The sequence below is a fragment of the Schistocerca gregaria genome, chromosome 2, assembly GCF_023897955.1.
Source record: "Schistocerca gregaria isolate iqSchGreg1 chromosome 2, iqSchGreg1.2, whole genome shotgun sequence".
NCBI classification, from domain to species: Eukaryota; Metazoa; Arthropoda; class Insecta; order Orthoptera; family Acrididae; genus Schistocerca; species Schistocerca gregaria.
Window position 1 is genome coordinate 301,603,862 of NC_064921.1, and position 72,089 is coordinate 301,675,950.

The 72,089-nt window shown below is 38.2% G+C and overlaps 2 protein-coding genes across 4 annotated transcripts; one reads left to right on the plus strand and one right to left on the minus strand.

Annotated features, from left to right (window-relative positions):
* Positions 1 to 226: 226 nt before the first annotated feature.
* On the plus strand, positions 227 to 32,397 carry LOC126336921 (tRNA (adenine(58)-N(1))-methyltransferase non-catalytic subunit TRM6-like). 3 transcript variants are annotated; one of them, XM_050001073.1, is made up of 4 exons: positions 229 to 612; positions 11,397 to 11,544; positions 11,668 to 11,741; positions 28,460 to 32,397. In XM_050001073.1, exons 3-4 carry the CDS (start codon positions 11,714 to 11,716, stop codon positions 30,061 to 30,063), a joined length of 1,632 nt encoding a protein of 543 aa, XP_049857030.1. In that variant the 5' UTR covers positions 229 to 612; positions 11,397 to 11,544; positions 11,668 to 11,713; the 3' UTR covers positions 30,064 to 32,397. The 3 variants fall into 3 exon arrangements, with proteins under 3 accessions (XP_049857031.1, XP_049857030.1, XP_049857029.1); XM_050001072.1 differs by having other exon boundaries at positions 256 to 612; positions 11,501 to 11,544; XM_050001074.1 differs by lacking the exon at positions 11,397 to 11,544 and having other exon boundaries at positions 227 to 612.
* A 15,935-nt stretch (positions 32,398 to 48,332) lies between these two features.
* LOC126336922 (NAD kinase 2, mitochondrial) lies at positions 48,333 to 56,379 on the minus strand. Its single transcript, XM_050001075.1, has one exon. It carries the CDS (start codon positions 51,302 to 51,304, stop codon positions 50,168 to 50,170), a length of 1,137 nt encoding a protein of 378 aa, XP_049857032.1. The 5' UTR covers positions 51,305 to 56,379; the 3' UTR covers positions 48,333 to 50,167.
* Between the last annotated feature and the right edge of the window lie 15,710 nt (positions 56,380 to 72,089).

The following is a 72,089-nucleotide window of genomic DNA, read 5'->3' on the forward strand; positions in this document are numbered from 1 at the left end:
CAGTTTGCAAGTGAATCCTGACGATACAGTTTAGTAACATGATGGTATATACCTCTCAGGATCCTTTTGCGCTACAAAAACTTCCGATGGTAAAAACCATTGTATAAATCAAAATAAAATCACTATCCGCTTTCACGATCGCGCCGAACTCACAGTTCAACCTACCAGCCGCTTGGGGCTCTGCTGGCGCTGAAGGCAACAAAATCGAGGCGAAGTGTCGCGACTGTTATGTATGTTAGACTGTGGTACACAGTATCACGAGTTATCTTTGGATTGTTGATATGTTATGTTGATGTATATATGGCAGCACGTGTGTCGTTTGTCTGTGTCCGTTATTGTAGCATGAATTAAGATCTTTCACACTTTATGTGAGATCAGAATTATGAATCTGAAATGGGCGCATATGTATTATGGTTTCATGCTAATATCAGCAAAAAAAACCTGGCAGCAAGAAAGTGATATTTAATTTTTTTTAAATGTACCTTGTTTACAAACAGCATTGATATAAATTTCAGAAATATTGTCAGCCCCCCTAGAGCCTGGTTGGACACGCTACAGATTTGAACGTGATGCATTAGATTAATGAGGGAGTCGTCGTTCATACATAGCGAGGTAACGATTACTTGGGAAACTGTACAACTATATTATGCCTTTTTTCCCTAGTAAGGGTTTAAAAAAACATTGAAATATTTCAAAACAATCATCCCCACTCCCTTTTATCCCCAGTTATCGTGCAAACACATTATTGAGGACAGAAACATATAATATTACAATGCTGAACGTAATGACCGTTGTAATGGGAAAGTAATATTTGAATCGCATTTTGGTAGTGGAAAGCTCCTTGATCTTGGTAATCGCGATTTAGTCAGAAATCATTAAATTTCAAAAGTTGAATCTTGCCGTGTTTGGTCTGACACGTACTTTTCATGAAGCAGCCAAATCTCAACATTTAATACATACATAATGTATAGCTATGTGGTCCTAGCTGGAGGGAAATCGTCAGATGATATATGGCGTCGTCCAAAATTGAAAATTTGGTATCAGCAGAATGAACATGACCATACCACATTAATTTTGTGCTATCTATGTATTGAAACAGGAAGTGAAAAGTGTTGCCCCTAATATTAGTTTCATTTGCTTTCCACTTCTTGTGAATTTTAGCCCTTATTGTTGGCCCAAAAACGGTCTGCTAAAAAGAGCGATGGAACACAACTCTTTGGAAATAGATAAGTAACTTTCAGAAACTTTAAATCAAAAAGCACTCCACGGCAGACTGAAAATTCACTCTGGATATGAATAACTGTTTTTACCACTAATTATTCATGCACCAGTTTGTGCAAAAATATTAATAGTCACGTAATGTTTCTCTAGAAAACAAAATAATGGCACATTTGTGTGAATTTTATGTATACGGCTGTCTTGAAAAGTGAAATTTTGTTAAAGAATCCCATGTCTTAAATATGATGGCAAGCTATGTTTACTACTATCTCATTCTTCATGATACTACAGTTTCTCTGTTTTAGTGCGAATTTCAGGTATGTTAAATTTGTTGTGTAGGACCTGAGTCATATGGGATTCGATGTAGTAACTTATTTGAAACCCAATGAGAGTGTTATGTACAGACCAAGAGAAGTCCATCATTGTATACCCTTCTACCTTGCATTAAATAGTGGCGTGTTTGTGTGTGCGTGTGGCACCTGGCTTTAAGAATGTATGGAAGTTTCTGTTTGTCTCCAGGAAAACTGGTTCAAGATATTGGGCTGACAGCCAGCCTCACCATGTCAGACAATCTACATGGGTGGGGGTTGTAGAGAAAATATTCTCTCAAATATTTTTATTCATGTCAGAAGCAACAACATACATGTAGAAAAAAGAAGAAGAGTAAAAATGTTTGACAGTTTCAGACCACAATATGAATACAACAAGAACACTAATGGCATCTTTTATTAAGAATTTTATGGTGCACAAGTACTCACAGAAGCAACTATGTGCAACTTGGCCCCTATTCTCAAGACAGTCTCCAAACTGAAACCCCATTTTTAAAGATTATTCTTTTTGCTTGTGACATCAGAATGGCAAGAGCAGACCATAGACAATCTGTAATGTTGCATGTCTCATTGATAGTTATTTCCTCTACTTTGGTGTGGTGGGGCCTGTGCTGTACATGACATGCTTTTTCACTCAATGGTTTTTTTTTTTTTTTTTTTTTTTTTTTTTTTTTTTTTTTTTTTTTTTTTTTTCATTCGGCTTGGAGTTCACAAAGGGCTTCTTCACAAACAAGGTGCACTTCAATGTAACCCTTATACATTTTGGAGTTGAGCATTGCTCTAGTGTTGTTCCTTCATTAGGAAACATATGTTCGGGTTTTCAGCGGGTTTAATTCGAGCTCCTTGCTTTGATATTGTTTCCGAACTGTTGACAGCCTCTCCTCTACAGTCTCAGACTGTTGACAGCCCTCCCTTACAGTCTCAGTTTTTTTGTTTTGTTTTGGGCAACACAGTTACTGGCACAGGTAAAACCCTTAATCCTTTCATATAAAAGGTGATCTTTTGTATAAATATTGAACAAATATTAAAAAATAAAATACACTGATTTGCAGGTTTGTATGCTGCATTAAAGCCCATGTAAGTAGCTACTGTATTCGTGTCTCTATCATACGCATCTGTGGATGAACATTTAAAATGTTATGTTACATTAGAACTGTACTTTTAAATGTATATTTAAGTGTGTGTCTGCACTTGTCAATGACCTCTAGTTGAAACTGATCAGTCCGCAGCTCGTGGTCGTGCAGTAGCGCTCTCGCTTCCCATGCCCGGGTTCCCAGGTTCGATTCCCGGCGGGGTCAGGGATTTTCTCTGCCTCGTGATGACTGGGTGTTGTATAATGTACTTAGTTAGGTTAGTTAGGTTTAAATAGTTCTATGTTCTAGGGGACTGATGACCATAGATGTTAAGTCCCATAGTGCTGAGAGCCATTTGAACCATTTTGAAACTGATCAGTAGTACAGAACAAGACGACTTTCACCAACTGACCAACATGAATAGAAATTTTTCTGTCTTTTGTTCCATGCTTCCCTTCTTAAATAAAATACCTTGCGAGAAATTTTTTGTGTGCTTTGGTAGAGAAAGTTGGTTTGGCTATTCCATGTTCCTTGAGCTTCTACATTAATTTTATCTATTGCTGCTTCAGAGTTTGTCACGTATTTGAAGCAGTTGTTCACTGAATGGGTCTTGATTGTGCCCTTTTTGTATGGCAGCTGTTGCAAATATTTTCCTTTATTGTCCTTGAGCAGTTTTTGTTGCAATCTACAAATAATTCCTTTTTAATAGAATTTGGAGAGAGTCAACCATTCTAAAATTGTGTTTCGTTTTGAGTCATACTTTCTGGTGTCTTATAGCAGTGAAGATATCACATATAATCAGTTTACATCATACCACAGAAAGTAGATGCTATACTAAAGTGGCAACTTGTAATTTAAGGTAGCACACATTAAGATACAATTGACAATAATTTACTGAAAACTACAGATAAATAACTTCAGTAAGATTATGAGGTGTAAAAAGTTTGCTAAGTTCATTAACTAAGAGCACTCATCTATTCTTGAATCCAGCATGTCCAATCTCGCTCTGCTGGCAGTGACGGCATGTAAGTCTTGGTGCTGTCTGTTAATACACGTGTGCATATACTGCGACACTTTGAGACTGGAGGCACTGACTGAGTGAAACTGTGTGTCCTCTTAAATGCGCAGCCGACCGCTGTGGCCAACCGGTTCTAGGCACTTCAGTCCGGAACCATGCAGCTGCTATGGTCGCAGGTTCAAATCCTGCCTCAGGCATGGATGTGTGTGATGTTCTTAGATTAGTAAGTTTAAGCAGTTCTAAGTCTAGGGAACTGATGACCTCAGATGTTAAGTCCCATAGTGCTAAGAGCCATTTGAACCATCTTAAATGCGCAGTTGACAGAGGAACATTTATTTGTGATTTATTTGCCTGATGTCATATGGAAGCAGCATGTAGTCCCATTGTGTGTGTACCATTGCGTCATACCATAGGTATGGCAGATGGATAGGACCGTTTGAAAAAAAGCATGGCAAAAGCATAATATAGTCTGTTATGTACACCATGTATCTCATCCGACCTAACTTTGTGGCACCACTGTGGAAACTACCTTTGCAGTGTGATGCCCTCTGCCTGTATGGTTGTGTACTGTATCTATGGGTGGACACAGACTTTTGTGCACAGGTGCACTATGCTGTCACTTGTAAATTTAAACTCTATGTTCAGGCTGTGTATAGTTAAATTAAGGGAAAATCTGTGATTGTTGATAAAAGATGGATTGTTAGGTTTCATTCTATAACAATGGAACCTGTCCATTATTTTTAGTCCTAAGTATAGTCTTGTAAGCACTGACATTTAGAACAGATCATCACAGACAGATATCATGTTTCTGCAGACAGTGTGAAATGTAGTTCTTAATTTGTAGGTTTGTTTACAAATTTATCCGTAATGGCACTGAATTGTAAAAGATGATCTCACTGTCCTTAATTTCAAAGAACTTGCAGGTTTGAGTTCACAAAGATAATAGAATGAGGGAAAAAAGACAATCTATATGCCTTCATATGAGCCCCAAGTTATCGGATCTTTGGAATCCTTATGCGAAATGTACATTGGTGGCAATAGAATCATAAATTTTCTCACTAGTATTTCTTGAAAAGAGCATCGTCTTCCTGTCAGGGACTCCCATTTGAGTTTTTGGAGCACCTCCGTAATACTAGCATGTTGATAAGACCTATTGGTAACAAATCAATTGCCCACCTCTGAATTGCTTCATTGTCTTCCTGTAATACGACCTGATGGTGATTCCAAACACTCAAGCAGTACTCGAGAATGGGTTGCAGTAGTGTTCTATACCCTGTCTCCTTTATTGATAAGATACACTTTGCTAAACTTCCCCAACAAACAGAAGTTTCCTGCTACAGTACTTACACGCTTATTCCATTTCAGATTGCTTTGCGATGTTATGCATGGACATTTAATTGGCTGGACTGTGTCAAGCAGCACAATACTAACACTAGATTCTAACATTATGAGATTTTTTCTGCACCCATCTGCATTATCTTACATTTTGGTACATTTAGAGCAAGCTGCCATATGTCACACCAACTAGAAATTTTGTCTAAGAGATCTTGTATCCTCTTACAGTCACCCAGCTTGGCACCTTCCCATACACCACACAATCATCAGCAAGCAGCCACAGATTGCTATTCACTGTATCCCTTAGATAATTTATGTACATGGAGAATAAAGAGTGGTTCAATCCCATGTACCAGGAGCACTTCTGATTGTATCCTTGCTTCTGATGAACACTTGCCATAGATTTTCTTGATGCAATAATTTACCAACAGCCGTATGTATAGTAGAAATTTATTTTATGAACTTCTTATATGCTACCAGTTTCGGCATGAAATTGATGCCATAGAGGACAACAAACTGGGTTCTATTACACAAGAAGCCTTTGAACCACTTGCATATCTGCGAACCTATTCCGTACACTTGAATGTTCGTTAACTATTCCATATGCTTAAATGTTCGTTAACAGTCTGCAGTTGGGTATCCTTCAAACTCTTTTCGAAAATCAAGAAATATGGAATCTCCGTGTTGCCTTTCATCCATGGTTCACAGGATATCATGATAAAAAGGCAAACTGAGTTTCGCACTAGTGATGCTTTCTAAATCCAAGCTGATTTGTGGACAGAAGTTTTTCCATCTCAAGGCAGTTTATTATATTTGGACTTAGAATATGTTCAAAAATGCTGTGGGTAACCAGTGTTAAAGATGTTGTTCTGTAATTTGATGGTCTGTTCTTTTACCCTTCATATAACTTTCCAGTCTGTTGGGACTTTGAGCAGGGTGAGAAATTGCTAAGAAATGCAAGCTAAGTGAGAGGCAATGCTGTAGAGTACTCTCTGTAAAACCGAATTCTAATTCCTTCCAAGACTTGGTGACTCATTTGTTTCCAACTCTTTCAGTTGATTCTTCATGCCAGGGTTGTCTATTACTACTTTCTCCGTATGGGAATTACTACATTCTCCGTATGGGAGCTAGTGTGATGTTCAAATAAGATATGTTTGTGTGATCCTCGTATGTGAATGATTTCTTAAATATTGTACTTTAAAACTTCAGCTTTCCTTGTGCTGTCTTCTGTTGCTACACAGTACTGGTAAGCAAGTGACTGGGTAGAAGCCTTCGACCTGCTTAGTGCTTTTATGTGGAACCAGAATTTTCTCGAGGTCTCAGTAAAATCGTGTGTGGTATGACACTGTAAATTTTTATATGCTTTGCGCATTGATCTTTCTACAGTTACACAAATTTTTACTGACTTTTGCCTGTCGACATTGATACGTTCTTTTTTGAAATGAGAGTGGAACAGTCTCTGCTTCCTCAGCATTTTTCAAATTTTGTTACTTTATAATGATGGGTCTTTTCCATACTTAATCCACTTACTTTGCAGATACTACTCCAGAGTGTGATTTACTATCAGTTTTTAACGTTGACCATAATTCCTCCTTGTCTGTTGTACTGGAACTAAATGATGTCCGTTCATTGTCTAAGTGGGATGTTGACAACTGCTTATCTGTTCTTTTTAGGAAAAATACTCCCCTAGCCTTCCAGATGGGTTTGCTAACTTTAGTAACCGTTGTTACTATGATCTCATGATCGCTAATTTCCATCTATATTGAGGCTCTTGTTAAGGTCAAGCCTGTTTTTACTACAAGGTCTAAAATATTTCCTTTGCATGTGCACTGTTGAACTAGCTGCTAAACACAGTTTACAGGAAATGTGTACAAAACTACTTCAGAAGACTGTCTGTCAGTACCACCTACAGTTAATCCATACACATCCCAATTTATACTTGGTAGGTTAAAGTTGTCTCCAATTAATATTGCCTGCTCTGGGTGTTTCAGTATTGCATGTTTTTTGATTTGTTGTCTCTATGCAAGTTATGTATCAATTATATTTATCTCTTGGGATACAGTCTGTCCCAGTATGTTAAAAATATTTGGTTGAATCAATCTTTAGTTGATACTTAGGCCTAGAAGAATTGCTCAGTGATAATCATCAAGTCTTGTAATTTTTACGGTCTTTTGGGAGGTTCGTCCATTGTTGCTTGACTTCTGAGATGATAATACCTTCCACAAATATATTTGGTCAAAACTTGGAATAACTCAGTATCTTGAGCAGAACAGTCAAGGAAGTTTTCAGGAATTGATCCTCTCTAGATCTTATGTGTAGCTCTCAATCAATAACTGCATGGCCTTTCTCCCTGTTTATGAAGTGTATAATAGATTAAGAATGCTCTCTAGAGACAGTGGGCTCCATACATACACTTATTAACAGCACAGTGCCACTGTCAGATTCGAGCTGTTGGTGATCATATTATTCCTTATTTTGACTGAATTTGACTTTTTGATCTTATTTTCCCTGAAGAAGAGCTTTTTGATTTCATAAATTTCCATTGACAAATTGTGAATAAAAACATTCATTAAATTGTAAGCAATACTGGTGTTATGATTTATCTTAAACATAGGTTGAAAAAAAGCAAACCCATATGGACATCATTTCCTTGTTTAGAAAAACCTTTTGTAAATGTTGACTGAAGTAGCTCTTTGAAATTCTGAAGTTATCACGCTATCTCCAACTTGCACAGAAACCAGACTGCATTCATACGAGTCAAACGACATGAAAGAGAAACAGCAGTTTAACAGGGAATGAGACAATGTTGCAGTTTATCCCCCCATATTATTCGATCTGGGCATAGAACAAGCCGTAAATTAAACTTGGGACTGGAATTAAAGTTCAAGGAGAATAAATAAGAAAGTCCAGTTTCTCAACTGGTCGGTTGATGTGTGATTAGGAGCCTTACGATTTGCTTATGACTTTGTAATTCTGTTGTAAGCAGCAAAGAACTTGGAAGAACAATTGAATGCAATTGATAGTGTCTTGAAAAGAGGTTATAAGAAGAAGGAAAAAACAACAAAACTAAAGCCAAAAATAATGATGTGTTGTTGAATTAAATTAGATGGTGCTAGGGGAATTGGGTTAGGAAATAAGATATTAAAATAATTTATATTTGGGCAGCAAGAAACTGTTAATATCAGAAGTAAATATAGTATAAAATGCAGACTGGTAATAGAAAGACAGGTGTTTTTGAAAAGTGGAAATTTGTTGACACTGAATATAAATTTTAAGTGTTAAACTATTTTTTGAAAACATTTGTTTTATGGCATGATTACAGATATGAGGTAAAGTGGGATGTTGATTGTGGCAGTAGAGATGTAAAAACTTTCACAGAATAGACTAATACTGAGAGTTGCTTGAATTGTGTGTTTGGACCAAAAACAACAACAAGAGGAAATTATAACTAACCATCTCCATGATTATTTGTTGTTTCTTATAGTAAATTTGGTTTCCATGGAGTTGTGACCCAACCCAACCAAACCAAGTCCATCAGTGTAGATCTATATTTAGCAGTGTCCCCACAGTCTGAGTAACTCAAAAAAAGGAAGATTATATCCTTATGTAGTTACCTTTTTAACAAATCTACAGCTCCAAAAGATGAAGTAATTCTTTTATCTACATCTACATGACTACTCTGCAATTCACATTTAAGTGCTTGGCAGAGGGTTCATCGAACCACAATCATACTATCTCTCTACTATTCCACTCCCGAACAGCGAGCGGGAAAAACGAACACCTAAACCTTTCTGTTCGAGCTCTGATTTCTCTTATTTTATTTTGATGATCATTCCTACCTATGTAGGTTGGGCTCAACAAAATATTTTCGCATTCAGAAGAGAAAGTTGGTGACTGAAATTTTGTAAAAAGGTCTCGCCGCGACGAAAAACGTCTATGCTGTAATGACTTCCATCCCAACTCGTGTATCATATCTGCCACACTCTCTCCCCTATAACGCGATAATACAAAACAAGCTGCCCTTCTTTGCACCCTCTCGATGTCCTCCGTCAATCCCACCTGGTAAGGATCCCACACCGCGCAGCAATATTCTAACAGAGGACGAACGAGTGTAGTGTAAGCTGTCTCTTTAGTGGACTTGTTGCATCTTCTAAGTGTCCTGCCAATGAAACGCAACCTTTATAAAAATTGAATTATTTACAATTTTTTGCATGGACATATCAATATGGTGACATAGCATATGTTATGCATATGAATCTTACTGTTACAGTTAGTTATTACAACAATCACTAATAGGTTACATGTCACAATTCAATATAATATTTACACACATTAGTGTTTGCAAGGTCATTAGTTTACCGCATACCACAAATTGTAGTTTTTATGGAACCATCATATTTATTTGTAAAAACACTTGAAAAATCATATCTCTGGCTTGTGTACACATATGATTCAATACGAGGGCTGTTCAAAAAATATCCAGTCTTATTTTTATTGTCAAAACAAGCAGTCGTATCGGGGCGCTTTCTCCATGTTTGGAAGCATAAGCAGAGTACATGCCTGAGTTTTTTTTTCCATGAGTGTGTAAACAACCAATTACTGGCTCATCATTAACAAGTGAAAGTGTATAAGCAGTAGTCACTGGACTTTGTGTTGTGGGCAAAATGGCAGAAAAACTGGAGCAGCATTATTGTGACAAATTTGGTTTTAAATTCGGCGATTCTCAAGTTGAGACAAACCACAGGAACCAGCAAGTGTTTGGGCATAAAGCAATTGATACCACATGGATAAAGGAATGGTGCAACTGCTTCAAAGATGGCCACTCATCAGTGAAGAGTGAAGCACATTCAGGTAGGCCCTGAACCTTTGCAAATGAAGTTGTTATTGATCACGTAAGGACTCTGGTGTGCAGGAGAGATGTATCACATTCGGAGAACTTGAAGACAACCGTTAAAATTGGTATTGGGTCCTTTCATTGTGTTTTAATGGAACATTTGCACTTCAGGAGGATCTCAGCAAAATTTGTGTCAAAGGTGCTAACAACCTAGCAGAAGAAATGTCATTTGCAGATCACACAGGACATGCTGGGTACTCTTAACACTAATACCAACTTTTTTAACACAGTGATGACTGGTGGTGAGTCCTAGGTTAATTGGAATGACCCAGAACCAAAATTCCGTTTGTTGCAATTGAAGCATCAGTCATCCCCGAGACCCGAAAAAGCAAGGCTGGTCTGTAGCAACATGAAAGTTCTGTTGACTGTCTTTTTTGACGCCAGTTGTGTGGTCTATCACAAGTACGCCCCAGAAGGTACTAATATATTAAAAACAAAGATTCCAAGACTTACCAAGCGGGAAAGCGCCGGTAGACAGGCACAATAAAATAACACACACACACACACACACAAAATTTCGAGCTTTCGCAAACGGCAGCTGCCTCGTCAGGAAAGAGGGAAGGAAAAGGAAAGATGAAAGGATGTGGGTTTTAAGGGAGAGGGATATGTCTGCTTGTGTCTGTGTATGTATGTATGGATGGATATGTGTGTGTGTGTGTGTGTGTGTGTGTGTGTGTGTGTGTGTGTGTGTGTGTTTCCGCCTAAGGTAAGTCTTTCCACTCCCGGGATTGGAATGACTCCTTACCCCCTCTCTTAAAACCCACATCCTTTCATCTTTCCTTTTCCTTCCCTCTTTCCTGACAAGGCAGCCGCCGGTTGCAAAAGCTCGAAATTTTGTGTGTGTGTGTTTGTGTGTTATTTTATTGTGCCTGTCTACCAGCGCTTTCCCGCTTGGTAAGTCTTGGAATCGTTGTTTTTAATATATTTTTCCCATGTGGAAGTTTCTTTTATTTACACCAGAAGGCACTAACATCAATAAGGAGTTATAGCAGGATGTTCTGTGTCATCTTTGTGAAGCAGTGAGATGTAATCAGTTGGACTTGTGGGCAGCAGGCAGTCATCACTTTCAGCATGATAAGCCATCCACTCTGTTTTCAATTATTCAGAGTTTTTCTGGATAAACACAACATGGTTGTGATTTGTCAGTCTCCCTGTCTTCCTGAACTAGACCAAGTGATTTCTCACTTTTCCCTAAACCGAAAACACGGAATGGGACCAGATTTCAGAACATGGAAGACATGCAAAATTGGATGGAGCAGCACCATGCCACACCAAAAGAGGCTTTCCAGTAATGCTTGTAGCAGTTGCAGCAGCATTTGGAGAGCTTGTAGTAGCTTAATGTGACTAGTTTGAAGCTGTCTAGTGTCAAACAATTGTATCTGAATAAAGATTGATTTTATAAATAAAAGTTAGATACTTTTTGAACAGTTCTCGTACATTTGTTCACTCTTACTATGTACTTCTTTAATATTCATTGAACTAATTTTTATTATTATTACCCCCCCCCCCCCCCCCCGTTTTTTTTTAAGATTTGATGTGAACATTCTCTGGTTACCAATTTCCAAGAACTCTGACAGCTTCTTCTGAACTGAAGTTAGCCATATGTTGAATTTATCCTGTTGATTGTCAACAGCTTGGCTGGAAGGTGGACTGGAATCTCTCTTGCCTGTCGTTGTAGTGAGTGTATCCTTGTTGCTTATAAATTAAGTTAAATTATTTTTTTCTTTTTGTGCAAATATTAGTGTCTGCAACATTATTATTTGTATTTGTGTGCATTTATATTGGTTTCATAATTTACAGTGATTTTAGTGAAGTGCTGCTAGAAAAGTAGACAGTTGTCCCTGCCATGATGGAAGTGGATGAGGCTTCTGATGGTAAGTAGGACAGTTATGTGTACACTTTTAATAACAGGGACTTATTTAGATGAATCTGCATGGAAAAAGCAGGGTTTAAATGGAAGAACAGTCACCAGAAATAAATATCAAGGAGACTTAACTTCAGCAGGCTGATTTCAGATTGTACAAAACTGAGACAGGAACTTCATGAAATATTTGTTATCATGCTCAAGGAAACCTGCAAAACAATTGGCTATCATTTTTAAAAGATCTGCCATATTTTGTTATGCAAGTTACTTACCATAAAGTGAATGAATTGCTGTGTGAATTGTACAGATAACCCGAGTTTAAGGCAACTTGAAAATTGTAAACTGTCACTGTTTTTGTTGTTGTTGTTGTCTTCAGTCCTGAGACTGATTTGATGCAGCTCTCCATGTCACATATTAACCTAATTATCATTTTTGCCTGCGCTATACTCTTCCCATAATGACAATCAAAAGGCCCCTGGGAGATTGGCTCATTGAATTTAGGGGACTGAAAGAAAGAAAACGGGTTGTGATAAGCAAAAGTACTTGTGTTCCGGCAGTGCTCGAATGCTCATTGTGCAACATGGCACTAACTAAAACACTTCCCTTCTTATTGAAGACAAATAATGAGGTACAAAAGAGCCACAGTACAAAGTGAAGTATTATTGCGATTAGCAACCTGGTCCATACTACTAGTGATAATGTTTCAAACATTGGGATGGGCCAACCATTTTGAATTATTTGTGTGTTCGATCATTGTTGTGATTTCTTTTCATGATGTGTAATGATTCAGTTGCTTTACAGTTATAATACATTTTTGTTAGTGAAAAATATGGCAACAAGCTGGCCATTTACGTAACTGACTTTTACTTTAATCTTAGCTTACCTTTATTGTTTTTTACATTTGGTGATTTATATTTAGCTTTACGCCCCATCCCCCCTCTCCCTTTCACCTCCCACCCACCTTCCCTGTCTGTAGTTCTGTATTATACTTTCAGGAATTCTTGTTTGTTGTTACATCCTGGCACAGTTCCTAGCTACCAATATCAGGTTGGTGTGGCTTACATGGTGCTTTCTGGACATTGATGACAATATTGTTCTTTTGTGCTGTCTTCTAACCTTTGTAATGGAATTGAGATGGAATAGAACCTCTTTCATTGTTTAGGGTGGGTGCTGAGAAGCAGAGTAGGATCTTTGATGGGGACGATGATCTGCCAAAGTAGCAAGTTGATATAAACTCTGTAAATAAGTTTATTAACCATTAGACATATTTATATGCAAGGTCTGATCAGCAGATCAACTAACATCAATTGGAACCTCTTTCACATTGATTCCATCCTATTACACATATGCTTTCCACTATTGAGGGGCAAGAGCCACTGACTTCTAATCAATATTAAACAGACTAACTTGGGTGCCGAACTCAGAGCCAAGTCCAGTTGTTGCCACTTGTTCTGTCATCTACTGAGTCAACAGCTGCTTGGCCTAACCACTAAATCAGTGGTCACTTGGCCTAATCATTATACCACTGGTTCCTTAGCATACTTCACAGGAGACAAATACTATTCAGCTGCTTGTTATTACTAGCAAATAAAATCCACAACACTGCTATTTGAGACAAAGTCAGACTACAGTACTACTCATTGAAACATAAGTTAGACACTTGTAAGCTTGCTACTTGTCTGTAAGTTTTAGTTGTGCCACCAAGACAATACTGTCTGTCTGTGGGTGAAGTACTGCTGTTTCTTAGTGGCTGCTGCTGTCTACCAGTGTTGCTGGCTTCTGCCTCAGCTTCACTGACTGGTTACTGCTTGAATATTTCATTGATATTCTCACACTCTTTTCAGCCTTCTGATGAGTTGTAACCACATGCTGACCTTCAAGTGATAACGCAGTGAACACCTTTATCCAAACACATTATCTTTTCCAAATATCTTTCCAACCACTCCGTCGCCTCTCAGAGTAGACAGGCCTGCACTTCTAGAGCTAAGTTGAGCAGGCTAGTGTGCCACTGAGAAGCTTTCATTGGAATCTTTTCTCCTTATAATATGGCTTACAGATACACTATTCCTTGGTCATGACAACATAGTGGAAGGAGTTGTCAAGCAGATATTATCTCTTAAAGTTTCACCTCACTGTGGTGAAAGGTCAACGATTTTTATGAGTGCCTACTTCACTCCTTTCTGTGCCGCACTACGGATGGATGCTGTACTTCAGTCCTCCTCCTAGCATTATATTTGTGAATGCTACTGTTCATTTTTAACTGTGATTGGTTGTTGACAACTGATGTCATGATGAAGTAAATATACTGTGAGGATGCTGTCAGAACGCCCAGCTGTTTAACTAGCTGCCTAAAAAGGGTTCCAGAGTGGACACCACATGGTATCCTTATTACACATATCTGCACAACGAACACAGTGAAGTGAATGAAAATAATAAAAATAAGTAAACTTTTTAACATCTTAAGCCCCAAAGTCTGCTGTTATCCGTAATGCAGAAGCTGCAGGGCATAGATTTTTAGATGATCCATAACACCTGACTTTCAGTTCAGATCCATATCAATACAGACACCTAATAATTTACAATATTCTGTTCCAATAATAGATTTTCTTTGAGGTGTTGTTTGTAATGATGTGGTCAGGCCTTGTGTCATACCAATTTGCAGACTGTATTATGTTAAATAAGTCTAATGAAAGTCCATTTGCAGAAAACCAGTTAATAATACTCAAGAAGATTGTATTTACATTTTTAAATATTGCTGTTTCTCCAAGTTACATTGTATGGAGCAGGTCAGTAATGTCTCTATACTCAACATACAGCTCCTAAGTTAATGTTCAGCTCTATCCTATTTCTGACTAAGTTCAGGAAAACCACAATGATTTACTGAAATCAGGCAGCTTAACTTGAAGTTCAGAACACAATGGAAAGATGTCAAGTCCTCATACTCAGCATCCAAGAATGATTCAACTCAATGAATGATATACAGGATAGCCCATACTGCTGCAAACTGAAATTTATAACTGATCTATAACTTGTGCTAAATTCTATCAGTCCAGCATCTTTCAACTGGAAATTTATGAAGTATTGTGGCCAAAATTTTACTGTCACAGAAAAGCACAGATTCCTCCATATAAGACTAGTTTCTGTTGTTGTCCACAAGTTAATAAAACATGTGTAAATCGATAAATGTAAAACTATACTACCTATACTATTGTTGCTATGTGTCAGGCTGCATTTCATGCTGTTATGCCTCCACTTTCAATTAGTTATGAGTTAATGGCCTAACTTTGTTACAGTGTACCACGTTGGATGGTTAAAGTCTTTCAGGGTGAGTTCATTTCAGAAATGTTAATTGTAGGGCTGGGCAACAGGTTGGTGGATCCTATCCAAACCTACACATCCCTCAAATTACCCTCAACAGCAACAAGAAGAGCTCAACATCATTACAAATACCAGCTTGAAACATGACTGGCCTATCTACTGGTTGAACCTATAAGATGTGCATTGGTAAAGTCTTAGACACAAAATGTGGCCAAAGCAGAGTCCAAGTTTGTGTCATTGAATTAAACCACCAATTGAACACTTGCCCCTGTATCCGGCCATCTGCTCAATCTTATAACACTGTAGGCTGTGGAAATGTCTGTAGGAAGTGTCGCTTCTGCTAAAAGTGTTACAGTGCTTTATCTGCTTGGGGTCTAATGGTAAATGTCACACAATGCAAACACAAAGCCAAGAGTTCAAATTCACTCCTTCTTTTATTTTTTAAACCACATTTTGCTGCGTTCTAAAGGTGTTAGCCTGGTGGAGCCTCAAAAATAATTTTCTTCACTCTCAAACACACCAATAAGAGCAAAACTTATTAGAAACATTTCTGTGAAAGAGCTTGTGGCTGCATCAGGATCGGAAGAGTTTATGCTTGAAATTTTCTTCACTGTAAGGTGCTCACTGCCCACCAACTGGTTTAAGCCAGCTGCAATCCAGCAAGGTGATTATAGCATGGTATGCACTGCGTGTCTTGGACATATTTTTACTCTTGCATTGGTAAGTATAAAATTGTTTGTTGTAGTAGTTTCATTTTCTGGGCAAAATAACTTTGATAAACCAAATGAATATTATGTAGTAATACAACACATGAAGGCTTCTGTGCATCAGAAAAGAATTTTTTTGTTTGAAGAAAGATCATTCTGTCCAAATGATTTTCCACATTCAAGAAGTCTCAACAAATGATGTATGTAATGAACTGTGGCCGTTTAACATTGGGGTGACATTTACATTCAAAAGGCAAGCTCCAGAAGTTGTTTGTAGGAGTACTGCATGCGCTAATTCGAGGCAACAAACATTAAAGGAGTGCCTATTAATATGTTTTTGCTTGAATGTCATCGTTTCACTCATTGAGGATTCCTGTGCAACATTGTTCATGGTGATGAATTGTGATGTCTTTATGTTAACTTCTTAAGAAGAAATTGATGATGGAGCACTAACAAGAGAGATCTCCTCGAGCAGTAGGCAGTGTGAACAGGTAAATGGGTGTTGTACACTGCAGACTTCTCACCAAGGGTGTGCTCACCACAGCTGTTGTTTCTTGCCAACAACTCTGACACCTTTCAGTCACAGTATATGAAAAAGAACCAACAAAACTATTTCAAGTGTTATTACTACACAATAATGTGTTCCGCTAACTTCACAAACAAAACTGACCATACCCAAGATGGAGATACGAGGATGGAAGAGAAAAACAGAGATATGGAAGAAGACTATGGAGGAGGCCAAGGCCCATCAAGGGGTGTAGTGCTGAAAAAGAAGAAGACGAAGAATCTCCATCAGAAGTCCTCTCATTACTTCAGCACACCATAATGTAAGAGCAAAAAATTTGTGGTTCCTCATAGTTGATTATTTGTGACACTGTGGCACTAAATAATTTAATAACTGGGCTTCTTTGTGCATCTCTTCCAACTGTCATCCCTCACACAATTACTCTGCTTATCTTACACCTTCAGGTGTTTGCCTTTCACACTACTTATCAATCACCAAGAAAATTCCTTTTCTGTCAAAAATATATTCAAATCTGACTTGACATCCCCAGCTCCAAAGAAGTAGGTTTCTATAGGCATGGAATCTGCAAACTACATGAGCATTGCATGTTGTTTAGATATGTTGGAGAATATATAGTTGATGATTAATTTCTGTCGTATGTTTACTGTTGTTTTCAATAAACTAATGGAAAAGTGGTGTTAAAGTATGCACAGTACTGATACAAATGAATTACAACTTGCCGCTGTAACCTTCTGATTAAGTATCTTTTAATAAAACTTGAAAGTGCCTGTAGCATGAGTGTGCCTTGATGGGCCTTGGCCTCCTCCATAGTCTTCTTCCATATCTCTGTTTTTCTCTTCCATCCTCGTATCTCCATCTTGGGTATGGTCAGCCAGTTCATTGTTGAGCCTAGTTTTCGTTGGCCATTCCTTCTGGTGAAATAATTCTTGTTTCATTCTGATCCTTTAGTTCTTCTATCTCTTGAAATTTTGATATCAGCCATTCCATTTTCTATGTATTACATATCCTACAAGCATTAGACCTTAATTTTTTATAATCCTTTACATTTCTTCTTGTCTCCCTCTGTAGCATTCTCAGTCTTGCTGTATTTTTAGTCTTGTGCTGGTTTGTATTAGTTATCAAACCATCCATTCCTTCCCTTTCTTCTTATCCCAGTTGTTTCTTCTGTTGGCTCTTCACCACTTTCTGCATTCTGTTCTATCTATCTTGATTTACCATTGTTTCTTCGCCAGCTATCAGGGTGTTTATGTGGTATGTTTTTACAGTTTCGATATAATTAAGTTTTTCTGTGTTCCAGTTTGCTATTTTACCATTCCAGTTTTAAATATTACAGCTTACCTCTCTCTCACAGTAGTTTTTCCAGCACAGTTGTCTGAACCACAGTTTGGATTCTTGCAGCTCCTTACACGTGGAATATATTGCTTTCACTAGCACATGGCCTGTTTTGTAAACTACTTGATTCCATGTTCCAGCTAAGTATTCTTTTGTGTGGAAAACAAGCACCCAGTGAGTAAATTATAGCTAGTACCAAACTGACATAAATGCAGCTCCATTCTCATTACTTTCCTCATGTAAAGTGTTTCTCCCTGATAGTTTCCCACATTCATTTTGCTCGACTGTGCATTGAAGTCTCCCAAAACTAACAATAGGTCAGGGTTTTCATGACCATTCAGGGTCTTAATAGAACTGTTCTTTTATTAGGTCTTCATAGAACTATCCTTTCATTCCTCCTCCTCCTCCTCCTCCTCCTTCTTCTTCTTCTTCTTCTTCTTCTTCTTCTGCTTCTGTTGGTGCATGTGTGATTATTACCATTATATTCCTGAATTTCCCTTTTATTCACAGTCTGCTGAACCATTCTAAGTCTGTAGTGATCAAAAGACATGTTGACTACTCGTAATTTTTACAGTATAATCATTGAAGATGCTCCAAAAATGTGAATCATGTTTGGTTAGTGAATTTTTCAGTTTTCAGTTCTTTTAAAAAAGAAAAACGAAAGTAATTGTGACAGGCATTGATTTATGATGTTTAGTTTACAGTTGGTGCAGCTGAGTATTATTTTTAACTACACTCTGGGCTCTAAACCTAGATACAGAAACAGGAATAAAGCTCATTGACATATACTTTAGGTATTCTGGCCCTCTGTGCATGCTTGTTTAAGACACGAGCTGGGTGTCACTCCTGAGCCTGCTCAAGGAACACACTGGCTGGAAAAACAAATTCTTACTGCTGGTAGAATAACTGATACACAGCAACAGTGAGAATGTGTTTGGAAATTCTGTGACAGTTGAATTAGCTCCTGGATGGCACAGAATTATCCTGCTAAAATTACTTGATATTTCCTTGTCATTTCCACTGAATAATCTGAGAGATTATCACTTAAGATGTGATATCGGATTATCAGTTTATGGTTTAAAGTACTTGGAGGTTGTTACACCTGGAAATTGCAACTTATCTTGTCTTTCACATTGCAATTTATGTGTACTTGACAGCTCTGGGCAATAAGAGACAGACAAGTGCGGCAAGTCTGTGCTAGCTACGAGGTAAAGGGTTGTGCTGTAAATTGAAGGCTGCATTAGTAGCTCTCAGTTCAGTCTCAGTGTAGGCCACTTTTTTTACCTATTCTGTGACAGATCTATAACAGCCAGATTGAAAATCAATAAGGCAGCTTCTCCATTCACAGTTGATAATGCTTTTTTATGTCTCTGCCAACATAATTTTTGTTTTTGTGAATACACAGTGTTATTTATGAAATTGTGGCACTAAATAATTTATTAACTGGGGTTCTTTATGCAGCCACTAAAACTGTCTAATTTCCATGTTACTTGAGTATGACAGAGGAGAACAGGTAACCACTGTCCATTCTGAAGTCCAAAGTGTGCAACATTGTTATAATTCGTGCTGGTTCAGGGTTTTGTAAGAAGGTGAAGGTGGTAAGTTGTAATTCATTTGTATTAGTTCAGTACATAATTTAACAGCATTCTCCCATTAGTTTGTTGAACACAACAGTAAAATAAGACAAAAATTGTTCATCAGCTATATATTCTCCAACATATGTATACTCACCAACAAATCTAAACAGTGTGAAATGCTCAGGCAGTTTACCGATTCCGTGCCTATGGAAACCTACTTGTTCGGAGTTGAGGCTGTCAAGCCAGGTTTGAGGTGTATTTTCCTCTGAAAAGGAATTTCTTGGTGGTTATCTGATACGGAGTGTGAGAGGTAAAAACACCAGAAGGCATAAGATAAGCAGAATAAATGTGTGAGGGATGACTTCCCCTGAATAGTTTTGCTTGTGATGTCAGCAGAATGCATGATTGTATAGTAGTAACACTTGAAATAGTTTTGGTGGTTGTTTTTTATATAGTGTAACTGAAAGTTGCCTTAGTGGTTAGCAACAAATGCCAGCTGCAATGGACACATGCCTGGGGAGGAGATTGCAGTGCATGATACCCATTTTGTGCCACCAGATGCAAAATATTACTCATTCACACAGCTTATTGTTTGAGAAGGTGTCTTTTGTTAGGACTCTGTCATTAATTTCTTCTTAAGAAGTTAGCATAAAGACATCACAACTCATCATCAACAACAGTGTTACATAGGGATCCTCAGTGAATGAACTGATGACTTTCAAGTAAAAACATTTTAGTAGTCATCCCTTTAATTTTTATTCCTTTAAATTAAAGCATACTGTCCTCCTGCATCCAACTTCCGAACTTTACCTATTGAATGCAGATGTCACGCGAATGTTCAGTGGTCACAGATCATTACATAAGTCAGTTATTGAGACTTCCTAAATGTGGAAAATCATTCATATAGAATGATCTTTCTTGAACAAGAAAATCTGTTTCAAGATTAAGTTGTTGTATAGCAGTTGCCTGTACTCGATACAAATGATTTGAGCAGCTTCCATTGCCTGAATCCTTCTGTTAAATTCAAAGCAAACAGTGTATCATAAATGTTAGACCTTTTTATTTGTGATGCTATTTTATAACACTTAAACAACTTTCATAAGACTAAGGTATGCGAAATGCAACACATAACTGTGAGACTTGATAAATACACTCGTAGCAACCTGTGTATGTTGTGTACTGCACAATGTTACTCGGTTTATCAAAGTTATTTTGCATGTAAAATTGAAACGTAACAATAATTTAATGCTTACCAATGTGAGAACAGATTGTGTGCTGTGCTGCAATCACATAGTTGAATGGTGGCCGGCAGCTGGTGGGTGGTGGCCACTGTAGTGTGGGGAAACTCTCAAGCATAAACTGTTGTGTTCTTGATGCAGCTATGAGCTCTTTACAGGAATACTTCTAGATGGAAGGTTTTGCCATTACTGACAGGTTAGAAAGTGAAGAAAACTGTCTTTGAGTTCCATCAGTTTGACACCTGCAGCATACAGCCGAAATGCAGTTTAAGAAATAAAGGAAGTAGTGGTCTTGGAGTCGTGATGTTTTGGTCTTGGAGTCTTGATGTTTTGTGTACAATTTGCGATGTTTACCACTGGTCCAAGAGCAGATCATGACTATCACCTCAATCAGAAGACACCACTTCCTCCACACACTTCCACATCCTATGGCGTTGAGAGGTCATGCAGATATCCAGACTTAAATTCTAAGGGACAGGCGGTTTTTTTGACACCTTAAATGAATAACTTGGTTTCTGTAGCTGGCTGGCAAGTGACATTGCAAGATAGATTCTTCCCATCTGCCCTCTAATTTTCACCTTATTTTCAATGTATCCACTGGCATACAACACTTACATGATAATTCAATATCTCATTTAGACTTAATGTCACTTGAATTTATTGTTCAGATTATTATTTTGGTTATACTGTATTTAGTGCTGTAATTACTTTTCATTAAAACACTCATAACCTGAAAATACAATTAATTGATATCAGTAATACAGATTCCAACATGAAAAACTGTGTGAACTAATCAGTATATTTGAGAAAGGTGACTTACACCATTCAAAAAATAAATATTACAACTTTCCAGGTATATATTTTAAGTTACCAGGAACTAATTATCTTCTGAAATAATTAAAGTTCCTTGCCAAACAAATTTGTATTGCAGGTATTGCCCTAACTGTTGTTAGATTCGGACTTTCAACTAATTACTTTTATTGCTGTAATTTTTCTGTAGACAATGACTTACAGCATTAATGAATTCACTAATTAATATTTTCATCTAATTTATTATTATTTGGAATATGGCACTTACACATGTAAATGAGGGGATCCACATCAAGGAAGAATAGCAGTGCTGATGTTTTAAAACTACATAATGATGTAAAAATGACTAGCTTAGATTTTACTGTTTAAAATTCTATTGATTCTTGTATAACATCAAAACCAGTAAAATCTGACAATAAGAAATCCAGGATGGAATAAAGACAGCATTATGAAAAGGATACATTACTGCTTATCATGTAGTGGAGCTTCTGAGTTCCAGATAGGCACAAGAAAAAGAGAGTCAAAAAAGTAAGCTTTCGGGCAAAAGGCCCTTCATCAGAATAGCACAGAAACACACACAACCACACGTGCGACCACAGTCTCTGGCTGCCAAGACCAGACTGTGAGCAGCAACGCATGGTGAGGGAAGCAGTATGGGTGGCGGAAGTAAGGAGGAAGAGGGGGAGGGATAGCAGGGCAGGGGTGTGGAACAGTATAGTGCTGCTTATGAGAGCATACAGGCACAATGTGCGTAGAGGGTAGGGTAGCTACATCTACCTCCAGCATCTATACTCTGCAAATCAGCGTTAGGTGCATGGTGGAGGGTACGTCTCATTGTACCAGTTATTCAGATTTCTTCCTATTCCATTCACACATGGATTGCAGAAAGAATGATTCTTTGAATGCCTCTGTGCTTGCAGTAAGTATTCTAATCTTATCCTCACGATCCCTGTGTGAGCGATACATAGGAGGTTGTAGTATATCCCTGGAGTAATCATTTAAAGCCAGTTCTTGTAACTTTGTTAATAGACTTTCTCAGGATAGCTTACGTCTGTCTCAAGAGTCTCCCAGTTCAGTTCCTTCAGTATTTCTGTGATGCCTTTGCACAGATTAAAGAAGCCTATGACCATTCATGCTGCCCTTCTCCATATACGTTCAATGTCCCCTGATAGTCCCATCTTGTATGGGACCCACACACCTGAGCAATATTATTCCAGGAAGGGCCACAGGAGTGATTTGTAAGCATTCTCTTTTGTGGACTGATTGCACTTCCCCAACTAGGTATAGTTAACAGTTGGGATATTACACGGAGGGTGGGGGACAGCAGAAAAGGATAGGAGTAAAAAGACTGTGGATATGTTGGTGAAACAGAGAGTTGGAGTGGGAACAGGGAAGGGGATACGTGGGTAAAGATAATGACTAACAAAGGTTGAGGCCAGGATGGTTATGGGAACATACGGGATACTGCAGGGAGAGTTAACAATTGTGCATTTCAGAAAAGTTGGTAGGAAGGATCCAGATGGCACAGGCTGTGAAGCAATCATTAAAATGAAGACTGTTGTGTTCGGTAATGTGCTCAGCAAGTGGGTGGCCAATCTGCAAAGTTTGTCAGTGACCATCCGTGCAGACAGATTGCTTGTGGTTGTCACGCTCTCATAGAACTCTGGGACACTCAGATGTTTAGGACCGGTGGTAGGGACAGAGCATCAAGTGGCATTATACTGAGTGCACTATCCGAAAATTACCTAGAGCAATTAAACAGAGAACTGACTCGTGGAGATATCATCTTGGACCTACTGATAACAAACAGACCCGAACTTTTCGACTCTGTATGTGCAGAACAGGGAATCAGTGATCATAAGGCCGTTGCAGCATCCCTGAATATAGAAGTTAATAGGAATTTAAAAAAAGGGAGGAAGGTTTATCTGTTTAGCAAGAGTAATAAAAGGCAGATTTCAGACTACCTAACAGATCAAAACGAACATTTCTGTTCCGACATTGACAATGTTGAGTGTTTATGGAAAAAGTTCAAGACAATTGTAAAATGCGTTTTAGACAGGTACGTGCCGAGTAAAACTGTGAGGGACGGGAAAAACCCACCGTGGTACAACAACAAAGTTGGGAAACTACTGTGAAAGCAAAGAGAGCTTCACTCCAAGTTTAAACGCAGCCAAAACCTCTCAGACAAACAGAAGCTAAATGATGTCAAAGTTAGCATAAGGAGGGCTATGCGTGAAGCGTTCAGTAAATTCGAAAGTAAAATTCTATGTACCGACTTGACAGAAAATCCTAGGAAGTTCTGGTCTTACGTTAAATCAGTAAGTGGCTCGAAACAGCCTATCCAGACACTGATGTCACTGTGGTTTACACCAGTTCAGTGGGCACTGTCTTGTGCAACCAACCAGTCTTGCCAAAAGGTGACAGCGCACACACAGTCTGAGCTGCAAATGATCCCTTGAGCCTGTTGACAGGCACAGTAGTGTAAGCAAGCCACATAGTCCCATGCACAATTGGATGTTCAACTGATCTGCACTGAGAATGCAAGCTTACCTGTACCCCATTAAACATGTTGTTGTTTGTTACAACTTCCTGTGAATAGAAGAGAATATGCTAATTTAATATGAATTATTGCCGTGATTTTCAAGGGCTAACAGTAAAGATTTTGTTGATAGTGACTTCAAATATATGTATCCCAGACAAAGTGATTTTTTACAATATTCATATTGTCTGCTCTGTTTTGTAATTTCATTCATTACTTTTAAATGATTCATTGAGGTATATCCACTTGTCAAGCGAGCCTGTTTAAATCAAATGTTTTTTTCTTATGTAGATAGTGATAATTTTAGTGAGTTGCTTGTGCAGGTGCATCGTGGAGAAGAGACTGATAGCTTCTTATATCTTGTTGTCTGTCTCCTTTCTTGTGAAATAGAATAAATACAGCATTGTTCGAATATTATGGAGTTGTTTTTCTCTGTAGACATTCAGTAACCAGCTTTATACACCGCATTGCCATTGTTACTACATTATCAGTGCTGTCATTGTTAACTGTCTGTCTTTCTGATTCATCCCTTGAACATATAATCAGTTAAAGATTTCTTGAAATGCATATACAGTGATGCCTGCCTTTTCTCTTACTGGGCCATCGACCATTTTAACAGATCAATTTTGATATCTACCCACTAAAAATTTCCGTTTTGTCTCCTTTGTTTCTCTTATATTATTATAATGTATTCCCAAGGACATTACTGAATAATTTTGTTTAACTCAGCAATTATGTTGTGTTCCAATTATTGTTTGCATGAAACTGTACCTCATTACATTTGAACTTTACTTTTCTTTATCTTTTTGGTTTGATAAATATTTTGTTGTTTTGAAAGAGATTCTTGCAGTGCTTTGCTTTAATAATGTAAGGTCTAAGTATGTCTCAGATTTCAAGCAACAGTAGTCATTCTGTCAAGGAAACCGTCTTTACTGGTTTTGTTTCTGAATTGTAAGCTTTCTCATATACTGCGAATACAGTACTTCGTTGGCAATGTAACTCTATCTGTATTCTCAACTTGCAGTGTAAAATTGATCTTAATCCTTATGAAAAAAAAAAACTTCAGTAAATAATCATCCATTTTCAAAATGATACATTCATGATTAGTATTTAATATTTTTGCTGAAAGCTTCCTTCTAACTGTATCTTGTGTGTGCAGGTTGATAATTGCTCTGATATTGCTTGTGCCTTTCCTCAAAGAAGGCCTAATGCTTTCTGGTTTATTTGTGCAGTTACTGATATCTATCTAAATCTGCTATGTGCTTCAGCCCTAATTGTTTATAAGACTACAGTAAAATTTCACATCTCACTACTTCACTATTTAGTTATTTTCCTTTGGGCAAGTGCCACAGCAGTACAAAATTTATTAAGTGTCAACATTTCCACTTTTGTTTGTAATTATTATTTTCTGCTATTGGCCAGTTTTGACTATTATGTCATTTTTACACAGTTGCTGACAAGTGTGAGGACAAGCCACTAAGCTATCCAGCACCAACATATGGCAGATAAGTTTTATGTTTGCCTGCTATTTGCCAGTGGTTGGACAGCTTAAAGGCTTGTCCCTCATGCATGCATGTCAACTAGTGCCTGAAAATGGCAAATTAGGCAGAAATGGCCAACAGTGGAAAATTAACAATAAATGCTGTTAAAGGCGGCAATGTTAACATTTGAGATACTTCACTGTTGTTCCTATGGATGCAGATAACCAGAAATTAACCTGCTTTCGTCTTAAGAAAGATTAGTTAAAAATAAATATTCATACTGTAGTAAAACAATTTAGAAAGTTCTGTTAACATGAAATGTGACAAGCAACAAGTCACAAATGAAATTATTGAATTACAAGCTCCTTGTCCCAAATGTTCCCTCTTTACAGATAAGGTGCTTTAAGGGAAGGGACTAGTAACTAATTTTCAGAAATTGCATGCAGTATGTTACTGCCTGCTGTGGTACTGGAGAGAGAGACAACAGAGTGAATGAAACAATAAGTCGAGTGGAAAGCAAAAGAAAAAGTGAGATCATTCGATGTTTAGCAGTGCCAAAGAAGGAAGGGCTATCATGTATATGAGAGAATGAAAATGTATGTAAAAAAGCTAGATGGTAATGTTGCACTAACAAGGGAACCTCCCCATCGCACCCCCCTCAGATTTAGTTATAAGTTGGCACAGTGGATAGGCCTTGAAAAACTGAACACAGATCAATCGAGAAATCAGGAAGAAGTTGTGTGGAACTATGAAAAAAATAAGCAAAATATACAAACTGAGTAATCCATGCGCAAGATAGGCAACATCAAGGGCAGTGTGAGCTCAGGAGCGCTGTGGTCCCGTGGTTAGCAACGAGAGGTCCTTGTTTCAAGTCTTCCGTGGAGTGAAAAGTTTACTTTCTTTATTTTCGCAAATTTATTATCTGTCCGTTCGATCACTGTAGTAAGTTTAGTGTCTGTGTGTTACAACAGCACCGCAAAACCGTGCGATTAGTAGACGAAAGGACGTGCCTCTCCAATGGGAACCGAAAACATTTGATCGCAAGGTCATAGGTCAACCGATTGCTCCACAGGAAAACACGTCTGATATATTCTATACGACACTGGTGACGGCATGTGCGTCACACGACAGGAATATGTTGTCGACCCACCTAACTTGTACACTTGGCGAATGGGTAAAAAGATTCCTCTACCTTGCCTGATTTAGGTTGATTCTTCTACCTTGCCCGATTTAGGTTTTCGTGCGGATGTTATAATCACTCCCAAAGAAGTGTTTAGGTGTAGCGTCCCCATACTACGGCACAGTTACCTCGCATCGGACGGACGGACGGACGTATAATAATTGTCTGAAAATAAAAAGGTAAACTTTTTCACTCGAGGGAAGACTTGAACCATGGACCTCTCCTTCCGCAGCTGCATACGCTAACCACGGGACCACGGCGCTCCTAAGCTCACACTGTCCTTTATGTTGCCTATCTTGTGCATGGATTACTCAGTTTTTTTTTGCTTATTTTTTTCATAGTCTCACACAACTACTTCTCAATTGATCTGTGTCCAGTTTCAGAGTTTTTGTGTGAGTTGTTGAGTGTTATTTAAGATGCTATAAATACTAATTTAAAATCTAATATTTTCACTTTTGCACCACAAATACCTGTACTATGAATTTCTTAATTTGTTCTATACTGAATTTTGGTAGCTGTGCTAGTGCACTAAAAGACACTGTAATGTTGTTGATTTTCTTTATTAAAAGCAACACACAATCAGAAATAATACTGCCCCCAGGAATATTGTTACTTGCTTTCTCAAACCCACTGGTTAAGTGTTTGGAGAACAGTGAAGTCTTATAGAATGGGATTAACTGAATATGCTGTCAGTACTGCATTAATTTTCACCATTTTCAGATTAAAGTGATCTGCTGTGAAACCAAAAATCTACCTTTCATTATTTACATAATATTTGCTCTCTCTCTCTCTCTCTCTCTCTCTCTCTCTCTCTCTCTCACACACACACACACACATATTTTATCCATGCATCCTATAAAAGAAACACGTACGTTCACCACATGAGTTAACCATTATGTGCTTCTAAACTCATTGGCAAAAACTTCACTCTCCAAAGTCACACATCTTGCCACTGTAGCATAATAAACCTCACTCTGAGTGTTCATGAGAGACCATTAGTGCAGTGTTTCATTGAAACTACATGGTTTCATAATACATGTGTATAAATATGAAAAACATCAATTATGGCCTGTTAGTTTCAAAGATGGGTTCCCTTCTGACACTAATCGCTGGTGAGAGAAGGAAAGTGGCACCACAAAGTTAAAGCATTTGTAACTTTTGTGGCATGGTGTTTTTTCCTTCATTTCTTATCTTCATAAAACTTGTCCAGTAATTGCAGTAACTGAGGACAGAGTGTACAGTACTCGCAGCATTCTTTTTGAGACAGATATTGCTTATTTCCTTGCATTCGGTGTCTTTTGCGCACTTGTCTCCAAGCACAGAGGCATCATGGTATCCTTCCCAACCTTAAAGTTTAAAATATAACCTACTTCATACTAGAATAGATTCTAACCTAACCTTCCCAGTCCCATCAAAAACTGACACAGATGCACAATGACCAAGCTGTTGGCCGATGTTATTGCGAAATCTTTGGAAATGGCATCTGATAACCATTGTTGGAGCCACTGTGAATGCAGCCTTAGTAATGGCTTTGATTTTGTAGTGTTTTCGGTACTGCAATTCCTGTTTGTGTAGATAAGAGCAGTCACATTGTTTATTACACAGGAAATAAAAAATAACAATTGTTTTGCATAAACTATTTCTAAATGTGAGTTAGAACTAATGACAGAGGCCCAAATTGCTTCCTTTCCTGATGATACCAAGGGTAAGAAGAAATCATCGCTTGTGGAAAAAGTGATTGTCATATGTACCAACTTGACAATGCTGCATTCAGCAGCTCCAACTTTCACACATTTCTGTTCACTGTCTTGTGCACCATACACTACAATTAAAGTATACCATTTTGATTGATTTAATAAATACTTAATTTGTAAGAAACCAAAGTAACAATACCTTCAACTAGTTCTTACATGTTTTAAGTAAGCAATCTCCTTAACTCGCATTGTACATTGCTAAAAAAGACCTAAAAACCGCTATTTATTAGTGCCTTTTCCACTCTGATGCTTTCTTTCTTTTCTAGGAACCCATGCTCAGTGCTCCAAGGAAAATATGATGAAAATCGGTGACTATGTAGTCATACAGAGGAAGAATTATTCAAAAATTCACAAAATTTCCAACAAATTGTCAGTGATGATTGGAAACAACCAATTGGAACTGGATAACATCATTGGGCGACCATTTTCCACAACATTCAGAATGGTGCCAAAGGAAAAGAAAAGAAATGTTTTTATGTTGGAGGAGTGTAGCAAGGCTGAAAGCCTCGTTGAAAAGCTTATAAAGGATGTTGCCAGTGGAACAGACAATAGAAATATAGTTAGTGATAACAGTTCTCAAAAATTATCCAAGGAGGAGATTGTCAGCTTGCGTGATAGTGGAATGTCTGGTTGTGACATAGTAAGTCAGCTTTTAGAGAACAGTAAAACATTTCAGGAGAAAACCGAGTATTCTCAAAAGAAATATTTAAGTAAGAAAGAAAAGAAGTATTTTGATTATGTGTTAATTAGGAAACCTACTCTACGATTGGTGTGTGACATAATTTATAAACAAGACCCTATGAAAATAATAGGTTTGCGTTGTGACACACTCTCTCAACTGATTACTGGTGTAGGTGTCAGTTCAGGTGGGACATACATAGTTTATGAAAGCTCCTGTGAGGGATTACCGACAGCAGCACTTCTCAATTATTTAGGTGACGATGGGTATTTAGTACATACTTTCCCAGGAATGACACCTCAAAGACAGGCAATTTTTGCTATGAATTATAGTGAGTCCCAGAAAAAGCGACTAATCAGTGTTAGTATCATGAGTCTCATGGAAAAATTAAATAAAAAAATTGCTATTGAAAGTTGTACTAGTCGTTCACAGACAGGAGACCATGTACAACAAGATATTAATAACGGAGGGGAAAGTGTTCATTCGGAACTTACAGGTGTCACTGCTTTTATATCTAGTAGCTGTGGCACAGTGATGAATGAGGAAAGTGGAAGGCATGTAGACGTGTGTCCTGATACAAATTTGAAGCAGAGTGTAGAAGAAAAAGAGTTCAGTAGGAATGAACTTTTAACAGGGGATCAGCAGTCATGTGATAGATCAGATGAAAATAATCATTTTATTTTGAATTCAGGTGATATTAGGTTAGATGATTCAGGGAGTGGACTTACGCATCAAACCTTAACATCAAGTAATGACAGCCGAGAGGAAGAAAGAATTTTTCATGATCTTAAAAGAAAAAATGCAGTCCCTGAATTGAACGAAGTAAAGAAACCACGTTGGGAGGTGGATTTAGACAGAGCCGTGGATTTGCTGTCACCACAAAATGTTGACGGTCTAGTTGTTGTTGGACGTGAAGATCCAGCTGACATAGTTTTACCATTGCTACCATACCTCGCTCCATCTAGAAATTTTGCTGTATATTCCTGGTGTCGCGAGCCTTTAGTTGAACTTTACATCAAATTAAAGAAGGATGGTGGTGTCATTAATGCTCACCTTACAGAAACATTCTTTCGGACTCATCAGGTTCTTCCCAACAGAACACATCCTGATATTCAGATGAGTGGAAGTGGAGGCTATATATTATTGGGAACAGTAGTGCTTCAGCATTCACCAAAAGAAAAAAATAATTAATTTTAGTATTTTTTGACGTAAGCTTTATATTCAGTGGTGGTGTTAAATGTTGAATCAATACATCCACTCTTTTTCGTTTTTGATTTTACCTGTTTGTATTGAGAAGAACTAGCTAACAGTTTTATATGTTCTTGAGACATCTCATATCCACAGCATGCTCTAGATAATTAAAATGTTAAAATAATTCTCTAAAGAAATATATTTTTGTGACAAAATATTTCCTTTTCTTGTACATCAAGCATATTTGAAAAGTATTTTTTAAACAATTTTACCTTTCTTAGTAAATGAAGATCTTGTAGTACATGAAATAAATGGTAGTTACTACTGGAATGCCATTTATCTGAATTTTCAAGCTATGTAGTTGAGTTTATGCTGTTTTGTTTGCACGACAAAAATTTCATATTAAATTAACTTACCAATATCCTCACCAGTGCTCATTACATTGTCATGTGCTTTAGCTGAAAGAAAATGTTTTTTGAGACATCCCCACATTTATCCTCTACATTTGAATAATATGTGCTTGTAAAGTTTTTTATTCATTGGCTTGCAGCACCTATGTTTTCCTGTGCTTCACTGCATTATTTTTTTAGTAATTGCACAATGAATGAAATTCTTCATTGAACAACATGGTATGGACAAGCCATTTTCCCCTTTCATTTAAAGTTGTGTAATACTCTAATCTACATGTATACACTGTTTGGAATTGCTTATAAAATCAAGAAAGTATTCTTTAACATTTTACACTTCTCTTGGTCTTTTCTTCTTTTCCTATTCTTGGTAGCACAATTAGTATTCTCATTTACTGATTTACAACAATTGATGCATCTTGATCAGCATGAAAGCTGTTTCCTTTATCATCTACATACATACTCCACAACTCAGCATATGGTACATGGCAGACTACTGCTAGTAATTCATTTTCCTGTTCCACTTGCAAATGGAGCAAAGGAAAAAACAACTGTTGATGTGCTTCCATATGAGCCTCGATTTTTCTAATCTTGCTTTTGTGATCCTTACATGAGATGGAAGGTGCTGGCAGTAGGATTGTACTGCACCCCATTGCAAATGCAGTTTCTCTAATATTTTTCAACATGTTTCGCAAAAATATCATCATCTTCCCTCCAGAGATTCCCCATTAAGTTCACATAGTATTTCTGTAATATTTCCTGATGAAATATAACCATTACAAATTTAACAACATGCATCTGAATTGTTTTGATGTCTTTGTTTAATGTGACCTAGTGGGGATCTTAAAAACTCAAGCATTATTCACGAATGAGTTGCAGAAGTGCCCTGTATACAGTTTCCTTTGTAGATGAGATACACTTTTCTAGAATTCTCCCAATTAACCAAAGTTGACCATTTGCCTTCCCAATAACCGACCTTACATGTTCATTTCACTTTTTAACTTTGCAGTCATCATCATCAGCAGCAACAGCATTTGAATAAGAGTAAATATCTGGGAGAAGAATTAGTAGTAATCATGATTGAATATATGCACTGAGAAATGCCAAAGATAATGTTATTTAGTTTTAAATCACTTCAGATCGAGACAATTTTGTATTATTTTAATTTTGTTATATGAGTTCTGATTTTAAGTCTGTTTGCATGTTACTTAAAATATGTTTATTTGAGTACATATTACCTGTCTTCATCAGCAGATGATGGAACAATGCTCAAAACATGGCTAAATATCATGTGTGTGTGAGAAATCACTGTTGCTGTCTGTTGTGTCCACTACATTGTTAAGAAATGCCACAAAAAGAGAATACAATGGAGCTTTAGCACAATAGTGTACATTTCAAATGCCTGTCCACACATGCCACCCACATCTTCATCTGAGATTCACAACCCATGATATTATTTGGAGTGGAAGGTATTTTATTTTTTCCCCTTTCTATTCCACCTGCATATGTCTGTGGAAAGACCGCTGGTATGCCACAATATAAGCCTAAATTTGCCCATCTTTATTCTCATGTGTTTATGGGAGATGAGAAATTTCCCATAAAGATAATTCTGAGGACAATTGAAGAGAAGGCAGAGGATATGCTGAGGAAGATCAGTTTGGATTCAGGATCAAAGAAACAGTTGTGAGACTGAGGCCCCATATCAGAAAGCAAATGCAGAAAATTGAACCAACTTATATTGTTTTTGTAGACATGGGAAAGGGATTTGATAATGTTATCTGGCAAGAGGTGTTAAGAGTGCTGAAGAAAGCAGGTAAAAAATACGCAGACATGCGGGTGAAAATATGCAGACATGCAGGTGACACTCAGTTTCTTTAAGAATGAAATGGCTGGATTATGAATTTTCATCAGAAACAAGAAGCAAAAATTGCAAAACTGTTGAGAGGAAGATCAAAACTAATGGACAGAAGATAAGACATACTGCATTATGCAAATGATATTGCTGTAGTCACTAGACAAAAGATCTAGAAAATGTTCTCAGCACAATGGAAAGGATTTTATGTAATCATTGTAGTATGGTATGAGAATAAAGACTAAAGTGATGGTATTATGTGGTCACCATACCGTCGCACTTTTAGGTGGGGAGTGTTTTGAACTATAGTTGCATAAGGTACTCATAGAGGTCTCACCTGAATTATCACTGCTGTCTGCTGCAAACAATTGTGCTGTAGCCACTACCAAATACTTCGTGTACTCTAGTTTGTGTTGCGGATTGCTTGTTTTATTTTCTTATTTTGAAATGAGTGAAGAGACTAGTCCTGGTGCATAAAGGGATTTGAATGTGAGTCTCATAATAACAAGGAATCAGTGATCCCTATGACTATTACATGAGTTCTGCTTTCATGGAAGCACAACGTAAATGTAGGATGGGGCACTTCTAGAGGGAGGCAGGGCTTATTCCCCTGCACCTCTCCTTCCCTTGGGCAGTCATAGTTGTTGTTTGAGTACGGTCACAGCCAACTGCCACAATATGTTGTCTACATAATATGCAGTACGGAAGAAGAATATGAACTTTTAGAATAAGAATTGGAAGAGAAGACCTAGAAGTGATAGGTAATAACTGGGAATTAGGGTCACAAGGGAAGGTAAAAGCTGGAAAGAAACTGTAAGCAGAATACTGCAGGTCAAAATTGCAGTAAATGTGAGAAAGAACTTACTCACAAGTCAGAACATCAATCTGGAAATAAGGAAACAAATCATGAAGGAATTTCTTTGGAGTATGGCCCCTACATGAGTGTGAAACTTGGATTATAGGAAAACAAGAGAGAATACGACTAGAAGCCGTGGAGATTTGGTGCTGGAGAAGGATGATGAGGATCAGCTGGAGAGAAAGTTATTGATAAATAGGTTCTGAGAAGAGTGCAGGGAACCAAATTTTTGTGTAGGCGCACCCAAACATGAAGATAAAAACTTGTAGGACACATTTTAAGACACAGTGTGAAACATCGTCTTTCAATAAATAGAAGGAGCTACTGAGGGAAAAAATCACTGGGGATGACCAAGGATCTTATACATGGTGCAGGTGATTAATGATGTGGGATGCAGTACATATTTGGAAATGAAGAGAAAGGCAGACAGAAGAGGGGAATGGTGCAATGCTGCAAACCATCTTCAGCACTGAACACTAAAGAGAGGGAGGGATAACTGGGAAGTTTCTTGACTTGTTCTGGAATTTGCTCTAGAATTTCAAGTGATGCCTTTCACTGTGGCGCAATGTGTCTCGTGTATCGTTTCCCACAAAGCGATGATAAATTGTGGCACACAGCGATGATAAATTGTGGGCTGCCAAATCAAACCTGTGGTGAACTGAACAGCTTGTTTTTAATCTCTTCTGTTAATTGATCCAGTGAAGAACTTATAATATGCTAAATGAGGAAGCTGGTATGCTGGCCCAGAATTGGGGAGGGAGGGAGGGTTGCCAGGTGCACGGGCTAGGTACGTGACGCTCGTTTATCAAAGCCAGTGAGAAGGGCAAACAGTCTGACAACCATGCCTCCATCCTTGCTACCCTCCCAGTTTTCCTTTCCCTGTTGCTTCATAACCTGGGTTGTGAGTAACTAAATCCACTTTCCCTTCTTCCCTTTCTTTCCCCTCTCTCCTCCCTGATGAAGGAACATTTATTCCGAAAGCTGGGAACGTAAATTTTTGGTTGTTTTTTGTGTATCTATTGGCTGAACTGAGCTGAGGTAAGTACTGGCCAGCCCCTCTATCTCTTTGTTAGACTTCACTATTTTTAAATCAAACATAGTATATGAACAGAAAGCAATATTGTGACGGCTGTATTATTCTGTTAACAAAACTAGAATTGAAAATCAAATGGCGTGCAACAGGGCTGAATAATTTTTGTAAATATAACAGAAATTATATAAATGCATGAGGTCTGTTGTTTCGGACATATCTGTGTTGGCCAAGAGATGTGCTGAAATAGTCTGCTTATTTGTGATTAACATTGTGTCTGGGTGATGCAATGGTTAATGCGGCTGCCTAGTAAGCAGGAGATTCTGGGTTCGAGTCCCACTATGGTACACACTTTCACTCACCACCACTGATTTTGCAAAAAGTCCTGATGCAGCTGATATAATCAGTTCCTTCCCTTCCCTTTCCTTTTATTTCTTCCCCTCCGTCTTTAATTTACATAACATGTATCACCGCTGCAGATTCTGCATGGTGTCTGTTCTTTCAGACATGTCCAAAAGAACAGACATCATGTATTCATATCATCTATATAACTCAATGGGTTATGACTCCCCATCAGTGCAGATGCACATTTACATTCGACCTCCGACGGGAATATAAAATTAGTGAGCATGGAAGACACTGACATTAACAGAGACTGCAGATAAGTGTTGGTGCTAGATGAGAATGTAAGTCAGAATAAGGGCAGGCTGATATAGTCCACACATTTGCATTTAACATTGTGTGCCTCATTTGTAGGAGATCCCGGGTTCGAGTCCCAGTACGGCACACATTTTCAGTCATTGCTGCTGGTTCCTCATAAAGTCCCAGTGCAGTTGATATCATCGATTCCTTCCCTTCCCTTCCCTACCCCTCTGCCTTTAATGTACATATTAATGGCCCAGATTTAAATTAAATGGACTCTATTATACAAGGTGTTTTTTTGGAAGTAATAGAAATTAAATGTTATAAATGCAAGTGATAAAATTTAGAATTTACTGTTGGTCTGATGATGACAAAAATGTAAGTAGAAATTTTATTTATTTGCTCAACTTGCACACGAAGATGTAATCGTTAACAGTTGTTGCAAAATTCCCACAATGTCTATGTAAACTTGACATTGTCACATAAAGTTTTGTTGTACCCACTTGAACTGCGTTAATGTTCTAGCCTCTCGATACAAACACACATGTTGAACACATTCCTACCTTCCAATATTAGACTGTATAAACAATGGTTTGTAAGTTGTCGGATTCCATTGATAGTTGTCCTACAACACATGGTGGGTTCCCGGGTTCCACTTAATAGGTCAGGAGTCCATTACATACACGAAGCAGCTAAACAGGTAGCAGGGGCTGTGTGGAAGGGACTGGGTGGCTTTTTAGGTTAGAGGGTCTCAGGAAACCATACAAAGGGTGTCTGTCTAAAAGCGGACAGGTAAAATGCAGTAAGGCAGTTGTAGAAACGATCGGTATTGAAGTTGTAAATTGTTGTAGCTGTGCACAGGGAAAGAACCAGAGCTCCAAGCCCTAATAGAAAGCACTGAAGCTCAAATAGTTATAGGTATGGAAAGCTGGCTAAAGCTGGAAATAAGATCAGCCGTAAGTTTTTCAAATGACCTAACAGTGTTCAGAAAGGATAGATTAAATATAGATGGTGGAAGAGTATTTATTGCTGTCAGAGTATTTATGATGTAAGAAGTAGTTTACCTTATATTGAAAGTGAATTAGATAGTTCCTGTGAAATAGTATGGTTAGAGGTTATACTTGACAATCAGACTAAACTATTAATTGGGTTGTTTTAATGACCCCCGACTCTGAAGATATAGTTGCTCAACAGTTCAAAGAAAACTTGAGTCTCATTTCAAATAGGTATCCCATTCATACAATTATAGCCGGTGGCGACTTCAATGTCCCCTCAATATGCTGGAAAAATTATATGTTTAAAGCCAGTGGCAGGCATAAAATGTCGTCCGAAATTGTACTGAATGCTTACTCAGAAAATTATTTTGAACAATTAGTTAATGAGCCCACTTGAAGTGTAAATGGTTGCAAAAGCATACTTTTGAAATCTTAGCAACAAATAATCCTGGACAAATAGGGAGTATCATGACGAATACAGGGATTAGCTACCACAAGGCAGTTGCTGCTAGACCGAATATCGTAACACACACACAAAAAAATTATGCAAAGTGCATCTGTTTAAAAAAGGCTGATAAAAATGCTCTTAGCATCTTTTTAAGAGACAGTCTCCACTCCTTCCGATCTTATCGCATAAGTGCAGAAAAGATGTGAAACGATTTCAAAGAGATAGTATTGACAGCAATTGAGAGACATATTCTACATAAATTAATAAATGATGGTACCGTCCCTCGTGGTACACACAATGGTCAGATTGCTGTTGCAGAAGCAACGAAAAAAGCTTGCCAAATTTAAAAGCATGCATAATCCCCCAGACTGGGGTAGTTTTGCAGAAGCTCAAAATATAGTTTGTGCTTTTATGTGAGATGCTTTTAATAATTTCCATACCGAAACTCTGTCTCGGAATCTGGCAGAAACCCAAAGAGATTCTGATCGCAAGACGCAATCAATACCTTCACTGCACGATTACAACGATGAAGTTACTTATGACAGTGCCACTAAAACAAGAGTTATTAAACACGGTTTTCTGAAACTCCTTCAACAAAGAAGATGAAGTAATATTCCTGAATTACAATCAAGGAAAAGTGCGAAGATGAGAAACATAGAAGTAGATATCCTCGGTGTAGCAAAGCAGCTTAAATCACTTAATAAAGGCAAGGCCTCCGGTCCAGATTGTATACCAGTCTGGTTCCTTTCAGAGTATGCTGATGCAATAGCTCCATATTTAGCAATTATATACAACTGCTCGCTCACAGAAAGTTCCGTACCTAAAGATTGGAAAATTGCTCAATCCACACCAATATCCAAAAAGGAAAATATGAGTAATCTGCTGAATACAAGCCCATATCACTAACGCCAATTTGCATTAGGGTTTTGGACCATATACTGTGTTCAAACTTTATGAATTATCTCGAAGAAAACAATTTATTGACACACAGTCGACACGGATTCAAGAAACATTGTTCTTGTGAAACACAACTAGCTCTTTATACTCATGAAGTAATGAGTGCAATCGACATGGGAATGTCAAATTGATTACGTATTTTTAGATTTCCAGAAGGCTTTCAACACCGTTCCTCATAAGTGTCTTCTAACCAAACTGCGTGCGTATAGAATTTCGCCTCAATTGTGCGACAGGATTTGTGATTTCCTGTCAGAAAGGTCACAGTTTGTAGTAATAGATGGAACGCCATCGAGTAAAACAGAAGGAATGTCCGTCATTCTCCAAGGAAGTGTTATAGGCCCTCTAGTGTTCCTGATCTATATTAACGACATAGGAGACAATCTGAGTAGCCCTCTTAGATTATTTGCAGATGATGCTGTCATTTACTATCTTGTTAAGTCATCAGATGACAAAAACGAATTGCAAAGTGATTTAGATATCTGTGTGGTGCGAAAAGTGGCAGTTGACCCTGTATAAAGAAAAGTGTGAAGTTATTCACATGAGTACTAAAGGAAATCCACCAAATTTCGATTACATGATAATTCACAGAAATTTGATGGCTGTTAATTCAACTAAATACTTAGGGATTACAATTACAAATAACCTAAATTGGAACGATTGAAAAGATAATGTTGTGGGTAGAACATATCAAAGACTGCTATTCAATGGCAGAACACTTAGAAGGTGCAACAGATGTACTAAAGAGACTGCTTACACTATATTTGTTCGCCCTATTCTGGAGTATCGCTGTGCGGTGTGGGACTGACAGATGACATCGAAAAAATTCAAAGAAGGGTGGCTCGTTTTGTATTATCGTGAAATAGGGGAGATAGTGCCACAGACATGATACATGAGTTGCAGTGGCAATCATTAAAACAAAGGCGTTTTTCGTTGCGACGGGATCTTATCATGAAATTTCAATCACCAGTTTTCTCCTCTGATTGCGAAAACATTGTTGGCACCACCTACATAGGGAGAAATGATCATCACATTAAAATAAGAGAAATCAGGGCTCGCACAGAGAAATTTAAATGTTAATTTCTCCCGCGCGCCGTTTCAGAGTGGAACGGTAGAGAGACAGCTTGAAGGTGGTTCATGGAACCCTCTGCCAGGCACTTGATTGTGAGTAGCAGAGTAATCATGTAGATGTAGATTCATAACATTCTGCCTGGTTATTTCTGCACCAAGATTCCTTATCTATAACTGAAAGAGCTGCCCTTCTCAATCTTCCCTGAAAGTTTTTGTCATCATGGTAGAAATGTCCTCTCCTTTCAACCACTCAGTTTCACTACTGTAAATTGTGATTGGTTCACATTCCTCTATACTTGTAAAGTTATCGCTTGGGTTATCTAATAATTTCAATTTTACTGACAATAAATATGTTGATCATCATAGTTCCCACAGTTTTTAATGCACTTACTGTATATTTTACTTGAAGGATGTGCAATTTTCTACACACTTTTTAAGCACTTCGAAGATTTTCTGATCATTACGGATTATTGTGATTTTATTTTCTCCACAAACTGTTTAGTAAGATTAAAAGTTCATTTTTTTAATATGAACTTTGGAATTTCTTGTGACATTCATGTAGGAATTGCTCGATCAATTATTCTTTCATTGTGCAAGAAGGTGATGTATATCAGCGTTTCCTATGTATTATGCTTAAAAATGTATTCTGTAAGAAATGTGTGTGTTTGTTTTGTACAAAGTTGTGTGTTATTAATATTTTTGATTGTGATTTGCACATAAGTCATACATTTTTGTTTTCGTCTTTATCTAACCGTGTTCTTGTGTAACTTGACCCAACATGGTGCTTATTACCAAGGGTGTAAGAAAGATGTGAACTTTTACCATTAAGCCTACAAACGTTACTTCAGTGGTTCTTGATGGTTTACTGCAGTTACTTCTTTTTCCAGTCCTCCTCTTTTGAAGGAAATAAGAATCTGTTGTGAGAACATGATTTTTTATGTTGTAGCAGTATTCTTTCATTACTTTGTACTCAGGTACTCCACAGTCACCACTGACTAGGTATGCATAACATCATCTGGCCCTTCTAAAATAATTTATAACATTGAATGAAAACATTGTGTAATTATTTGTGTGTGATATGTGTATTAAGCAGGTGAGCACAGTACTACTACTACAGCTGCTGCTGCTGCTGCCACCGCCACTGCTGCTGCCTGAAGGTAGGGAGGAGAGAAGCAAATGATGCTCACAGATGAGGACTGCAGACAGCCACACAAAAAATCTGCTGAGTAGTGTTGCTGTGTTTCACATAACTGTCTTCAAACTGTTAATACAGGGACGCTTTTGGGACATGTTGTTTTCACATAATTTGCACAAGAACTATTGCACGCAGCTCGAAAATGAGAGTGGGTTTTGTCTCAAATTTTACTTGAACTGCATTTAATAGAACCATTTTATTTTAGAAGCAGACTGACTGTTTTTTCAAGCAATACAGTGACAATTCTGCATTTAGGTTATGACACACTAAAGCAAATCAGCTGCATCACCCTCAACAATGACTCTTGGTCCGTATTTCCTTCCAACTTCACTTATAAAAGATGTTGTCGAAGCCATGTTTCAAACAATATAATAGCTGATAACTTGAAAGTTTATGCAGAAGAAAAACAATTAAACTTTGTTCTGAGATCCAATTATGATAATATGCAGTTGAAGTGAAGCACTAGATGTGACCTTGGCACAGATGTGGATTCTACATCTTGTCAGTGGCAGCAACTGTAGTGTGTTAGCAAAGCATGGATGTGGTAAGGCAAAAAAGACAAATTTGCTTGGCACAGCTATTTATAATGTAAAAGAAGTCATCATTCCACTGAAACTAACTTGTTGTTTGAATGAAATATTTATATTTTTCACTATTGGTAATTTTGATCACATGGTCATTATCAAGTGTCATTGAAAGGAACATGTTATTAGTGTTCTATATTCCATTTGGCAATATGTGTGAGCAGATTAGCCTGTTATGTTTAGCAATGTGATCTTGAATTTAATAATTCATGGTTGTGAAATACTAACACAAGAGAAGAAGCTGACCTACAGCAAGATCAGTTTGATTTCCATAGTAATGAAGGAATATCAGAAGCAGTACTGACCTTATGACTTATCTTGGAATATATATTGAAAAAGGCAAAACCACATTAGCAGATTTAGAAAATGATTTCGACAATGTTGACTGAAATGCACTCTTTGAAATACTGAAGTTATAAGGGAGCAAAAGGCTATCTACAAATGAGTACGGAAATCAGATTGCAGTTGGGAGACTCAAATGACATTTAAGGGAAGCAGTAACTGAGAAATGAGTGAGACACATATTATTCGATCTGTAAATTGAGAGAACAATAAAGGAAACTAAAGAGAAATTTGGAACTGGGTTGAGAGGAAATAAAAAAATGTTGTTTTTCTGACGACAGTATAATTCAGTTAGACAGCAACGAACTTGGAAGATCAGTTTGTCCCCTTTTGTCGTCAGTCTTCTGGCTGGTTTGATGTGGCCCATCATGACTTTCTCTCCTGTTAAGAATCAAGCAACAGCATGAAATTCCCTTTTATTTCTGATCACCATCAAAGGTTTTCTCCGTAAGGTCGTTTTCCAGTGGTTACGAGTCTATCGTCATGGTAGTACACACAGACTGACATGAGTCTGTTCTTCTTTTGGCAACAGTATGCTCCCATCCTGCCACAAAGACACACAGTGAGAGAGAGAGAGAAGGAATCAAGGAAAAAGAGAGTACAAAATTCGGACAGGAGAGGATGGGACGAGAATGCTAAGAGGAAATATTAGGGACAGGAGATTGCAGGAGGAGGTAAGGGAATGGCGGAAGAAGAGCCTAGTTGAGGTTCAGTTCCAGAAGGTTGTAAGAATAAGGATGTACTGGGGATAGGATCCAAATAATGGTACAGGTTCTGTACAGCAGCTGTTGGAAAGAAGGGAGGGACATAGAGATAAGGGTTTTATGTCCTGTTGATAATAAATTAATTAAGAGCTCAATATCAGTTACAGAAACCATCCTATTATCCACTTAATTGTTGTAAGGGAGACATGGTAAATCTACAATGAACTGGCCAGGCTGGGATTTGAACTTCATTCTTCTTAAATGAGAGTCCAATGCCTTAGTTACTGGGCCAGTTTGCTGAGTAGCAGCTGTTGACGTCATAAGTGTAATGATATGCATTACGCTCCATAACAACATTGTTGAGTTTGTGCTTAAAAGTGAATTGGCAGTGGTTGTTTCTTAACTACTAACCAAAGTAACAGTTAGTAGCTTAAGACTTGCAGTAATACACAGACATCACTATTTTTTAAAGGGGAGGAGTAGAATAATGGAATTTGAAGCTACCACCTCTGAAAGGAATGTGGTGTTGCAATAACAACTTCAGTAACAGGTGGTTATGATTTTAAACAGCATACTCGTCAAACCAAATACCGCCTCGTAATCACCAGGGAAGGGAAGGGCTAGTAAATCCCTCTGTATTTTTAATAGTTACTTAGCAAGGTGAAGCGGTTGACAATGAAGGACTGGATTTTCAAAACACTGCCTGGCCATCATACAGGGTCTGCTCTCTAAATACAAAAAATAGCTATTTTACTGCCACCTTGAGCCATTTTTCTGTCATCATGGTCTCCTCCTCTTGTTGATACTGTTAATTGAAAAACAGCAGACATTTAGCACTCTTTATCAAGAACAATAACAACATCCTTAATGGGTGCTGAGGATAACCATTGACCAATAATTAATATAATTGAGAAAATGGAAAGTGACAAGGTGAGAATCACTTTAAATGACCATCAATAGTACCCCATATACTGTAATTGTATTACCTAGATAAAAAAAATAGCATTCAATGCTTCAAACCATGATTGCACTTACTCTGTGAGCAGAATATAATGTTGGATTACAATATAATGATGCGACATTGCTTTTTGGACATAGGGTTAGTCAAAGACCGGAGTCTAAAAAGCACTAGTGTGCCATGGAATTTTAAGGCTTTGGTTATGATAATGAGAGAAAGAAAATGTTTCTGAAAGATCAAGAGTAGCCACTACATGAGAATTCAATGAGTTCTACAGAAATTAAGTCTGCCCAGGTGTTGAAGTTTCTCAATAATCTGTATGTAGGAGACTCAGAGCAAATGGTATGTGCCCCCACTCAAAACAGAATGGTTCCATGAATGAATGGAAGAAGTGATGACCTCTGCTTCAATCTACACAATTATCATCATCCTACAGTCATCTTGAAGTGGGAAGTAATAGTTGGTAAAATCACAGAAACATTGCAAAAAGATGAAAGCCTAGCTATGGTGGAGAGGCATTATGGCTTGGAATATGTGAGTATCACACAATTGTTGATGTTGGTAGTATCCATAGGTATATAAATGCTGCACTTAGTCAGTTTTTGCTTGGTTGAAAGAGATCCCTAGGGTCCAAGCACCATCTTCAGCTTTTTCTAACATGTGTATACATTACTGGTAATCATAATATTTCAATGTCCCAGATGGACTGACATTGTTTCCAAAAACTTAATGGTGCATTCTTCATCCCACTCCTTTGACAGTTATTGTTAACAGGTAGCACCTAGGGTTTTTATGTTCACCTGCAGTCAGTTTCCACAAAAGACATTTATATACTGCAACTGTATTTAAGTAATTTGTTTTAAGAGTTGACATTTTCAATGATTTAAGTACAGAATTCATATGGTTTGTTTTATGAAAATGGTTACAATAAAGCAAACTGGAAGATACATTTTCTAACAGATGACAAAGTTACAAACAGAAGGTCTCTGAGAATCTGCAGCAATAATATTGTAATTGTTTAACATATATCAGAAATTACAATCAGACTACTTAATATATCCCTGCTGAATTTTATTTTCCTGTAACACTGCTGATCATATCATAAAGACTGTGGAGGCAGTTAACTTGAAAAGTGAAATAGCATGTGCCAAGATTTTTAATTTCTATTATAAGTGACAGAAACTGCAAAGGAAATAAAATTTTGAGCCCTTTTTCATATAATGTCAATATACTGTAAATATAAAAATTTGGAAATCTTTGTCAGCCATTTGTCACCCACTGTCAAATAATGGCCACTTACAGCCTTATCCATGCAATATGGTCTCCAGTTATGGAATCCAGCAAAGTACTTCTTTGATCCATTGACTGACCATCACTTGGCTATATGTGCTTTTCAATCATAATTACACATCTCATTTCACTTTGTTCTGTATTAATTCTAAATTCCCATTCTACACTCTTAATATATGCTAGCATGTGAATATATGGTAGCATGTGGTACATACTAATTATTTGAGCAAAGAGTTGCATAATAATTGTTTGTTTAATTTTTATTTATGCTACATTTATGTACAAACAGTCCCTAAGATAAAAGAAAGCTCTGTTCTTGTTTGTAACTGAAATACTAATAAATATTATGTTTATTCAATTGTTTATTGTATTAGACTGAGAGACTGCCCTCACCAAACTTGGAACATAACACCACTGAGTCAAAGCTTCTTCAGGAATATGAGAATTCCAGGTAAAGACTTATTGCTTTGTTCCATGACTTCACTCAAGCCATTTGCAAAATATCTGTTGTACTATATCTAGTTCTTAAGCCAATTTGTTCTTCTGTCTGATTAAAACTCAATTACTTTTATGAATTATGTGGTCAGTAATCAACAAAAGGACTGTGCCAACATTGGAGATTACAAGACTTGCCCATGAAGAACACTTTAAGCAGAGCTGCAAGATATATCACATGCTATAACTACATATTGTGCTGATGCCCAAATCTTCTACAATAACCTGCATTCTTATTTAAATTTCTTGCCTGTGTGATTTATATTAGACCTTAGGCACTGCATGTGAATGCTTCAGACCAATTGTAACTTAAAAAACTTCACAAGCCAAGATCACTAAAGAAAACATTCTCTGGATGACTGGTTTGGACAGAGCTATGCTGTCATTTTTGGATCTTATTCTTCTGAATTTTTACATGATATCAATCGCTATTACAAATCGATAATTGGATGATATGAAAAATTCAAAAGTACAAGATCCAATGATGAGAACATAGCTCTGTCAAAACATGTCAACCAATAAAATGGTTTTATAGAGATCTTTAACCCTGTTTTCAAAGGTTCCTTTACAAAGAAAAAGAAGTTTTGCCCCATTTTAATCCTCATAGCACTGAAGAGATAAGTGAAATAAGTATTAATGTCAGTGGTGTTGACAAATAGCTGAAATCGTTAAAATTGAACAAAGCCCCAGGTCCCAATGGATTCCCTATCACAATCTATAATGAATTTGTGAATGAGTTAGCCCCACTTCTAACTATAATCTATCACAGATCCCTCAAACAAAAAACTGTGCCCATTATTTGTTCCTATGTAAAATCACTAAACATGTTTAAGCCTTCCATTCAGTCAGTTGACTAGTCTGGTGTGGCAATTGAAGACAGCAAAGCGAAAGCCGAAGTTTTGCAGGTGACTTCAGTATATAAAAAGAGTGAAAGAACAGGCCCGCAAAATTACAGACCAATAGTCCTAACTTTGATTTGCCACAGACTCCTTGAACGTATTCTTTGTTTGAATATAATAAGATTTCTTGAGTGAGAATCTTATGTTCTTGAATCAGCATGGTTTTAGAAATGATCACTCGTGTGAAAGTCAGCTTGCCCTTTTCTCACCTGATATACCACGAACTGTGGATGAAGCATTTAAATGGTGCAGGCTGTTAACAAAGGTTCAACCATATGGAATAAGTTTACAGACATGTGTCCTTAACGGTGAACATTCATCAGAGACAAGGGTATCATCAGGAGTGCCCTGTGTAGGTGTGATAGGAATGATGATGTTTTCGGTATACATAAATGATTTGGTGCACAGGGATGGGTAGCAATCTGCAATTGTTTGCTGATGATCCTGTGGTGTATGGTAACATGTCAAAGTTGAGTGACCTTAGGAAGATACAAGACAGCTTAGACAAAATTTACAGTTGTTGTGGTGGATGGCAGCTAGCTCTAAATATGGAAAATTGTAAGTTAATGCCGATGAGTACAAAGAACAAATTTATAATGTTCAGTTAAAGTATTACTAGTGCCCTGTTTGACAAAGTCAAGTCGTTTAAATATCTTGGTGTAACATTGCAAAGTGAAACGAACAAGTGAGAACTTTGGTAGGGAATGTGAATGATCGACTTCTGTTTATTGGGAGAATTTTAGGAAAGAGTGGTTCACCTGTAAGAGACTGCATCTAGGACACTGGTGTGGCCTACTCTTGAGTACTGCTCAGGAACTCAAACTGGAATCCCTGGAGGGTAGGCGACATTCCTTGCAAGAAACATGATTGAGAAATTTTATAAAACCAGCATTTGAAGCTGACTGCTGAGTGATTCTACTGCTACCAACATACACTATGCATAAGGACCACAAAGATAAGATTCGAGGAATTAAGGCTCATACAGAGGCTTACGGACAGTCATTTTTCCCTCGCTCTATTTGTGAGTGGAACAGGAAAGGATATGACTATATAGTGGTACAGGGAACCCTCATCATATGGTGGTTTGTGGAATATCGATGTAGATGTAGAAAGCACAAGTAACACCCAGATACAAGAAGGGTCCTAGAAACGATCCACAAGACTACTGTCCAATATTTTTGACATCAGTTTTGTTGCACAGTCTTAGCACATATTCTGAGCTCAAACATGAACAGAATGACCTCCATGTCAACCAGCGTGGATTCTGGAAACATCAATTATGTGAAATCCAACTCACACTTTTCTCACATGACATGCTGAAAGCTTTGGATCATATCAAAGCAGTCGTAGATGCAATATTTCTTGATTTCCAAAACACATTTGACTCTGTATTCCACCTACGTTTATTGCCAAGAGTTCAATCATATGCAGTAGCAAGTACAATTTGTGACTAGACCAAGGACTTTTTGATAGGGAGGACACAGCACGAAGAGTCATTTTCATTGTCAGATGTAGAAGTAACTTCGGGTGTGTTAGGACGCTTGCGGTTCAAGTTATCTGTAATTAAGTACTGTCTGAAAGAAAATGCTTAACTAGGGTCAATGGAAGCATCCAATTCCACCAGTCTGCTTTGACCCATGATGTAAGGGTTGTGGTGTGTGATGTCATTATGTCACAGAGTTTATGAGTTAGTTGTGTTTGCAGATGTCGTCTTGTATTTGATGGCGCCGTGTGTGTGTGTGTGTTGTGTATTGAACGTGTTTTAATTTACGTAGGGATGTTTGACTTTTGAATTTTTGAGGTGATTTGGTTTTTTTCCTTAGTTGTAGGTGTTGGTTTTTTCATATCAGTAGTTAAGGTTGACCTATACAGGTCAAGGGAAATGACCAATTCCAATTTTCGTAGTTGTATATATGGGTACTGGTGGTTTGGTATTGTCAACCATGGTCAGAGGCAGTGTCCAACTCCAATTTTCGTAGTTTTTGGTAAAGGTGTTGGTGTTTCGGTATCATCAGGTGTGGTTGACCTATATACGTCAAGGGAATTGTCCAATTCATATAGTTTTTCTTTGGAAATCAGGTTCCCCCCCCCCCCTCCCTAAAACCCCCAATTTCCCGTGTTTGTTTGTCCCGTTAGTTTGATTGTATTTTTTGAGGGAGATGTTATTGTCTTATTTATATGTATTTTCATATTTGTTGCCATGTGTATGTAGTGACATCATAGGCACCATATTGGAGACGCTTACAATAGCCATTTCCGCCATATTCATGACATCATGGGTCAAACAGACGGTTGGAATCGGACGCTTCCGTAATCCCCATAAATATTCAGTCAGATCTAGCTAAGATTTCAAAGTGATGCAAAATTGGCAGCTTACAACTTACTTTAAATACTGAGAAATATAAAATTGTGCACTTCAGAAAATGAAAAAAATGTAGTGCCCTATGACCGTAATACCAATGAGTCACAGTTGGAAACGGTCAAATAATAAAATACGAGGTGTAACACTTTGTAGGAATATGAAATAAAATGATCACACACTCAGAAGATGTGGGTAATACTGGGGAACAGCAATCAGTCTAGAAAGGCAACTGCAGACACATCACTTGTGTGACCTATTCTAGAATATTTCCAAAGTGTGTGGGACCCATACCAAACAGAATTAACAGGGGATATTGAACAAATACAGAGATGTGCAATCTCGAATAGTCACTGTGGCAGAGTGTTACAATGATGCTGAAGAAACTGAACTGGACTCTCTTTAAGGTAGATGTAAACTATCTCGAGAAAGTCTGCTAACAAAGTTTCAAAAACAGGCTTTAAATGATGACTCTAGGAATATACCACAACCACCTTTGTATCGCTCACATGGGGATCATGAGGACAAGATCAGAATAATTACTGCATGCACAGCGGCATTCTGTCAGTCAGTCATTCTTCCCATGCTCCATATGTGAATGGAATGGGAATAAACCCTAACAACTCATAAAATGGGACATACCCTCTGCCATGCACCTTGTGGTGGTTTGCATAGTATGGATGTAGGTGTAGACCTTAGCTTGTGAAGTTTTCTTCTTCACCCCCCCCCCCCCCCCCGGCAGACTGTTCGAAAAATATAGTTTCAGAATATATTACTATCTGCTATCCAGTAATCTCTGATGATGAATAAGGTAATTAAATCCTAGGAAAGTAACTGAAAATGCAGCCCTGGAAATACTCCTCATAATGACTAACTGTATTCCTTGCATATAATAATATGAACTGTTGAGAAAATAATGCCATATTTAAAATATGAAAAACAGCACGGCATTCAGGATACAATTTTTAACCTGATTTCTTGGGTGTTATGAAATAAGACAGTGCTTTGTCCTTCTGTTTTTTTATTTCAATCGTGTTATGACAGCATTCAGATTCAAGCACTGTCTGTCTTGCTTCCAGTATACAAATATTATCAATCTATAACAGTTTTTTTAAAGTGTCAATTGGTATAAAAGAAGACATAATGAAAATACAGATTCTATCCACTCTTACACCTAATACAGAGGCATAGGCAAGTCAATAATGGTTTACTAACATAAATAGAAATACAGACTTTTTAACAGGTACTTACTTGACTATTTGGTAGTAAATGCTTATATGTTCAACAGTTTTTATGACCACAGTTCAAAAAACCACACTTCCCAGATCAAATATAAATGAATAAATCATATTAAGTTTTTTGGCAGGTGAGATCAGTGCAGTTTTACAAAATATGTCCTCATGATTAACATTGAAGATCAGTCAACCAGTTGCAAAACAAAGGTCTATTACCCACTGACCTAGGTTTCAGTATTTCTGAAAATATCTTCTTCAGAAGTAGTGGGGCTAATATAAAGCCACGGCTTGGGATAATTCTTGTTTTTGCCAATTTTATGTATGACAAGAGCCCTTGGCTTCAGCTACTCTAAATGTACCATCATGTGACGTGACAAGGAGTTTTAGAAATATCGAAACTTTGGTCAAGGGCTAAGAAACCTTTGTTTTGCAACTTGCTGGCTGATATTTTCAACCTCTTCAGATTTACACAGTTGCTGATTTGCAGCCACTTTTAAGATCATGATTACAATTCTTTGCATGAGACAACTGTATTTTTTGATATTGACATTACCATTAGCTCTTAGTGAAATGTGGAGCATTATAATTAGAGTACTATAACAAAAACCTAAGTATTTTAAGTTAAGTACACATCATTAATCATTATTTTCCAGGCTTTAGAAATATTTTAAAAATATCAAACAGTGATTTCTGCATAATAAAGTTTTGCAATAAAATCAATAAGGGAAGCTTTGTCTGGTTCATTTAGGCTGCACTGATAGACTTTTAAGACTGTATATTTACATAGGTATCATAATTTATTTTGTTATGATTGTACACCTCTTTGGAATTTTTCGGTAATGAAGTTGAGATTGTTTTTTGAGATTCTCTATTTTGATGGTAATGAAATTATTGGAAATTCATAAATTCTATAAAGGTTGTTTTTACAGAATAAAGGGAGGGGTAAAGAAAAAGATAACCGAGGAGAATAACTTTTATCTTAGCTAGTGCAATCTTCTGGTGGATCATGCATTAAGTACAGTGTTTTGGTGACACTAAACTTCCTTGGATCAAATGGCATGTCAACAGCCAGATTTCTGTCATTTGCTTTCTTGTTATTCATGCTCTTGTTGATTATAACGGCACATATGGCCTGCTCTGAATACTGTAGATTTGTCACAAGTTGCGTGAAGCAAATGTGTTATGTCAATAAAATTATCTTTATGGATGCAAACAAATTCAAAACATTCTGGAAGCATGCTGTTCCTCGCAACAACACATTAAATTTTGGCCACAGCATAACTTCTTTAAAATGTGGTCTCTGAAAAAAATAATACACTGTAGGCAGGCAAAACTGAAATATTATGAACACACTGATAGAGCAACGAAGACCTAGTTAGCTCGAATGGCCTCTATACTGGATTATACCAGCTATCTAATATTAATTTCATTCAAAATGAAATTCACAGGCTGAGCTCAATCAAGTAGTAAGTTTTCTGACTGTACGTGTTTCACAGGAAGCGTCTATGATGTCACTGCTATATTGCAATATGGTAAGAATACCTAAACAGTTGCTGCTATACAACAAGTGCACAAAATATGTCATTTACAATATGGTATGCAATCAGTCATCTGGGGCTTTATAAAAACTTAAGCTGCACTATTAATACACGGAAAAAAAAATCATCTGTGAAATATAGGCATAGGGGTTTAATATTTAGAGAACACTTACAGTAGCTTAAAATTTCCCCATTACTTCACGAAATTGGAGTTCTGTTACATACGAAAATGACTGTGCAGAGAAAACCATCATTCCCGCAACATTACCGTCTGTAGGGCATCTTCATCGAGCACCTGAAAAATTGCCACTGCTCCATCATCGAAATTGTAAACGACGTTACCGTCAAGTGCAAGGCCTCCGTCGAAACAACGGGAGCGTATTGCGAGCCACGAAACGAAGCCGCGTGGGTTTATTCGTTTACCTTCTGGCCAGGTTTTCGTGTCTATACACTCACGCACTGTATAACACATTTTTCGTTCTTCGGGATCGAACTTCAACTGTTCCGAAAAACGTGAACACAATTCTGCTCGCGTTTCCTCTGAAACTGGCTGCTTCAATAATGATAGCAATTCACTTATGGACTGTTCAGAAATACGGTTCATACTAGCGTGCCAAGCGGTGGACCCGGTGCCTGTCGCGACACAGATTCCGGTGCACTTCAGTTTCGTTCTTGATTCGCCAGCTAGCTTCAGTTCCAAGTATGACACACGAGTGGCTTGTTTTTCACCAACAAATATTTCATTAAGAGCCAATATTGGCAGTGTCCTCCTATAAACCTTAGAATCAGCTGTTACAGTTGTTCTCTTCGGCAGAGGAGTGTCACCAGGTTCTCGCAATTGCTCTTCGTTAAGTTCAAGTGGATCATCGAAAATGTTTTTCCCGAACAATGTTATTCGAATTCTATTTCTAAACATCCACCTGAAATCTCCATTAATGATCTTCTGCAAAGCTCCTTTGACGTCGGCAGAATATTTTTTTGGTAGGCATAGGTAACCGGCGGAACGACTTGGATCTGAATTGAAGCCAATAACAGGCTTATAGTTGCCTTGGATTTTACTTGCAGCTAGTATGAAAGTACCATCACCACCAACAGGCACCACAACATCTGCCCATTTAAGATTTTCTTCATTGTATCCGAATCGGTTCACCACTTTGGTCGTAATTCCGCATGCTTCGACACTTTCCACTAAACGCTTTTCAAATGTTTTATGAATTTCGTAGCGACGAAGTAAATTTCCGTACTCAGAACCTCGTTTCTTCAGTACTGCTTCCAACTCAGTCTCGGTTAAATGTGGGTAGCGATATTTTTCGTATTCATATCGTGATAGTTTCGTCACTATTAATGCACGCTTGAAATTAACTCTTGCCACTTCTAACGAGCGCATTGCAATGGACTGTGATTGGTAAATTCAACATGTCCCGAAATAGTGTTTCGATTGATAAAGAATTATCAATTAATGATGCATTGTGTGAAGATACATTTATTTATCTGAGTACTTCTATAATTAGTAAGTGTTATATTTAATTCAGTCATTAGTTTGACTAAATATTCTTGTTTTTTGGGACAAATAAATCTTTCTAGTATGTCGTGGAAAACCGGAATCTTGTACGGCTGCATTGAACTTGTGCTGTCTTACGATTGGAACAGTAGTACTCAGTGCTTATGCTTATTATATGACTTGCACAGTTTCGTAAGATTTTCTGCAGCGGCTTGTTGACGTCGGTAGCATATCTTAATGCACTTTGGTACATCCTGCGTTGTGTTTGCTTGGTTGGTTGTTATTACTGTTACGTAATGCATACCTCAGCGTAAGTCTTACGTGCTTTATGGTTCTCTTATAATTAGATGCAATAGTGACGAAGAATACAATATTTATTCCTTAAGCGGTCTTGTTTTTATGATTACGAACTTATCGTTATCGGTTCCAACGTGTCAACAGCACCGAGGGCTAAAGTAGTTATCTAAGCTTTTCGACAACTTAATCTTACCACTAAAACAAAAACGAAACAAAGAAACGAACAGGGACGAGGCGTTAAAAATATACATTCGAATACTGTTAATCGTGTTATAATGAGAGCACACTGTGGTCTCATTACAGCACTACCACTAATGCACCTGTACGTTAGTTTATATTTTCAGATGTTAATGCAATTGCTTTTGATGATGATATGCTTCTCTCCTTGATTGTTTTCGGCCCCCGGACGTCGTATGAAATATGTGTTTAAAGTTGTGGTTGAGAAAAAGTCCTGTAAGGGACTAAAGATAGAAGTAGCAAAGTAATTTGCATAGATGGCAGTAAAGCCTATTGGTAGAAACGTTGAGAATAATGTCATAGGTAAGAGGGCACAGTAGCCCGAGTGCAGGAAAGTAATATTAGTATGGGACCATGTAGCCGATAGAGAGCATTATTTTGCCATGTACAAACAGGATCAAGTACAGTAATATGAACATTTATCAAAACCAAAATGAGACATTACTTACACGTGCTAAAGTATTTTGCAGTGTTGCATGGCATAAGTAGTATAGTGCTGTGCAAAAATATTTTGAACTAGAAATGTCTGTGTATCTTTTCCGTTTTATACTTTTTAAGATTTCTACTGAAATTTTAAAAATTATGGCTTTTAATTTGTAAGCAAAAAATTATCAGTATTTTTTTACTTGGCCCAGATGTGAAACTAAATACTCACTAATATGCAAATTAATAATACCCAGGAACACAACAGTTAATTTCCTAAATAAAAAGTATGAGCACCTCACTACACCAGTCTCTCACCTGAACCAGTGTATTATCCAATCTCATCTGCCCACACCTTGAGATCCTTTCACATTCATTGTCGTGTTTCAAAATCTCTGTATTTTCTCATTGAGGAACTTTGTTTGCCAACCCAGTCTCTGGATTTATAAACCATATGCCTTTCTTCTGTAATAGTTATTGATTCTATATCTGGAGCTTAAAGGGTTCTATCGTATGCTTGTTTCGGAGCTGACAATGAGTGGCATATTTTTATTGCATTTTACCACCCATGTATGAGTGTAGTTCCCTCAACATCCTAAATGCACCAGAACAGGAGGAAATTCAAAGTGACAAACTAAAAGCACCATTAAGGCTCATGCACTTAAATATACAATATCTTAGAAATAAGCTCAATGTTTTGCAGACTTTTGTAAATGGTCATTCCCCTCATGTAGTTGTGTTAACCGAGCATGGACTGAAATCTGAGAAAATTATTTACGTTAAACTAGATGGCTATTTCCTAGGAAATAGCTACTGTAGACAGCATCATAAAGCAAAATAAATTAAACCATCTAGATCTGTATAGTAGTGAAGGCTTAACTGAAGTGACAGGCATTGAACGCCATATCAGAGGTTGTGGAAAGGGCACAGTGAAACAGAAAATTATTGGGATTTATCGTCCACCAAAATCAGAGGTAGTGTGTTTCATAGATATTTTTAGTAGAATAGTGAGACTCTGTGACCAAAATGAGGTAACAATACTTGGTGACTTGAATGTAGAGGCAACATCTTGCAATAACCATAACAGCAGGCTAATAGATACCCTTAACTCCTATAATCTTATGAATGCAGTAAATTCAGATACAAGAGTAACTCAGTCTACTTCTAGCAGAATAGACTAAATAATACTAAGTAAAGAAGTAAAATATAGTATTAGATGCTGGAATGTGGACTTCCACTACTCAGACCACAAATGTCAATTTGTAGACTATGAACACACAAGCTTCCAAGAAATGACTCAGTTCGTAGAACATAAAAGAATGCTTAAAGAGAAAAACAGTAATGCCTTTAAAAGTAAACTAACATCTGAGGAATGGCAACTAGTTCTTCAGCAAAAAGGGTCCAAATACAAATGGGCCAAATTTTATGATATTATTTTACAATATCTTAATTTTTGCTGCCCAGTGAAAGAAATTAAGAAAGTAGTAACTCACAAGCAAAATGTAAAAAACACCAGACTGACTCTTCCAGCTTACGTGATTAAACTCGCGCAAAATATTCAGGAACTAAGTGTACTACACAAGTCAAATAAATTGAAAATATTTTAGGATAAGTACAATCAATCTAAAAAACAATTTCAGGAACAGCTCTCAAATTTAACAAAACAGTCCTAGATAACGAAATAGCTCGGTCAAGAAATATAGGGAAGACTTCATGGAATAAATAAATAGATATCGCAAAGATACCCATAAGTTAGATACTCAAGTTGACAGAATCCAACATGAAGGAAACCATATTAATGATCCAGATAAAATCTGCAATGTATTTAATGAATATTTTATATCTTCAGCTGTGAATCCAGCTAATAACGCAGGTCTGACTCTGGTGGTAAAGCCTTACCCTAGGCTGGAAACTGCTTTTGAATTTAAGGAAGTGAGTTTGGAGGAAACAGGAAAAGTAATAAATAACTTAAAGAATAAGACCTCATCTGACTGGGATGGACTGAGCAGTATTATAATTAAAAAATGCAGTAAGGAATTAGTTGGAATAATTACCCATATGATCTACAGTAGTATCAGGGAGCACACATTTCCAAATATCTTGAAGAAAAGTACAGTTAAACCTCTGCATAAAAAAGGATTGAAGGAAGAGCTATCAAACTTCAGGCCCATATCACTATTACCAATTTTCGGTACAATATTTGAAATTGTTTTGTTGACACAACTTACTGATTATTCTTTGTGAAATGATTTACTAGCAGAAATACAGCATCGCTTCAGAAAGCATCACAGTACCATTAAAGCAATTACCGAATTTCTCCACAAGGTGTATGATGCCCTGGATGAAGGAATGCAGATAGCAGGACTATTCCTAGACCTATGACACATCCATTCAACTACTGATCACTTACCTAACCAATCGTAAGCAGTGTACAAAGTTGAGTTATGAAATTAATGATCAGATCAAACATTTCCAATCCAGCTGCGAAACAGTAAAACAAGGTGTACCTCAGTGCTGCATATTGGGCTCTTTCCTTTTCCTGGTCTATATTAATGATTTAGAGGTACCTCTGTACTCCCAATTAGTAAGTTATGCAGATGATGATACCTCACTTTTGTTCTTTTGCAAACAAACTAATGACTCGAAATTGGCAGTAACTGATGGCTTAAGTCAAATAACTACTTACTTCCATGACCAAGGTCTAAAAGTCAACATTAACAAATCCCAGTTATTTCCATTTAAACTTGGTGATTCATACCAAACCTCTATTGATAATATAGGTGGGATCAAAAAATTAGACACTGACAAATGTAAATTTTTGGGGATATACCTAGACGAAAATCTTAGTTGTGTATAACATATCAATTTCATATGCAATGAAATCAGCAGTTCACTGCACTTAATTAGCAAACTTTCAGAATTAGTCTCTGAACAAACATTAAAAACTGCTTATTATGGGACAATATTTGCATATATTAATTATGGAGTAGAGGTATGGGGGTGTGATGCTGACAGACACATGAACAGAATCCTAACACTGCAGAAAAGAGCAATCAGGACCATGCATCAACTAGGATACAGAGATTCATGTAGGGGAACCTTTGTACAACATAAATATCTAACAGTATATTCTCTGTATCTGTACAAATTAATAACATTCATTGTGAACCATAAAAATAATGAAACTAAGTGCTCTGATGTGCATACCCACAACACAAGACAAAAAGATTGTTTCCTAAGAAACTGAACTAAACTAAAGACAACAGATCATAGTCCTTGGATTAATGGCCAGATACGGTTTAACAAACTGCCTAGTGCTATAAGATGCCACAGAGGTGAAGTATTGTAAAGAGAATTGAAATCATTCTTAACTCTCAAATGTTTGTACTCACCGAATGATTACTGATATTAAAATGTAGCTATTCTTAAATGTAGACCTAACTCTTCTATCTATATGATGTAGTATTCTGAGGTGATTGTAATGTATATTATTTTTGTAACAACATGCTGTGAATTCAAATACCTATACTATGTAACAACTGTGTATGCAATAAAAGATAAACAAATAAAACAATAGTAATTAAAACTATTCACAATCACAACATTTTTGTGTGTACGCAGCTTCGTCTAATTTGTATTGTCCATTTTCCTGTTCCAAGTAGTGCTGTGTCTTTTTAAGAAAGAAGTATATCTTCTGCCCTAGGTTTGTTTTTTCGACAATGTTCTTTTGCAAAGAGCAGAAACATATGACTCTCAATGTGTTTTCCCTCCCATCAGCAGTCAATCTCCTCAGAGAGCATTTTCCAATTAAACTGATGAGCCAAACTCTGCAAGACAAAAGCTCCTCTCATTTGAAACAGAAGTGAGAGACCACCAACAAGAAGTCCTATCAACAGTCAATCTCCTCAGAGGGTATTTTCCAATTACAATCATTCATGAGTCATACTTTACAAGACTACAAGAGCTTCTCTTATTTGAAAAAAAAAAAAAAAAAAAAAAAAAATGAAAGTGTGAACATGAGAGACAGTTTGCAGTCTGGTGCATCTGTTGTCAGTTGGTTGAGTGCAGAGTAGCTCATAATTGTAAATAAATGAAAGGTATAAATATGACCTGTTCGAATGAAGTTGCTTTACGACAATTCACACGACAAAGACTCAGGTAATGTGTTGAAAATGAACATTGTGTTCAAAATTAGTCACCAATAAATTTGAGTGAACACAACTAAAACAGAAAATAAAAAAACTGACGTCAACACTAATCCTTCCACTGATGTCATGTTGGAATTCCATAACTATTTCTCTTCTCCCACTGCCAACAGAGATTTTCATCAACAAAGCTTGATTGAAACTCATCTTTTCTTAGTAATGACGGTCATTCAAGTGTAAAAATATTAGCAAGAAATTTTGCTGTTAAACTCTGAGATCTTTTCATTTGCATGATCCTAGTTGCTTTTATACATCATCATATATTTTTCTTCATTTACCATTGATACACCTGATTTCACTTTTTTTTTAAACATACCAGTAGACACATGTATAAAATACCTATTCTTTTTACTAAATTCTTGTCCCACTGAAGGAACCTTCAGGGAGGTAGCCCCCTTGGAGGGCATTCAGTTTGTCTTTTCTCAATTACAATGTCTGGCATTTTTGTGAAACAAAGAGAATTTACATCAAATCGGGTGATGGCATGTATTCTCTGTGTTAGCTGTGGTTTATTTTTACTTGGCCCAGTAAATAACTTTTAGTGCTTTGTTTGTACATATGATAAAGAAAAAGCCAGGGATAACATAATTAACTGTCGATTATAGTAGTTATTAAGTCAGACTACATAGTCTACACAATCAGAATACATAATAATATAAAGTGATACACTAAACTGTTTGTATATGTGATATAGGACAAGTCAGGGATAACACAATGAATTTACAATTATAGTAGCTTTTAAATGGGACTACTTGAGCAACACAATTACATAAATAGTAATATAAAGTGACATACTGGTAATTATGTAATTAACAGTATTTGGTAAGTCAGGTTTACTTAGTATGACAATACAAAAATTCAGAGATGGAGTAGGATTGGAGATCAAGCAAAAAATGTGTAATCTCAACTTTAAATGTTCTTAATGTCAATACGTGTTTTACAAGTGAAGGCATATGGTCACATAACATAACTCCAGTATGGTAGGCCCCTCTTTTGCATAAGTTTGTACCTGCTGTATTTACGTATAGGTTAAGCTTCTGCGTACTTGCCTACTTGTCTGGACTGAATTATCAGCAAGCCACAGATAAGTATATCAGTATATTACATGCAGATTCATTATACTTATCAACAAGAAACAACATTAATTGTTCCTTTTTTTGGGGGGGGGGGGGGGGGGCTGCTTCAGTCAGTAACAATGTTATTTTATTCGTTGTGCATGTATTAATCACATGAAGTTTGCTGTAGAAATCAGCACTTGTTAGGACTGTTATAAATATGGCTCAAGTATCAGAGTGCATCATTCAGTTTGTTAGAAATGTTAAAAATTCTTGTATTTGTGTAACTGACTGTAGTAACAAAGTAAATCCCTTTGCACTTGATAAGGATTCTGAGCACCTTAAAAAGTCTACAAATGTTTCAGCAAAGAATGTGGATGTAGAAAATGCAAGTTAGCATTAAAAACAAAATTTGTGAGTGTTAAGATGGAATAACCATGAAAGTGACGAGTCCAACAACAGTAGGTAACTTACTTGCACACCCACCAGCTCAAATAAGTAACCAATTTTTTGAGATGGCCTGCCTCTCAGAGTTACTGAAGTATACAGAAATTAAACAGTTTTTGAAGGAGGTATCAAGAAGAGACATGTCAATTTTTCCATTCATGACAAAAATATTGGAAATATTTCCTGTTGCCCAAATCCAAAACTGTATTTATCAAATATGTCTTTATTCTAAACAATGTTTAGTTTTTAGTAAGGAAAACACCATGGACAATTTTGTTGATAAAAGAAACATAAAAAGCAAATAGGCTTCAGGAGGAGGCACAAAGACAGTTGATTCCATAAACCATGCTGTGCATATGTACAAACTTGACAGATATGACACTAGGAATAATGCTCTACAGTGGCTTAAATCCTCCATATGGAACAGAAAACAAAATCTAATTATCACGTAAATGGAATAAATTATTACTCTAACTGGAAAACAAAATCTCTGTGACCCACGAGGCCTCACGCTAGGACCAGAACTATTTCTGTTGTATCTGGATGATTTACCAATAAATATCAGATCTCCTCTTGTGTATATTGCAGATGATGCTCCTGTGTTAGTGACAAATCAGGATAAAGAAAAAAAACTTCAGAAAGTTATCAGTGTTCTGAACAGCTTAGAAACTTTACAAGTATGTTGGCTGAGTGTGTTCTGAACGTATGTAACACTCACATAATGCAGTCCACAAATGTTAACAAGCATTTCTTTTCTTTTACAGGAGCACTCCTCTTGTTGTTGCCAGTCTGCATTTTATAGTCTCAATGTTTCAACTCCATTAGTTATTTTGCTGCTCAAATAGCAAAACTTGTATATTACTATTTTTAGTGCCTCATTTCTAATCTAATTCTCACAGTGTCACAAGATTTAAATACATTATACTCCATTATCCTTGTTTTATTTTTGTTGATGCACATCTTATAATCTCCTTTCAACACACTACCAGTTCCTTTCAACTGATCATCCAGGACCTTTGCCATCTCACAGAATTATGGTGTCATTGGCAAGCCTGAAAACTTTCGTTACTTTTCCCTGAACATTAGGTCCCTCTCTAAATTGTAACATGGGATATGGGCTACAACATTGTCTCACTCGCTTCTCTATTTCTGCTTCCTTTTCAATCCCTTTGACTCTTATAGCGTAGTGTAGATGAATTAGAAAATCTGTTGCATATTGTATTTTATCCCTACTACCTTACAATTGCAAATAGTGTATTCCTGTCAAAATTGTCAAAAGTTTTCTCTAAATTTACAAATGCTATAAAAATAGATTTGCCTTTGTTTAGTCTGTCATCTAAGACAACTTGTAGAGTCATGGTTGCCTCACATGCCTCTCTGGAACCCAAATTGATTGGTTTCCACCAGTTTTCCCTTTCTTCTACAGATAATTTATATCAGTATTTTGCTACCGTGATGTATTAAACTAATGGTTCAGTAATATTTACATTTGTCAGCTTATGTTCTTTGTAACTGGAACTATTACATTACTCTTGAAGCCTACCGGTATTTGCCACTATCATAAATCTTGAATATCAGGTAGAACACTTGGCCATGAAATGTTCTCTTAAAGATCTCCATCATTTTGAGAGAATTTAGTTTACTTTTGCCTGCTTCATTTGCTACATTTTTATATTTTCTCCTTTCATTAATTAAATTCAATGTCTCATATGTATTTCAAGGATTTCTGCTGGATCTTTCTCTTTGCCTATTAGATCTATGCTGGCTTCACTATTTCATCTCTCAAATCTGACCCATTTCCTTAATTTCATTCCTTTCTGTGATTTCATCACTTTTAATCTGCATGGTCAGAATCCATGTCAGCCCCCTTAATGTATTACAGTTCGAAATCTATTTTTTAAATCTTTGTCTGACCATCTTACAATCCATATGAAACCTTTGAGAACCTTCAGGTTTCTTCCATATATAGAACAATTTTTCACGATTCTCAAACTAATTTTTACTCCACCAGGTGGGTTCTTTCATTCTTTTCCTCCAGTTGCCCTATTTTTTCTTCTCTTCCTTTTCCTCTTATGAAGTTCCTGACATCTGCCACAATTAAATTTTTGTCTTCCTTAATGTTTTGAATTGCAAAAGTGTGATAAAGAGACAAGACTACAAACCATTCTTGGCCGAGCCGCAATGGTCAAACTCACTAAGATATGGCAGAATCGGGCAATATCCAAGACAACGAAGATGCACTTGGTAGAAGCATTGGTGTTTCCTGTATTCTTATTCTGATGTGAGACCTGGACTGTGAAAGGTAGTGATAAGAGCCGCTTTGATGCCTTCAGGATATGGTGTTGGTGGAGGATGCTACGTGTACTGTGGCCACAAAAAAGAACAAATGTTTCAAAAACAGTACAACTTAAATTCACAAGGTTATCTTCTCATGTCAGCCAAAAGTACCTTCAGTTCCTTGGGCACATCTTGAGAAGTAAAGGGGATAATTTAGAGAAGATCATCGTGCAGGGAAAAATTGAGGGCAGAAGACCACGTGGAAGAGCAGCAAACAGATGGTTGGATCAAGCGAAGAAGATTATCAGCCTGCTGCTTCACGTCATGTTAAGAAAGGCCGAAGATTGCTGTGGATGGAGACATCTGTCTGAAGTTTCAACTACGTAAGAATGAATGAGGAAATGAGGTCACTACACTAAGCAATTTGTAAAACGACTAATAATGAATGTTTTGAATAATTTTTTTATCTCTTCATATAAGTATTCTAACTCATCATAGGCATAGAAACTATGACTACTGTTGTGGCCATTGATGTAGTATCCATCTTGGCTATGATAACCCAAATACAATATCAAACAATCCATGCTGCAATCGGTAGAACACCCAGATATTTTTTTCCTAACAACAAGTTTCTCCTGAGTAGCTGTCGCCCAGAGATCCACACAGGGAACAGTTTTATGTTTAGAATGATGCCATCATCAATTAAACTGTATAACAGATCTGCAGGTCCTGTTGCTTTCAGCTGTTTGCAGCGCCAACTTGTAAGACTTATTTGTTAATGTTACAAGGACACATCAATCAGATTGTTCCTGCTGCAGTTCCTGAAAAACCTGCTGCCTTTATTTTGACGCTATGAATTAGTCTTGTCTCTCCACAGATATATCTTGAATGTGGTTGTGCCTATGATACAGCTATCTGCATCCTTAAGTCATGCAGGCCACCCACAATGGCAAGTGCATGGTTCATGGGACAGTCATCCCTGTACATGTTGTTGTCCATTAAAACAACAACATCAAGAAAGACTGCAAATAACAAAATTTTATTTATTGTACATACACAGTATAAAAGAATAATACACAATTAAATTTGTAAGTTATTAGGGTTTTACAGGGTGTGTCAATTTAGCCAACAGTTTCCACCTCTGACTGCCACAACAGCTCTGACTTGGCTGAGCTTGGGTTACAGATTACAGGTAAGTCTTTCCATTCTGCATCAACTGTATACCAGAGTTCACCAGTTGTAGTGGCTGGCAAAGGGCGGCATGCTAATCTCTCAGCAACCCATGACCAGATGTTTTCTGTTGTATCCATAGTGAGATAGCTAGTAAACAGAAATAGACATCTTGAAAAAGGTAACACAATGATAAGTTTGTTTGCATTATGTTCAAGTAATAATTGAGTTTTACATAACTTTGAATGCTATAGTTCTCCTATGGTTTAGAGTTATATACAATGAGGGCAATGTTCTTGACAGCAACAAAATGGTCTTGAATGCTGATTCACATATACATGTCTGAATATTAATAATCCTTAATAGCATTGTGCTACTTCGATGTAATGATCATCACTGCAGTTTTCTGCACTAATCTCCCTAAGTCTTTGCAAGAATTGTTAAAATTCCATCTTTTGCATAGCTGAGTGGCACTTGAGGTTGGCAGAGATGCTGATGATACTGGATTATCATTGGGTGAGAGATCTGAATGTGCTGGATCAAGGGAATTCCCTGTATCAGGGTGGGAACAGTACAGGCAACATATGGCCTTGCAATATCTTGTAGAAAGATGATGTCACAGAAACCTCAAAAGTATGGTGAAGCCACCTGACTTACAGTATCAGTAACATAATGGCTGATGTCCAGTTTACCAGATATGAGAACAAGAGGTGACTGGTGTACCCAATACCATAACACTGGGTTCTGGGCCCATCTGACAATGACAAAATGCAATCTGTTCATTCTCTTCAGACTCTCTGCACACGGATATGTCCATTGTGATGCTGTATGAAGAACTGGGATTCATCTGAAAAGACTATGTTGTTGCCACTCCTGTGTCCAGTGGGTTCACACGCACCACCCACTGTTCACACACCTCTCTCTGCTGCTGAGTTGAGGTGAGCCACAACATTGGCCCCAGAACTCTCAGCTTGTGGTAACTCAGATGTCATGCAGACACTTGTCTCACTGCAAATGAGTGCATTTCCTCACCTAAGGCATATGATGCATCTATACAATGTTGCATGTTTGAGCACATGATATCTCTCTCTTCATGGGTACTCAGCTGCTCACCATGTGGTGCACATGAGATTCTCCATTACACTGATAACAGCTCACCTGATGTGGCTCTCCTGAATCCATCAATTCCATATTTGTGTAACAATCATGGCATCACAATCAATGTGAGCAGCAATGTCTCAGAATGACAAAGCAAAATTGCAGTAGACCAAATCCTGACATGTGTTTTAGGTATTTCCCCTCTTACACAAGACATAATATGATGTTCACGCAAACAGCCAAAATCAAAGTGCAATTTCAGAATGACAAAACATGCCATATGACCTTTCCTAAAATACAGAATGAAGTTGGTTTACTCCTGCGTACTTTGTGCAATTGAACTGGAACACTAATCATTTACAAAGCCAAGCATGTAGTACATTTCATGTCAATTTGATGTTTGTTGCATTCAGTCTTCACAGTGATGCAGTTGTAATGGCCAGCAGTGCATTAATCAAATTACTAAATTCTTTGTCCTCCAGGAAGTAATCATTTAAGGAACAATCAAACAGTGGAAACTCCAGGGTGCAATCTCAACAATGTAAGGTAAAACAGGTTACTACTTATTGTAAAGATGACATGTTACATTGGAGACAGTCACAATTGAGACACATACACATTAGCTTTTGGCCACAGGTTTCATCAGAAAAAGAAAAAGAAACACACAAGCACACTTCACACACACGTAACTGTCAACTCTGTGAGTATTGTAGGCTGAGCTGCCGGAGATGAAGGTCGTGTGCGTGAGGTTTGCTTGCTTGTGTGAATGAATGTATGTGTGTTTCTCTTTCTTTCTTTGATGAAGGCTGTGGCAGAAGGCTAAAGCGTAAGTTTCTTTTAGTTGTGCATGTCTGCAGCTTAAAGTATTATCTTTACAATAAGTAGTAATCTGTCTTTTCCTTACATTGTTGTTTAAGGAAAATTATTTTGTCCTTGTACAGAACACGATAAACAAAGAAACTGTTATGCTTCCTACCCACTGACTTGAGCTAAATTGTCAGATTCTACAATTTATGGGATTGAAGACTTATAACAAATTAAAAGGCAATAAGTTACTACACATTTTGTTAACTGAGTTAGTGATATGGAGATGATTTTACTCATTGGAACAATTCATGAAAGTTTAGCTGATAACTTGCACTGGATAAAACTTGTTACTATTCCTGTCAAGTGAATAGAGCTGTTTATTCATAAAAATATCATTTTAATGTTACAATATTCTTTACTGTACAATTTTTTAAGTCTGTAGTCTAATTTTTTTTCATATTATCTGCACACACATGTAAATAAAGAATGGACCAGAAGGCAGAGGAGGATTTAACACATATATATCCTGTTTGCTATGGCTGTTTCTTTTGTTACAGGTGCATATCATAACTGATGCTTTGGAGACTGCATGGTGAATTACACCAACAAAGAATGACTGAAAATAGTGGAATTTATTTTCAAAGTAACAGGTCTATTACTCTGATGCAAAGAGCTTATCATAACCATTTCTTAGTCAGACATGGACCTCAGCAATGAGGATTTGGAAACTAATGGCACACTTAGAGGAAAAAGGGTCTGTGATGAACCTTCCGCTTACTGGTAGACCATGTTCATCTCGCAGCAAAGAGAACATTGTAGGAGTTAGGGCCAGTGTCGAAGAAGAATGGGAAACATCAACATGAAGATGTTCCAGGGAATTAGGGAACCTGAACATGCTTAAGGAGAATTTTAAAACATGATTTAAACATGTATCTATACAAAATACAGTTAGTGCAGGTACTGAGACCCATGGCCATGAAGTGTGCCGAAATTTTGTAATTCACATCCAAGAATTAGCCAGAGAAAACAATGAATTTGTCCTCCAAGTTATCATGTCAGATGAGACTCATTTCCATCTGAATGATTACGTCAATAAACAGAACTGTCGTTTCTGTGAATGACAAATTTAAGGATAAACCATGAGCCCCAGGTGCACGCTATCAAATGCACAGTTTGGTGTGGGGTGACCTCGCAGGAAGATATTGAGCTTTATTTCTTTGAAACTGATAACGGTGACAATTTGTCAATTACTAGTGAGAGCCTAGGATATGACTGATAATTTTTTATATCCTGCAGTAGAAAATCATCCCAAAATGTGGTTTCAGCGGGGTGGGGCAACCTCCCATACTCCCAGAGCCACTGTGATACCTCAGAGGCAACTGTTCAGTGAGCGGAGAATTTCAATAAATTCGCATGTTATTGGTGGCCATGTTCCCCTATCCTTACATCCTGTGATTACTACTTGTAAGCATACCTTAAGGAATTTGTTGACATGAACAAATTGTGTACACTTCAGAAGCATAAGGACAATATCCGTGCAAACACTTGTGTATTAACCAGAATGAGATTTTTACTCTGCAGCGGAGTGTGCGCTGATATGAAACTTCCTGGCAGATTAAAACTGTGTGCCCGACCGAGACTCGAACTCGGGACCTTTGCCTTTCGCGGGCAAGTGCTCTATCATCTGAGCTACCGAAGCATGACTCGCGCCCGGTCCTCACAGCTTTACTTCTGCCAGTATCTCGTCTCCTACCTTCCAAACTTTACAGAAGCTCTCCTGCAAACCTTGCAGAACTAGCACTCCTGAAAGAAAGGATACTGCGGAGACATGGCCTAGCCACAGTCTGGGGGATGTTTCCAGAATGAGATTTTCACTCTGCAGCAGAGTGTGCGCTGATATGAAACTTCCTTGCAGATTAAAACTGTGTGCCTGACCAAGACTCGAACTCAGGACCTTTGCCTTTCGGGGGCAAGTGCTCTAACATGCTGCACCAATGCCAGCACGTCATTGCCAATAAGTCTCCCTTCTGAAGCCAATGACCCAGTGTGACCCAAGACCTCAGATGCCTCCCAACTTGGATCTGTGGGGTAATCTCCATACTATGGTTTCGTATTGTAGCCCATGGCCTCCACCCATGTATTTTGGTGGTGCCACAGAAAAAAACTTTGCCTCCACCGTCGTGGTCAGCAGTCACCTGTTTCTCCATCCCCAACAGACCTCTCCAGTCCTAGAGCGATTCAGCAAATTACATCAAACCTCATCCTGCCCTGCCCTTCTGCAGTAGTGCCCATGGGCATTGATACACCACTGCTTTCAGTGGCTGCTCCTCCAAACACCACCTACATTTTTCTCCCCCGTGTTTACTACTGGAGAGGAAGGGTATGTAATGGCGCCAACCAAAGTCACTATGTAAACCAAGTAGCTGATGTAACATTACTGTTTTCTGTTTGTTAAATGACATTATCTAAACACAAAAAGCTGCAATTTAAACATTTAGTAGCCATACTGGTATTTGGGTGTATCCATTGTCAGTGGCATCAGATGCAGAGAGACAAACAACTGTATGTAAATAAATTTCTACAATGTGAAAACTGTGTACATAAATCAGATATGTAAGTCTACTTACATTATTTATCTCTGTATCAATGAGATATGTGTCAGTTATAAATTCTTTAGTATTTTTAACCTGATGTGTATCTAGAAACCAAACAACCTAGAACTCAATTACAACCATGCCTATGTTAATATGATAGGATCTGAAATCTGTCCTACCTCATGGTTCACAGGCTACTGTGTATGTTATTGTTGTCAGATCTTAGGCTGTGATCGCATCTGACATAAATGTCATACAGTGTAAGCATGTAACTGACAGACCAAAGAATCTATATTACATGTCTCTTAATTGTTTCTAAGATACATTATTTTAAAAGAATAAGTTTGATTTGGAATTTCTCCAGTTCCTACATGTAAACGATAAAAATTTGTATACATCTTAGGCATGCATTCATATATTCAAAATACCATATTTGGACTTTTAGTATATCTGCATCTATGTCCATACTTTGCAAACCACTGTGTGGTGCTTGGCAGATGGTATGTCCCATTGTACCAGTTGTTAGGGTTTCTTCATGTTCCATTTACATGTGGAGCATGGGAAGAGTGACTGTCCGAATGCCTTGGTGTGTGTAGTAATTATTCTAATTTTGTCCTCACGATTCCTACTTGAGCAATATATAGGGGGTTGTAAAATATCCCATCCCTAGAGTAATCATTTAAAGCTTGTTCTTGAAACTTTGTTAATAGACTTTCTCGGGATAGATTACATTATCTTTCGCAAGAGGCTTCCAGTTCAGTTCCTTCAGTATTTCTGTGATACTACCCCATGTATTAAACAAACCTGTGACCATTTGTGCTGCCCTTCTCTGTATACGTTCAATATCTCCTGGCAGTTCTGTCTGGTATGGGTCCCACACATTTGAGCAGTATTCTAGGACGAGTCACATGAGTGATTTGTACGCAATCTCTTTTGTAGGCTAATAGCACTTCCCCAGCAATCTACAAATAAATGGAAGTTTACCACCTCCTTTACCCATGACTGGACCTATGTGGTCATTCCATTTCCGACCCCTGCAAAGTGTTACACCCAGGTATTTGTATGAGTTGGTCGACTCCAACAGTGTCTCATTGATATTGTAGTCATAGGAACTAATTTTTTTTGTTTTGTGAAGCACAAAATTTTACATTTCTGAACATTTAGAGCAAGTTGCCAATCTCTGCACCACACTGAAATCCTATCAAGATCTGACTAAATATTATGCAGCTTATCTCAGATATTACTCCATTACAGATAACAGCACCATCTGCAAAAACCTTGATTTTACTAATAATATTGTATATGCTGTCATTAATATACAACATGTACAGCAACGGTCCAGCACACTTCCGTGGGGCATACCCGAAGTTACTTCTACATCTGATGATGACTCTCCATCCTAGCTGTGTCCTTCATACCAAAAAGTCCTTAATCCAGTCACAAATTTCACTTGATACTCCATATGATCGTAATTTTGACAATAAGTGTAGGTGCTGTACTGTGCCAAATGCTTTTCAGAAATCAAGAGAGGACTGCATCTACCTGGTTGCATTGATCCAAAGCTTTCATTATGTTGCGAGAAAATTGCGAGTTTGGTTTCACATGATCAATGTCTTTGAAATCCATGCTGGTTGGCATTGAGGTCATTCTATTCAAGACACTCATTATGTTTGAGCTCAGAATTTTTTCTAAGGTTTTAGAACAAATTGATGTCAAGGATATTAGACTATAGGTTTGTGGCTCACTTCTATTACCCTTCTCATAGACTTGTGTGACCTGTGCCTTTGTCCAAGAACTGTATACCATTATCAACTGTTCTACTGGGCACATATCTATTGAGTGCATGGTCAGCTATTCTTTTAATTTGAGCCAGAGTTCCTCTACATGCTTCTGCTCTGTGCTGAAAATCTCAAGTTTCTCATTGAGATATGACTGCCGTTTTTTTTTTGTCTTGTTTACTTAACATATGCATCTTTCTGCTTGTTTTAGTTGTCCTTACTACTTTGGTAATCATTGTTGCCTCTCCCTGCAGGTCTGGGGGGTAGAACAGGCCCGAGGTATTCCTGCCTGTCGAAAGAGGCGACTAAAAGGAGTCTCTCATGTTTCAGCCTTTATGTGATGGTCCCCTGTAGGGTTTGACCTCCATTTTTCAAAATTTTCCCAAAGAGCAAGCCAACTGGGGAAGGGCACCTTACATGGTGCATAGTGTCCATCATGTGCTGAGACCTCTCGCATCCTTTGTCGACATGGATCTGCACTTCGCTCATTCTCCAGCTGTTGGATGAGGTCACCCTCCTGGGTGCGTTTTCTTCCATCCTCTGTGCAGTATCGCTTTCTGTGCTGTCAACGATAATGGACTACTTAGCTTATTTGTGCCTGATACCCAGCATGTTAGTCAGTCTGCTGTGGTGGAGCTGCCTTGTACCCTGTTGGGGTACACACAGGAATCGCTCTGCTGACGCCTGCACCGTTAACTCCCTCGTATGCTAAGAAGTAGACTCCCGTCACCCTGGGGGATCGAGACTCCCGGCAATGGCCATCCTGCCAGGTGGCTTTTGCTGCAGCTGTGTGGCAATGGATGTCGATCACACAGGTACACATCTGGTGGGAGCAGGTGACCCTGAGGCATAGACTGCCTCATGGAGTGGGTGGCATCAGGGAGCATTAAACGCCATATAGCGTTGTACGTAATCTCTTGCTGTTGGTCAAACACCAGCAGTCTCTAAGCGATCAAGGTCTAACTTAAGTGCTAAGAAATATGACCGCAAGTCGTAATCCCCCTCCCCCCGTCACCCATCCACACCATCAGAGGAACAACAGATAAAGGATGGCAGTGAAGCTTATTCATCCTGGTACCTTGTATGTCCAAGAATTGATCTGGAATCTTTCTTGTCAATGAAACCTCAGCTTTTTGTGGAGTATTTAAAGGACAAGTTTGGGGAGGTGGAGGGCTTGTTGAAAATGCGGTCAGGGTTGGTCTTGATCAAAACAGCATCCTCTGCCCAATCACGGGAACTACTCACCTGTGACAAGCTGGGGGATGTTTCTGTTTCCATCACACCCCATAAGACCTTACATATTGCCCACGGTACCATATTTCACCTTCTTTTGCATCTGACGATGAGCTGCGTGCCAATTTAGAGTGGCGAGGTGTCCACTTCACCCGGCGCATCCAGCAGGGTCCAAGGAAATATCAGGTTGCCACTGGTGCCTTCATCTTGGCCTTCGAGGGTGACGCATTACCCGAGATTCATCTTGGCCTTCGAGGGTGACACATTACCCTAAAAGGTCAAGGTGATGGTCTACCGCTGTGACGTAAAGCCATATATCCATCCCCTGATATGGTGCTTTAAGTGCTGGAAGTTCGGCCATATGTCTTCCTGCTGTACTTCCAGCATCACATCTCAGGATTGTGAACGTCCTTCACATCTCAATACTCCCTGTGCCCCGCCTCCCATCTGTGTCAACTGCAGAGAGCACCATTCGCCTTCCTTGCCAGCCTGCCGGATTCTCCAGAAAGAAAGAAAAGTAATGGAGTACAAGACCCTGGAATGACTCACCTACACTGAGGCTAACAGAAAATTTGAGAGACTAGATCATGTGCATATGATGTCAACTTACGCTGCCACTATGACAACAGTTCTACCATCTTCTGTTCCGCCATGTACACTTGTCTCTCAGAGCTGTCTGACTCCACTTGCCCCCTACTTTAGGAGCAACATCCCCCCCCCCCCCCCAACCGTCGGGGACGTCAGTCCCCACTTCTCAGCTGGAGAAGCATAAGTCTTCTTTGGCTGCTCTCGCCAGGGAGGGATCCCTTGGGTCACTCCCTTCCCAGGTTCCCACCAGTGGCAAAGATGACACCTGTCAGTGGCTGAAGCAACCACAGGTAGGGCTCCACGGTCCTCCTCAGTCCCTGCGACTGAGTCAATGAAGCCCTCTCATCTGGACAAACATAAGGAGCAATGAGAGAAACCTAAAAAGAAACAGACCCCCCAACAACCAAGGCACTGCAGTGGTACCCACACCACCACTACCTACAAGCTCTGTGTCTGAGAATGAGGTGGAGATTCTGGTGTCCGCTGAGGACCTAGATCTCGCTGGGCCCTCAGACACAATGGATGTCGATCACACAGGTACACATCTGGTGGCAGCAGGTGACCCTGAGGCATAGACTGCCTCATTGAGTGTTTCATGCCTTCCCAGTTGCATGATCACGTAATCTTCCAGTGGAATTATGGCGGTTTTTTACACCACCTGGGTGAGCTACAGCTACTGTTAAGGATTACTCCTGCTTTCTGCATTGCCTTCCCGGAAACCTGGTTCATGGAAATGCGGACTCCTGCCCTCTGTGGCTATAAGGGATATTACAGAAACAGTAACGAGTATAATAGAATTTCAGGTGGAGTTTGCGTCTATGTCCTGAACTCAGCATGTAGTGAACCTGTGGCCCTTCAAACCCCTCTTGGAGCTGTGGCTGTCAGGACAATTACGATGCAGGAAATAACTGTCTGCAATGTATGTAGATGGTGCAGTAGCTCTAAACGTAATGGCTGCACTGATTGATCAGCTCCCTATACCTTTCCTACTTTTGGGAGATTTTAACGCACTTATTGGTGTCATGCTTACTGGCTGAGGTAAGAAGGTCGAAAATATACTGTCACAACTCGACCTCTGCCTCTTAAATACATGTGCCCCCACACATTTCAGTGTGGCACGTGGCACATATTCGGCCATTGATCTCTCAGTTTGCAGCCATGGCCTTCTCCCTTCTTTCCATTAGAGAGCACATGATGACCTGTGTGGTAGTGACCACTTCTCCATCTTCCTGTCACTCCCCCTGCGACATGCCCACAAACGCCTACCTATATGGGCTTTAAACAAGACAGACTGGAAAGCCTTCACCCCTGCTGTCGCCGCTGAATCTCCCCCCACATGGTGCCATCGATGTTTTCGTTGAGCAGGTCACTACAACGATCCTTTCTGTGGCGGGCAAACGTGATCTCTTGTTCCTTAGGGTGCTCCTGATAAGACAATCCCATGGTGATCGCCGTAAGTCGCCGAGGCAATTAAAGAGCGTCGGTGAGCTCTACAGCGACATAGGCGGCAGCCTTCCCTAGAGCACCTAATAGCCTTTAAGTGGCTCTGTGCCCGCACTTGCGAGCTTCTAAGACGACAGAAACAGGAGTGTTGGGAGAGATATGCGTCGATTGCTAGGTGCCATACGTCCACCTTCCCAAGTCTGGACAAAGATCAGACGTCTTTTTGGGTACCAGACCTCAACAGGTGTCCCTGGCATTAACATCAATGGTGTGTTATCTACCAATGCAAATGTGATTGCCGAGCACTTTGCTGAGCACTATGCTTGAGCCTCTGTGTCGTTCACTACACACCACAGTGAACCCTGTAACGCCCCATTTACGGAGTGGAAGCTCCTCAGCACACTTGAACATTGCCCTGACAGCTCCTGGGCCAGATCGGATTCACAGTCAGATGATTAAACATCTCTCTTCTGACTACAAGCGACATCTCCTTGTCATCTTCAACGGGATCTGGTGCGCTGGCCTCTTTCCATTGCAATAGCAGGAGAGCACCATCATTCTGGTGCTCAATCCCGGTAAAGCCCCACTTGATGTGGATAGCTACTCCCCCATCAGCCTCACCAGCTATCTTCTTAAGCTGCTGGAACATATGGTGTGTCAGGGGTTGGGTTGGGCCCTGGAGTCACAGGGCAGCTTCCGCCAGGGTTGCTTTACCACTGACAAATTTATATCCCTCGAGTCTGCCATCCAAACAGCCTTTTCCAGACGCCAACATCTGGTTGCCGTCTTTTTTTACTTATGCAAAGCATATAACATGACCTGGTGGCATCACATCCTTGCCACATTGTACGAGTGCGGTCTCTGGGGCCCGTTCCCGATTTTCATCCAAAACTTCCTGTCACTCTGTACTTCCCATGTCGAATGTGTCCAAGTCATTGCCTCCCATTGTTCCCTCCTTATTCGAGAGAATGGCGTTCCACAGGGCTCTGTATTGAGTGTCTCTCTATTTTTAGTGGCCA

What these genes read in the sequence shown, in the direction of transcription:
- LOC126336921 (XM_050001074.1), top strand. Translation starts at nt 11,714, where the DNA reads ATGATGGAAGTGGATGAGGCTTCTGATG. An exon ending in AGTGGATGAGGCTTCTGATG is followed by an intron (nt 11,742 to 28,459) that starts GTAAGTAGGACA and finishes TTTCTTTTCTAG; the next exon opens with GAACCCATGCTCAGTGCTCC.
- LOC126336922 (XM_050001075.1), bottom strand. Translation starts at nt 51,304, where the DNA reads ATGCGCTCGTTAGAAGTGGCAAGAGTTAATTTCAAGCGTGCATTAATA.